Source organism: Monodelphis domestica, chromosome 2, assembly GCF_027887165.1.
Source record: "Monodelphis domestica isolate mMonDom1 chromosome 2, mMonDom1.pri, whole genome shotgun sequence".
In the NCBI taxonomy this organism is placed as follows: domain Eukaryota; kingdom Metazoa; phylum Chordata; class Mammalia; order Didelphimorphia; family Didelphidae; genus Monodelphis; species Monodelphis domestica.
This window is the reverse complement of record NC_077228.1, coordinates 528770320-528841893: the sequence shown is the minus strand read 5'-3', so window position 1 is coordinate 528841893 and position 71574 is coordinate 528770320. Positions and strand designations below refer to the sequence as shown.

Genomic DNA, 71574 nt, shown 5'->3' with positions numbered 1-71574 from the left:
CAAAAGCGCTTTTGTGCGGAGATGACATAATGCTGTCCAGGTACACTGCTTTCTGCTGAGCTGGTAATAAAGACGTGGGGCTCAGTGACTCTGGGGGAAGGCAGTGTTGACACATCCATTTGGCTCAAGTAAGTCATTAACAAGAACTGGATTTCAATGAGTTCACAGCTGAATTATCTCAGCCGGGCCAGTCGTACCGATATTCTGGGTCAGAGATTTTGTTCTATTTTATCTTCATTTGATTCCAATAATAAATTTCCCCCTAAGTTTGCCAAAGTTACATGATTCAGGTTGTCTCCCTCCCCACTCTCGGAGCTGACAAGCGATTCCACTGGATTATTGCTCAAAGCCCATTTCCCATCATTCTTTTTTTTTTAACCCCTTACCAAGTAGACTCAGCGCTTTCTTTTATGGCTCTTGAGACTGAGCAGACCCCATGGCAGTTCTGGTGGCGGCGTGAGAGGGAATGAGGTTTCCAAGAACTTGGATCTTTCAATATGAATGATTATTCTATTTCTACTGTTAAGTTGATATTTTTCATCTTTCAAATAAGGACTATTGAATTGCATGACATATTTTCTTACCCTTTCTATCAAAATCGATGACATTTTCTCCTGCTTGATATTTTCTCCTGTATGATTGAAAAATATCTGGCACAGGGAAAATTAATGACTTGCCCAAGGTAACATAGTTTTGTACAAATTGCTGAATTTGAGTCATCACCTATAGGAAGGTGTAGGAGTAAAAATGAATAAATAATCCTAGTATTTAAAAATATATAGGATTTTTAATAATAATTCAAAAGAGAGGAGAAAGAAAAAAAAGGATTCTTTCAGTCAAGTGAGTAGAGCAAAGAGAGCCAGAGACTCACACCTGCAGCACTATGCCAAAAGCACATGCTCCAAAAGAAGAGCCCCGCAATCTGACCTCAGACACTTCCCGGCTGTGTGACCCTGGACAAGTCACTTGACCCCCATTGCCTAGCCCTTACCACTCTTCTGCCTTGAAGCCAATACACAGTATTGACTCCAAGATGGAAAAAAAAAGAAGAAGAAGAAGAGCCCCGCAGTGTGGGTCTCAGTCAAATTTATCTCCCAAGCATCCTTATATAAAATGAGGACATAATTTAAAAGGATGCTGAGAAAATGGATCCCCTTCTACTGGGTTGGAGTTTGGGGCAGGAAATTTAAAGCTTACCGGTAGCAGGAACAGCAGAAGGAGTTAGCAGGAACAACCTCTGTGAGGGAGAGACCCAGGAACCTCTGTGAGGGAGAGACCCGGCTACCTGGTTGCTCTCCTCATGGGCAGGTGTAGGCAATGAGCCTGAGAAGACTTTGAAGGGTTTCCCAAAGGGAGAGGGAAAACCACAGCAGGAGAAGAAATCTGGTTCTTCTAGTTCTGTTGTTCCTTCGTGGTCGCCAAAAATTTTGTAGGAATAAAAATGAATAAATACTCCTGGTATTTAAGAATAATAAGATTTTTTAAATAATAAATCAACAGAGAGGGAAAAGAAAAAAGGTTCTTTCAGTCAAGTGAGCAGAGCAAAGAGAGACAGAGACTCACACCTGCAGCACTATACCAAAAGCACAAGCTCCAAAAGAAGAGCCCCACAGTGTAGGTCTCAGCCAAATTTATCTCCTAAGCATCCTTACATAAAATGAGGATGTAACTTAAAAGGATGCTGGGAATGTATCTCAGGTGTTGCAAATTTTCCATCTGTTCAACATGCTTCACAAAACAAAAAATAAAACAAAGAAACATGGGCTATATCCATAGTTGATGTTCTGTTGTGAGATGTCTGGAGCCAAAGGTAGCCAACTACCCAGGTGGGGAGGGTCGAGCCCCTTCTACACAGAGGTAAGCTATCAAATTCATCAGGTGGGTCCAAGACTTTCCTAAAGAGGAAACTTGGGACCTGTTCAGATATTTGTATTCAAACTCAGCACCATATATGTATTACTCATTTGGTAGCCCAAAGCTCTGTGTGATACAAGAAACTATTTTAGATTCCTTTTTTAAATTTTCTATGAATATATTTTGATTTTTGATTTATTGCTCTCATTTCCAAACAGCTAGCTGTCCAGTGTTGAGAGATGTTTAAGGATATAAAACATTTTTCTCTTAAGTGACTAAATTTAACTCTGTACAGAGAATACCTTGAAAAGACTTCTTGAGACATTGTCAGCCTAAGAGAGCTGAATGGTGGAACTGGGTTTCCAGAATTGAAGAAGTCAGTAGTTATAGCTGATATTTAGAGGTGACTCTGGTTGGAATCTTTCTCACTATGATCTACTTGTAGAATATGGAACTACCATAGAGTATTTTGCACACATTGCCAGGAAAGTGAAGAGTTAAGGGTACAAGAAAGCCTAAGATCTTCTCCAAAATTTTCTTCTGTATTCATTAGAATTTTGAACCCTTGGACTTCACCCCCACCCAGAAGCCCTTCAGTATTTCCCAGAATTCCTCTCTTCTCACGCTTGTATATTGTTCGGGGTCTCCACCCTCTCTTTCTCTTCTTTCTCCAGATCATGGTGGAATTAGACAGGTTTTTATTCTAGCTTTTTATTCCAAGTTGTTATTAATAAATCTTATAAATATAATACTTGAGTTGTTGCATATTAATTTTCATTCTCACACTTCCACCCCTTCTTCTTTGTGTCCTTGGCTACTGGAATTGTTAAGATATAATATGTAAGTAGGTTGTCTAGGGGAGAATTCAGGCTCAATTACAAACCGTTCCTTCTGGTCTGTTATTTCTTTCTCCCACTTATAACTTTGAGCTGGTGTAAAGGGTTGGTAGCCTGAAAGGAATGATGGGGGAATTGTTTGAGTGCCAGGTTCTGCGCTGAGCTACGGTGGCCTATTGAATTTCTTCCTGCCCTACTCTACCTCCCCATAGGCCCTGTGCTCCCCCAATAACCCCAAAACTGAGGTGGGGGAGAAATAGAACTGACGCACCAGAGAGCAGGCGGCAACTCGTGAATCTTCCAACTCTGTGCCAGAAACTGAAGCCAGCCCTCTGACTCCAAATCTGCCACTATTTCCACACTGCCAGGACTCTGACTACTTCAGATCCAGCTAGAAAAATCCCCCCTTCTTAGCTGCCTGAATTCAACCCTACTGAGATTTACCAACACACCTGGTTGGCATGGACCTCAGGGCCCTGTCCTTAGATCACCCCATCTTCTTGTATTTTAAACTCTCTTCTTCCATCTTAGAATTGATACTTCATATTGGTTCCAAGATAGAAGAGCAGTAAGGGCTAAACAATGGGGGTTAAGTGACTTACCCAGGGTCACCCAGCTAGGAAGTGACTTTTCTTTAAAACTCTTTCCTTCCATCTTAGACTCAATTCTGTGTATTGGTTCCAAAGCCGAAGAGTGGTAAGGGCTAGGCAATAGGGGTTAAGTGACTTGCCCAGGGTCACGCAGCTAGGAAGTGACTTTTCTTTAAAACTCTTTCCTTCCATCTTAGACTCAATTCTGTGTATTGGTTCCAAAGCCGAAGAGTGGTAAGGGCTAGGCAATAGGGGTTAAGTGACTTGCCCAGGGTCACGCAGCTAGGAAGTGACTTTTCTTTAAAACTCTTTCCTTCCATCTTAGACTCAATTCTGTGTATTGGTTCCAAAGCCAAAGAGTGGTAAGGGCTAGGCAATAGGGGTTAAGTGACTTGCCCAGGGTCACCCAGCTAGGAAGTGACTTTTCTTTAAAACTCTTTCCTTCCATCTTAGACTCAATTCTGTGTATTGGTTCCAAAGCCGAAGAGTGGTAAGGGCTAGGCAATAGGGGTTAAGTGACTTGCCCAGGGTCACGCAGCTAGGAAGTGACTTTTCTTTAAAACTCTTTCCTTCCATCTTAGACTCAATTCTGTGTATTGGTTCCAAAGCCGAAGAGTGGTAAGGGCTAGGCAATAGGGGTTAAGTGACTTGCCCAGGGTCACGCAGCTAGGAAGTGACTTTTCTTTAAAACTCTTTCCTTCCATCTTAGACTCAATTCTGTGTATTGGTTCCAAAGCCGAAGAGTGGTAAGGGCTAGGCAGTAGGGGTTAAGTGACTTGCCCAGGGTCACGCAGCTAGGAAGTGACTTTTCTTTAAAACTCTTTCCTTCCATCTTAGACTCAATTCTGTGTATTGGTTCCAAAGCCGAAGAGTGGTAAGGGCTAGGCAATAGGGGTTAAGTGACTTGCCCAGGGTCACGCAGCTAGGAAGTGACTTTTCTTTAAAACTCTTTCCTTCCATCTTAGACTCAATTCTGTGTATTGGTTCCAAAGCCAAAGAGTGGTAAGGGCTAGGCAGTAGGGGTTAAGTGACTTGCCCAGGGTCACCCAGCTAGGAAGTGACTTTTCTTTAAAACTCTTTCCTTCCATCTTGGACTCAATTCTGTGTATTGGTTCCAAAGCCGAAGAGTGGTAAGGGCTAGGCAGTAGGGGTTAAGTGACTTGCCCAGGGTCACGCAGCTAGGAAGTGACTTTTCTTTAAAACTCTTTCCTTCCATCTTAGACTCAATTCTGTGTATTGGTTCCAAAGCCAAAGAGTGGTAAGGGCTAGGCAATAGGGGTTAAGTGACTTGCCCAGGGTCACACAACTAGGAAGTGTCTGAGGCTAGATTTGAACCCAGGACCTCCTATCTCTATTCCTGATTCTCAATCCATTGAGCTACCCAGCTGCCCCCTTCCCCTGCCCAATCTCCTAAGGGTCAAGCATAACTAACACATACCAGCACTTTGGTAGCCCAGTTTCCCAGTGTAAATGTGAGTGAGTAAGGGAGTCCGTTGGGCCCGTACTTTGCTTCTTGTCCCATCTCGAATGCTCTCCATTCTTAATGGACCACAATACCAAACCCTCTTTCTCTACTCTTCTGGGAAAAGCCACGCCGCAGTGTGGCGGTATTGATGCCCAGTCTGTTCATTCCAGCAGAAGCAGGTTCCCTGCTTCCACCCTGACGGGCTATTTTCAGTCAGAAGAAAGCTGGCCAATAAATATTGCATCAAGAAGTTGGACGCTTTATTCTCCAATTCTCCTGCTAACTAAAGAGAGAGCTGATTGGAGACTCTGGTCCCAGCAGAGGGTTGAAGGCCACTTTTTGTGGCCTTCGTCCTTAGACTTGGGGAAAGGATCATTTTGGTGTATTGATGCCTTTTGTTTGAACATGACATTGATGTCTAAATGGACCCCCCACCCCCACCCCAATTCCTAGCCAGTGCATCTTCCTTTCTAAAAAAGATTTGAAAATAAAGAGAAGTAATAGACCTTGGCTGGCACTACATCCCGTGGAACGTGCCATGAACTGGCAGGTCAAGTTCTATATAGGATAAATTCAATTCCAGTTTGGTGGTTACATCCCATTAGGGGGAAAAAATGGGAGCCGCTGGGAGGCACCGTGGATAGAGTGCCAGGCCTGGAGTCAGAAGTCCTGGGTTCAAATTTGACCTCAGATACTTCCCAGATGTGTGACCCTAGGCAAGTCCCTTGATTCCCATTGCCTAGCTCGGATCACTCTTCTGCCTTGAAACCAATACTTAGTATTGATTCTAAGACTGATTCTAAGGTTTAAAAGAAGAAAAAAAAACAGAGTTCCAACAAACTAACCAATATATTGACCCCATTGAATAGTATGTAAAGCATTCCATCTCCCTCTCCACTAAAAGTCTCCGAAATATAGACCAAGAGACCGAAGGCCATTTAGTCCAATCCCTTCATTTTACAGAGAAGGATCCTGAGGGCCTAAGAGATGAGGCAGATTGCCTAAGGTCACACAAGTAAGTGGAAAAGCCAGAATCTGAACTCAGGCCTGGGCAATTAGAAAATGTTGTACCCTTGGACTTCGTCTCCCAGCATCCCTTTCCCTTCGTCCTCACATTTTGTGTTGGCTCCCTTTTTTTCCCTGTATGCACGGCTCTCTCTCTCTTTCTCTAGCCTTTTATTTTCCTCTTTTGCTTCAAGTTATGATTTAATTAATCTTATTAAATATAATACTTGGAGTATCTTGGATATTACTTTTTAATCCACAGAGGCCTCCGACTCCGAGGCCAGGCTTCCTTCCCCAGCATCCTGGTGCTTCTCCCCTCGCCGTCTCTGGGGCCATGTTTGGAAAGTGTCTTTCCACCCTGCAATTCCATTTCATTGTTTTTCCATTTCATCTTGTAGTCAAGTTCAAATCTGGCCTCAGACACTTTCTAGCTATGTAACCCGAGCAGTTCCCTTAACCTCTTTTTTTGCCTCATCTGTAAAATGGGGGCAGACTGGAAAAGGAAACCACTCCGGGATCTTTGCCAAGAAAACTTCACGACAAGAGTCCATGAGGTCACGTCGAGCCGGCCAACACCGCATGACTGAACAGTAACAATTCACGTTGTGTTACTCTCTTGGATCTTCCCTCGTTTTGTTTTTAAGCTGGATCTATAATGTTATTGGCATACGGAATGCCAGGCGAGGAAGCGTCCGGAGCAGCACCGACAGGCTTTGGGTGGTCCATTGGCTTGCTCAGGTTCAGAGAGCCAGGATAGAGCAGAGGAAAGCCTTGAACCCGGTTTTCCTAATATCCAGGCTAGTTTTCTACGGACTGCCACATCCCATCTCTCTATCTTCCCGCGCTTCTCTGAACTCTTCCCATGCTAGTCCTTGCATTACAGTAACTCTTTATTATGTTTGTATGCCACAGTTTGATGGTCCATTTAGCCATGCCCCAATCAATGGCCACCTAATCTGTTTAGAGATCTTTATGACCACAAAAAGCATTGCTGTAAATATTTTGGCCATTAGGGAAGCTAGGGGTGTCCCTGGATAGTTTCAGACCCGGAGGTGGGAGATCTTGGCTTCAAATCTTGGTTTTAGACATTTCCTAGCTATGTGACCCTGAGTAAGTCACTTCATCCCAATTGCTTGGCCCTCACCAACCTTCTGCCTTGGAAATGATATTCAGTTTGATTCTGAGACAGAAGATAAGGGGTAAAAAAAAGATAACAGGCCTTTAAAGGTTTCAACTCTGTGATCTTCTCAGGGCATGTGGCTAGCAGCGCATTCTGGGTTAAAAAGGTTTCAAACTGGGCAATAGATATTGTTAAGAAGAGAGAGAGAAACAGAGAGGAGGGAAGGAAGGAGGGAAAGAAGGAAGGAGGGAAGGAAGGAAGGAAGGAAGGAAGGAAGGAAGGAAGGAAGGAAGGAAGGAAGGAAGGAAGGAAGGAAGGAAGGAAGGAAGGAAGGAAGGAAGGAAGGAAGGAAGGAAGGAAGGAAGGAAGGAAGGAAGGAAGGAAGGAAGGAAGGAAGGAAGGAAGGGAAGGGAGGGAGGAAGGGAGGGAGGGAGGGAGGGAGGGAGGGAGGAAGGAAGGAAGGAAGGAAGGAAGGAAGGAAGGAAGGAAGGAAGGAAGGAAGGAAGGAAGGAAGGAAGGAAGGAAGGAAGGAAGGAAGGAAGGAAGGAAGGAAGGAAGGAAGGAAGGAAGGAAGGAAGGAAGGAAGGAAGGAAGGGAGGGAGGGAGGGAGGGAGGGAGGGAGGGAGGGAGGGAGGGAGGGAGGGAGGAAGGAAGGAAGGGAGGAAGGAAGGAAGGAAGGAAGGAAGGAAGGAAGGAAGGAAGGAAGGAAGGAAGGAAGGAAGGAAGGAAGGAAGGAAGGAAGGAAGGAAGGAAGGAAGGAAGGAAGGAAGGAAAGAAGGAAGGAAGGAAGGAAGGAAGGAAGGAAGGAAGGAAGGAAGGAAGGAAGGAAGGAAGAAGGAAGGAAGGAAGGAAAGAAGGAAGGAAGGAAGGAAGGAAGGAAGGAAGGAAGGAAGGAAGGAAGGAAGGAAGGAAGGAAGGAAGGAAGAAGGAAGGAAGGAAGGAAAGAAGGAAGGAAGGAAGGAAGGAAGGAAGGAAGGAAGGAAGGAAGGAAGGAAGGAAGGAAGGAAGGAAGGAAGGAAGGAAGGAAGGAAGGAAGGAAGGAAGGAAGGAAGGAAGGAAGGAAGGAAGGAAGGGAGGAAGGGAGGAAGGGAGGAAGGGAGGAGGGAGGAAGGAAGGGAGGAGGGAGGGAGGGAGGAAGAAGGGAAGGAGAGAAAGGGATTTCCTCAATAACCTCAGGAGAGGGAATAAGGACATGATAAGATGGGCTAATTCTGATTTCTAAGTTATCTTTAAGATTTACTTTTCCATATTTAGGGCCCTTATAGCTGTATCCTCCTGAGCCTGCAATGATATAAGTAGAAAGAACTACGGAATTATATCTTCTTTGGCCATCAATAATCAGTCAACTAATAAACATTTATTAAGCACCTTTATATGCCAGACATTGTGCTAAGCACTGGAGATACAAAGTAAAATAGTTTCTGCCTTCTAGAGGCTTTCATTCTGCCAGGGAAGAATACATGTGCATATAAAAAAAGGTACAGAAACTAAAGGGCTAGGAGCTAGACACAAGGAGCTCCCAGATGAGGAAATGTCCTCTACCACAGCAGAGCAGTTCCTTCTTTGTAACTGTCTTGGAGAACGGGACAGAGTACTGAGGGGTTAAGTGATTTCCCTGGCATCACACAGCCAGATCATGGCAGAGATGGAACTTGAACCTAGGTCTTGCTGGCTCTGAGGTTGACTCCCCATTCACTATATTGTGCTGTCTAGCAATCAATCAATAAGCATTTGTGATGTGCCTACCATATGCCAGGAGCGGCTAAGTGCTGGGGATGTAAAAAGAAGTGGGGGAGATGTACAAATAAGTATAAACAGAGCAAGCCATATACAGTACCGGAGAAGGCACTGGAATGAGGGTTTGGGGAAGGTTTCCTCTAGAAGGTGACATTTTAGGTGGGACTTAAAGGAAGTCAAGGAGGTCAATAGTCAGAAGGGAGAAGGGAGAGAGAGCATTCCAGGCATGGGAGATAATCAGAAACAAAGCCCAGAGCCAAGGGATAGAGGGTCTCATTTTTGGTGCAACCAGGAGGATTGAAGAGTATTAGAGAGGAGTAAAATATAATAAGATGGGAAATGAAGGCGGAGTCTGGTTATGAAGGCTATTGAATGCCAAACAGAACATTTTATATTTGTTCTTGGAAACAATAGGGAGCCACTGAAGTTCACTGATCACACCTTCATTTTAGGATCATCACTTTAGGGACTGAATGGAGGATGGATCAGAGTAAGGAGAGCCGTGAAGCAAGGAGATCCACCAGAAGCTATTGCAATAGTCCTTGAGGGAGATGATGAGGATCAGAGTAGGGGCAATGTTAGAAGAGAGAAGGGGGCATATCCAAGAGATGTTGCAAAGGTAAAGCCAACAGACTTTAACAATAGTTTGGAAATAGAGGGGTAGAGAGAGAGTCAGGGGTCCAGGATGACTCCAAGGTTGTGAGCCTGAAGGATTGGGAGGATTGTGGTGCCCTATACAATAAAAAGGGGGGTAGGAAGGGAGGGGTTTGGGGGAAAGCCGGTGAGTTCCATTTTATACATATTGAATTTAAGAGATCTTCTGGATATGTCCAGTTTGAGATGTCTGAAAGGCAGTCAGAGATATGAAATTGGAGGTCATTGAGGATAGATTTGAGAATCATCAGCATAGAGATGGTAATTGAATCCATGAAAGCTGAGAGATCACCAAATGAAGTAGTATAAAGAAAAGGTCTAGGACAGAACCCTGAGAGACACCTATAGTTAGAGGATGTGATCCAGAAGAGGATCTAGTAAAGGAGACAGAGAAGGAGAAGTGAGATATATAGGAGGAGGACAGAGGAGAGAGGAAAGACAGAGACAGAGACATAGACAGAGACAGAGAGGCAGAGAGACAGAGACAGAGAGAGAGGCAGAGAGACAGAAACAGAGGCAGAGAGAGACAGAGACAGAGAGAAAGAAAGAGAGACAGAGAGAGAAAGAGACAGACAGACATACAGACATAGAAAGAGAGAGAGAAAATGTAGCAGTCCACCCCTAGCTATGGGCAAGGGAAACAGAGTATGTACAGATTGTCTTAGAAGAGAGCATGCTCAGTCTTCCGCATGGCTGGGAAAGCCTCTGACCTTTGACCCCAGCTTCCCCCAGGTTAGGCGGGAAAACAGGTTTCTTTGTGCTCACCTGGCTAAGAGAAACCACACCTATACCTTGTCATTGACCAATGATAATCATCCCTATGTATTGTGTATATTTGCATATCAAAGAGATTAAATACTGGGCCACAGCAAGCTCCACCTCTCTCTTTCACTTGGATCTCAGCTCTCACTGATGCCTGTCCTAGCTGGAGCTTGGCCTCAGGCCAAACTCCATCTTTGATTCCTTTCCTAATCTACCTCTCCCACCTGGGACCTGGCCTTTGGCCAGGCACTTTCTTCTCTCTATCATGTCTCTGACCTGTGTGGTATTAAATTTGGATCACTAGACGGGTATAAGCCTTCTGAGTAGTCCACTAATCAGAGTTTCTGCTGTGGCTCCTTGATGATTAATAAGGCCTGGATTTCTGGCTCATTCCTGCCACCTCATATCTCTAACTTGACTCCGCCACCCCCCTCGTGGCATACAGAACTTCTATCCTTCCTCTATCTTCCTATCTTGAGGCTTCTCACGGGTTCAAGGAAGCTTCAGAAAAGAGAGAGAGAGAGAGAGAGAGAGAGAGAGAGAGAGAGAGAGAGAGAGAGAGAGAGAGAGAGAGAGAGAGAGAGAGAGAGATAAGGAATGATGGAGAAGAGACCAATAAACAGAGGGGAGGGAGAGGCAGAGAGAGACATTCAGAGAAACACAGACAGAGAGACAGAAAGAATAATGGAGACAGGAAGAATGATGGAGAAGACACTAACAGAGGGGAGGGAGAGACAGAGACAGAGAGAAAAAAAGATAGAGAGGGAGAGAGAGACAGTGAGAGAGAGAAGTGTCCCAAAAACCTAGAGAAAAGAGTATCAAGGAGGATGCAGTGATCAACAGTGTCAAAGTCGTCAAAGAGGTCAAGAGGAATGAGAATTGGAAAAAAGGCCACTGGATTTGGTAACTAAAAGACGATTGGTAACTTTGGGGTGGAATTGGATTGCTGGAACAAGAAGGGTGAATGGCCTTAGTATGGAGTATGGCCACTTCATCATGTGAGACTGGACTGAAGAAGGAAAGAGTGATATAAGATGAGGATGTGAAAAGATGGAGTTCATGATGAATAGCCTCAATTTTTTCTCTAAATATGAGACAAAGTTCTCAGCTAAGAAAGTGGGGAGAAGGGGAGCCATGAGAGCTGGGTTTGAGGAGTAATGAGAAAGATGGGAAGAGCTACTTGGGAGAATGAATTGACAAAATTCAATAGATGAAAAACAGTAGAATTGCCTGGCAGCAGTGAAAACCCCGATGAGGTCATGTAACCTAAATTTGCAGTGGACCCATTCAAAATAGTCGTGTGATTTTCCCTACCTCCGTTCAGTAGCTTGTGTGTAGGCATGAAGGCAATGATTGGTGGGAGTGAAGACTGAGGCTTGGCTGAGTGTACTTAGTGATATAATAAAAGGGCTAGACATTCCAGAGAGGAGGGCAGTATAGAATTGAATTGGTTCACCAAGGAGTCAAGATGGGAAGAAGAGGAGAATGGTTAGTACAGGAGAAATGGCTCAGCATAGAATTGAGGAATTTAATGCATGTAAAATAAATACAATGCAATTTTCACAGTGAGGATACTAGCAGATGGGTGGGGAGTGATGATCAAAAATGGCTTCACACATCCAGAGACAGAACCGTGGGAGTAGAAGAAACACAGAAGAAAAACAACTGCTCGATCACATGGGTCAATGGGGATATGATTGGGAATGTAGACTCTAAACCATCACCCCAGTGCAAATATCAATAATACGGAAATAGGTCTTGATCAATGACTCATGTAAAACCCAGTGGAATTGCTCATTGGCTGGGGGTGGGGATGGGAAAGAACATGAATCATGGAACCATGGGGAAATATCATAAGTGAATTAAATAAAATAAATAAACTTAATATATAAAAAAAGAAGAAGAAATGGTTTTGCAGAGAATCTTGAACTGAGTTTTGATAAAAACCAGGGATTCTGAGTTGGAGATGAAAAGGGAGACTATTCTAAGCACAGCAGAGAGACAGTGTAGAGGCATGGAGATGAGAGACAGAACATTAGATGGGAGGACCAGCAAAGCTGGCCAATTTGGCTGGACCATCGTGTGAAAGGCAGGAAGGGGCGAAGTAGTGAAGAGCTTTAGATGCTGGATTGAGTTCACTTTTCCACCTAATAGGGAAGCACTAGAATCTATCAAGAGTGGCATTATCAGACTTAGTTTTTGGAAATTCACTTTGCTAGCTCTGGAGAAGATGGATTGGAGTAGGAAGACACTTGAGGCAGGGAAGTCAATTATGAGGCTATTACGATAGTACAGAAGAGAGGTGATGAGGGTCTGAACCAGAGTGGCAGCTGTGTGTCAGGAGACCAGGAGATGTAGGTGAGAGTTGTTAGGGAAATGGAAAGGATGGATTTGGCAACTGATTATATATGTGACTCAATGAGAGTGAGGAGCCAAGGATGATGACAAGGTTGCAAACCTGGGGTAGTGATGTCCTTAAATGAGTGACTCAATGAATAAATGGAGACACAGACATTTATTAAGCACTTATTGTGTACAAAGCACAGAAGATACAAATAGAAAGAGAGACAGTCCCTGCTCTCATGGAGCTCCCATTCTAACAGGGAAGACAACATATAGGGAAGGTTTCAGCAGCACATCAGATGGAAAAGTCCCATGATCCTTAGGGTGCTGCACCAAAGAGTGCTTCTTCTATAATACCATTTCTACAAATAAAATTTTCTCCACTTCTGATGTTGAATCATTTGATAGTGGCAAGGATTTTTTAAACTATAGGACCAAAATGTTTTAATATGGGCTTGATACAGAGTGTGGTGATCTGTTTTCTATTTCCTTTTGTTTTTGTTTTGTTTTAAATAGATTTTTATTAATATCTTTTGTTGTTATATAACCAAAATTTCCCCATATAGTCTTCTTCCTTCCCCATCCCAGCCTTCACTTATTTTTTTAACCTTTGATTTCTTATTTTACTCTTTTCTCAATTACATGTAATTTTTTTAACATTTCTTTTTTTAATTTTGAGTTCCAAATTCTGTCCGTCCCCTCTCCCATTATTGAGAAGCAATTTAATATAGATTATACAGGTGCAATTATGCAAAACATTTTCATATTAGCCATGTTGCAAAAGAAAATGCAGGCTAAAAGAAAAAGAAAAAAAACACAAGAAAAATAAAGTATGCTTCAATCTATATTCTGATCCCATTAGTTCCTTTTTGAGAGGTGAATAGTAATTTTCATCATAAGTTCTTAGGAACTGCCTTGGATCCATGTATTGCAGAGAATAGCTAAGGCAATCATCAAACAATATTGTTACTATATAAAATGTTCTCCTAGTTCTACTCATTTCACTTTGCATCAGTTCATATAAGTCTTCCCAAACTTTTCTGAAACCGTCCTCTTCATCACTTCTTAGAGCACAACAATATTCCATCGCCCTCATATGCCACGACATGTTTAGTCATTGTCCATTGAAGGACATTCTATCAATTTCCAGTTCTCTGGGTGGCAAGGATTTTGAATGTGGTGACTTTTTTGTTCTGTATCTTTAGAAGCTTTGGTCTCAGCATTGCAGATACAGGGGATGCGTCTTAGGCTGATAGCTGTTGAGGCTAGGTTGGAAGCATAGCCCTTAGGCTGGAAGATGCTAGCTTGGCCAGGATTTTAGGTTTACCTGCCCATCAGTGGCAGCTGGTGTTGCTGTTGGTAAAAATGGCAACTCCTCTATGATGGTTACTGCTTTCAAATATGGCTCCAAGGTCAGAGGCCAGAAGGAGAGCCAATGCGGTGAGAGACCCTGTTTCCAAAACTTTTGAGTTAGGGGTCTTGGGCCATCTCCATGGGGGTTTGAGAGGAGGAGGAGGAGGAAGTCAAGGTGGTCCTGGTGATCGGACTTGTTTGGCACGTGCCACTTTCTGTCTCTCCCTCAGGGTTCCTTGTTACTTTAGCTAGGCTGGCTCGCCTGCCTTTGATAAGAATGGGGAAGTTCAAAAGAGGGGAGCATTTGGGAGGAAAGATAAACGTTCATTTTGGACATGTTGAATTTGAGATGCCAATGGGACATTTAATTTGAAATCCCTATCAGCCAACGGATGATTCTGGACTGGTGCTCAAAAGACTGAGGATGGATCCTTACATCTGGGAGTCATTTTCAAAGACATGAGAACTGATGAAGTCGCCAAATGAGAGAATCTAGAGGAAGAAGAGAGGAAGTCCAAGGAGAAATCCTGCAGTCAGACCAGTTGAAGTAGAACTGAGACAGAACAATCGTTCTAAGTTCCAGAGATGAGACTATCCAAGAGGAGATGGTGAATAGGTCCAAAGAATGAGGCCCAAACAAAGGCCAGCAGAGCTAACAAAGAAGAATTCTCTGGTAACTAGTGAGAATAGTTTTTGTTGAATGACAAGGTCAGACACCTGATTTCCAAAGACTTGGAAGAGAGGGACAGAAGTAAAGGCACTGACTGGCTATTGCAAGAAAGGGAGAAGAGGCACAGGCTGAGAGCTAGTACAAATGGTTGGATCCTGCATGTTCCTAGAACCACTTCTTTTGAGACACGACCAGACCAGACTGTTTTCACTGGACGGAATCAAGTCAAAAGAGATGGATTCCGGTGCCTGGGAAGCCGCTTCATGAGCAGATGCTTCTGGAGGATCTGGTTCATACGCTATTTATGGTATTGAACTAGTAGAATCACCCAACAGAATCAACCCTACAGAGAGAGAGTGGCCAACCGTGCCCAGGATTTCTCCGTAGATTTTGCTTTGCAAGCTTGTTACAAACCTTGGATTGAGTTTCTATTTATTCTGACTGTGTCTGCCTGAGGTTGGGAGGAAAGGCTCCCCCCTGGAGAACCCGGGGGAGGGACGTCACAGTTTACCCATCAGAGGACCCCCCAAGCTCTGCCATTCCCGAAGAGGAGGATTTCCCTGGGAGGCCAGTTTCCTCAGAAGATCGCAGGGCTCCAGCGCGGGGATGTCCAGATTCTTCTGGTGATATTTCTGCAGTTTCTCTACGACGGTGGGGAGCCCCACGGTGGAGGCGTAGAACATGGGCCCTCCTTTGTGCCTGGGCCATCCATAACCATTGTTGTAGATGACATCGATGTGCTCGGGGCCTGCAGCCATGCCGTCTGCTAAGAGCCGAAAGCCTTCATTGATGAGCGAATACACGCAGCGCTCCAGGACCTCCTCTGGCTTGACGACCCGCGGCTCAATGAGGTGTCTCTGCCTGTACTCGGACAAGAATTTGGAAATCCAGGGGTCCACTTGGGGAATCCGGCCCATGGCTTGGTCATACCGATACCAGCCTTTGCCGGTCTTCTGGCCAAACCTCCCGTGCTCACACAGAAGGTCGGGAAGGGGGCAATACCGCCGGCTGCCGCGGCGGCGCACAGGTGTTCCCGGGGGTAACGCAGGCCCGGTGAGGCCTTGACCCCTTCGCGATCTCCAACCCACATCCAGCCCGGCCAGATCTGCCACACGAAAAGGGCCCATCCTGTAGCCAAACTCCTCCAGAGCCGCGTCAACGTCCTCTGGCCGGCTGCCCTCTTCCACCAAGAAATGAGCCTGCTCTCTGAAAGCGGTCAGCATGCGATTGCCCACGAACCCGAAGCAGTTGCCGACCACGACGCCCACCTTTCCGATGGTTTTGGCCAAACTCATGATGGTGGCGATGGCAGCAGGGGAGGAATACCGACTGGGGACGACCTCCAGCAAAGGCATCACGTGAGCCGGCGAGAAGAAGTGGGTGCCGACGACCTGCGCAGGGTGCCGCGTGGCCAGAGCCAGCTCGTCCACGTCCAGGGCTGACGTGTTGCTGCACAGAAGGGCCGAAGGCTTGCACTGGGCCGACAGCTGCCTGAAGACCTGCTTCTTCAGCTCCATGTCCTCGTACACCGCCTCGATCACCAGATCCGCCGCTGCCACCTCAGCCAGGGATGTGGAGAAGCTGATCCGTGGCGGGCTCCACTCGCGGCCACTCTGCTTCCGCCTGACGGCTTCCTTGTCCACGAGGGCCACAATCGCTTGTCTGGCCTGCTCCAGCTGCTTCTCATCCTGCTCCACGGCAATGACAGGGATGTCGGCCCAGGCCAGAGACACGGCAATGCCTCGTCCCATCGTTCCCAAGCCTAGAGGGAAGGAGGAGACGGGAGCGCGTGAGACAGCGGCTCACCCAGGAAAAGGCCGATCTCAACCACGCACACGGGCGCAGATCCCCCTCACACACTCAGGGGTGCAGATACCCCCACACACACACAGGGGCACCGATCCCACACACACACTCAGGGGCACCGATCCACACACACACACACACAGGGGCGCAGATACCCCCACACACACACAGGGGCACCGATCCCCCCTCACACACACAGGGGCACAGATACCCACACACACACACACAGGGGCGCAGATCCTCCACACACACTCAGGGGTGCAGATACCCCCCCACACACACACAGGGGCACCGATCCCACACACACACACACAGGGGCACCGATCCACACACACACACACAGGGGCGCAGATACCCCCCCCCCACACACACACACAGGGGCACCGATCCCCCACACACACACACACAGGGGCACAGATACACACACACACACACACAGGTGCACAGATACCCACACACACACACAGGGGCACCGATCCCACACACACACTCAGGGGCACCGATCCACACACACACACACACACAGGGGCGCAGATACCCCCCCACACACACAGGGGCACCGATCCCCCCTCACACACACAGGGGCACAGATACCCACACACACACACACAGGGGCGCAGATCCTCCACACACACTCAGGGGTGCAGATACCCCCCCACACACACACAGGGGCACCGATCCCACACACACACACAGGGGCACCGATCCACACACACACACACAGGGGCGCAGATACCCCCCACACACACACACACAGGGGCACCGATCCCCCACACACACACACACAGGGGCACAGATACACACACACACACACACAGGTGCACAGATACCCACACACACACACAGGGGCACCGATCCCACCCACACACACAGGGGTGCAGATACCCCCCCACACACACAGGGGCACCGATCCACACACACACACACAGGGGCACAGATACCCACACACACACACACAGGGGCGCAGATCCTCCACACACACTCAGGGGTGCAGATACCCCCCCACACACACACAGGGGCACCGATCCCACACACACACACAGGGGCACCGATCCACACACACACACACAGGGGCGCAGATACCCCCCCACACACACACACAGGGGCACCGATCCCCCCCACACACACACACAGGGGCACAGATACACACACACACACACACAGGTGCACAGATACCCACACACACACACAGGGGCACCGATCCCACCCACACACACACAGGGGTGCAGATACCCCCCCACACACACAGGGGCACAGATCCCACACACACACACAGGGGCGCAGATACCCCCCCACACACACAGGGGCACAGATCACACACACACACACACAGGGGCGCAGATACCCCCCCCCAGCCCACAGATGTTCCCAGATGTAAAGGGAGAGAGCCTGAGTGTCACAGCGCTAACCGGGGATCCCAAGCACCGACCTCTTCTCACTCCCTGCTGTAAAAATATTATTATTTAAAATTTCAAAGTTTAAATTCCCTTTGAGAAGAATTTTAGGTAAAGAAAGATGCTGCCTCTCCGAATCCAGAAAATGAACTGTTGGAGAAGGCACCATGAAGATGCCTCCAGCCCACAAGCTGCACGAGAAGATCAAGAATGAACTTTGGGTGGGGCTGATTGAACATTTATTTGTATGTATACTTTCATGCCAAAGGGGATTGACTGCCCCCTAACTGGCTTTTGTCAGTGCATCCAGCAATTATTGGTTTTGTTCTTTTTTCCTCTTATCCTCAAATTACTGTAATCTTTAAGTTGATTATGTTTTCATGATCCTTTGGGGAAACTGCTTTCCCAATAACGATCAAAGGGGGAATGTAAAAATGGAGATTTGCACCTCAGACTTCAATCCCCAGAAGTCCTTGGTAGTTCCCAGAATTCCCTATAATCTCACCTGAGACCCCACCAGGGCAAAAACACAATTGGTATTTAAACTGGCTGCAATGCCTACTTCGGCCTCTCTCTTCCTCAACTTGAAACATTGCAACATGTAGAAATTAGGCTGTGAATGAGCTAATCAGCCCTAGGCATGTGGCTTATTATTTTGTATCCTCCATTTCTAATAATCATTAATAAACCTCATAAAAATATAATAGTAATAATAATAACAGTAGAGACTAAATTTAACTTTTACACTGCATGGAGGAAATCAGGTGTGACTGAAAAAGACTTAGGATAACCCACAGGCAACGACATGGGGTGGACAGAGAGCTGGGTGCAGAGTCCAGAAGTTCTGGGTTTGAGTCCTGCTTCTACATGACACTAGTGATGTGACGACTATGGTTTGAACAAACAGGGTGGAGATGCCCTCTTGCTCCACCCCCCATCTTTGTGGCTTCCTAGACTCTAATTCTGTTCCATGACCGCCTGCAGGTGATGAGGAACTGCTTCTTTTTGTATTAAAAACTCAAGCCTGGGGGCAGCTGGGTAGCTCAGTGGATGGAGAGCCAGGTCTAGAGACTGGAGGTCCTGGGTTCAAATCTGGCCTCAGACACTTCCTAGCTGTGTGACCCTGGGCAAGTCACTTGATCCCCATTGCCTAGCCCTGACCACTTTTCTGCCTTGGGACCAGTACACAGTATTGACTCCAAGATGGAAGGTGAGGGTTTAAAAACAAACTCAAGCCTTAGCAAAGTATCTGGGATAGGCTACATGTTTCATTGACATATTTTTTTCCTTCCTTCATTTAACCTGGAGACATGCCTTAGCTGGGCCCACCAGAGGTTTGGGGGGGCTTTTTTAGCCCTCAGAGACCTCTCGGCAGGTCTCCTGCAGCTGCTCAAACACCTTCCTCCCCATCACAGCTGTCTTTGGATAAAGACGCTCCAGACCCATCCAGGAGACCTAAACTGGTCCCAACCCCTGGCAGTCAGGGCTAGGCAAGGGGGGGTCAAGTGACCTGCCCAGGGTCACCCAGCTAGGACGTATCTGAGGCCAGATTTGAACCCAGGACCTCCTGTCCCAGGCCTGGCTCTCCATCCACTGGGTCACCCTCTAAGAGTTTGACTGGCTGACAGGCTCGGATAGATTTGGGAAAAAGCTGGCATTTGAGCGAATCAGTCGGTCAGCCATGAGGTCTGGCAGTGCAAACAATGCCAGGGATGCTGGCCCGGGGGTGCACGTCTCCCTGGCACACAGACACGGCGCCCTCCGGTACTAGGCTTCCGTCTGGGATGCTACAGGAGGCCACAAGAGCCTGTCGGCATCCAGGAGAGGGCAGTGGGGGGAAGGTCAAGGCTCAGGAGAAGACAAAGGGGAAGCCCGAGGGGTGTCTTCCAGCGCCTGAAAGGCCAACCCACGGAAGGGGGCTCAGCCTGGCTCTGTTTGGTCCTAGAGGACAGAGCCAGGAGCCGCAGGGGACCCGTAAAGAGGCCGCTGAGGTCCCTCCTGCTCCCCATTTGGAGCAGAGACGGACGCAGTCTGACGTCTCCTCAGCCACTGAGGGGGCGATGGGGCTCAGGGAGGGGGGCCAGAACCCCTCCACGAGGGGACGCCGGGGCTCAGGGAGGGGGGCCAGAACCCCTCCACATGCTGGATCCTGAGCAGATCCGGCCTCGGCTCTCGTGCTCTGCCGGGCCAAACCGTGCGGACCCTGCAGATCTCTTACCCACGACGGCGGCCGCGGAGACGGGCAGAGCCCGGGAGGTCTTCCAGGAGGCCCCGGAGGGAGTCGACCATTTCCTCACAGATCTCTCAGCAAAGAAGGCATAAAGCAAGGCTTTGCACTGCCCCGAGTCCTTAAGGTACATGAAGAGCTCCTTCTCCTTCTGGCACCCTTCTGGGTAGGGGTGCCGGACCGCAGCCTGGACGGCTCGGACACAGGCCTCCCGAGAAATGCACCCTGGGTACTTCTTCCTGATCTGCCGCAGGGCTTCCTGGAAAACCCTGTCCTCGTCGGGCAGCGCCGGAACCTGCCTCGTCATGAGTCTCCGGGAACCGATCGGCCGACCTCGAAGAAAACAGAGCTGAACTGAGAGCCTTCCAAAGGTTCCCTTGGGGGCGTGGCCATCGGGGAAGAGAAATGGAGCACGCATACACACACGTGCACACACACGCACGTGCACACACGCGCACACGACACATTTCACAGAGTAATTAATGCTGAGGTTTTAATTATACTCATTAGGACAATTAGTAGGTCCCTAACAATAGCAGCTTGCCAGGCTCTCGCTTCCTGCCTGTCCTAGCTAGCGTTTCCTCCATCGGAGGGAATTTTCCGCTCCTTAATTCCACAACAAAGCCTCGCACCCCGACTGCTCCAGCCCTATCCAGCCTTCGTTCCATACTAGGGAAGAATCGGAATCTGCTGGGGGGATGTTAAAGGAAACGTGTGCCTGGGTTACGGCACTAACAAAATGAATTCAAAAGAATCCGCAGAGCTCTGTGGTCCGACTGAAGGCCGGGAAGACTTGGGTTTGGATTCCACCCTGGCGGGGGAGAGTCGATGGAAAAGCATCGGCGATAACCTCAGAGGGTCTGCTTATCCCATCTAAGGTCCCTTCTGGCTCTAGATTTAGGAAGCTACATTCCTATGATCCTAGAAGAGTGCTGGCTGTGGAATCAGTGGCCCTGAATTCAAATCCTGACTCTCCCACTTCCTACTCATGTAAACTTTGTAAACCATGTCAGATGCTTTTTTTTTCTTGGCAAAAATAGTGGAGTGGTCTGCCATTCTCTTCTCCAGCTCATTTTATAGAGGAGGAAACTGAGGCAAACAGGGTTAAGGGTCACCCAGCTAATGAGTGTCTTAGACTGGATTTAAATGTAAAGAGATGAGTCTTCCTGACTCCAAGCCCTAAGTTCTATCTACTGTGCCACCTAACTGCCCTGGGTAATCTTGGACTAGTCATTTTCTCTGTGCCTCAGTTTCCCCATCTGCAAAATGAGGTCGTTGTGCTAGATTTCCTATGAGGTCCCTTCCAGCTCCAGACATCTGAACCATAGAGCATTTTCTAATCCTAAAAGCATCAGATTTTCTCAGAGAGAATTCTTCAATATCCGGGCGCCCTCCAGTGGCTCAGCTGTGAAATACTGGAAAGGAACAAAGAAAATCTTGGAGCTATGAGGCTAGTGTCCACCTTCCTCTTCCTCTTCCTCGAATCCTTCTGAGCTAGAAGGAATGTATAGAGGCACAGAGGCTAACCCACACCAGACAAGTGGCAGCGAGATGGCACTATGCTGGACTTGGAGTCAGGAAGATCTGAATTCAAATTCTGCCTTGAAGAATTTACTATCTGTATAACCCTGAGAAATTCACTTAACTTCTGTTTGTCTCAGTTTCCTCATCTGTAATATGGGGATCATAACAAGATCTACCTCCCTGGATTGCTGTGAGGATGAAATGAGAGAATATTGCAAAGTGCTTTGTAAGTCTTAAAGCATTATGTTAATGTTAGCTATTATTATTATTATTATATTATTATTATTATTATTATTAACCAGGCTTTAAACTAAAGTCCCTTGATACCCAATCACTTCCCTCTTCTACTCTACCAAATGCCTCTAAATTTAGCCCCTCATCATTTTTTTTCTAAGTCTAGTCATGTCACTCCCCTTCTTAAGAAATCTCAGGGGCTCCCCATCCCCTCTAGGAAAAATGACAAATTCCTCTATTTGGCATTTAAATTCCTTCACAATCTTACTCCAACAAGAAACCTTTCCCAGGCCTATGCTTAAAGCTTTCCCTCTCTAATTCTCCCCATCTCTAATGTCATCTCCTCCATTAGACTGTGAGCTCCTCAAGCACAAAGACCTTGGTGTGCCTTTCTTCTTGCCCTCTTTGCTTAACACATTGCCTGGCACACAGCAGGTGCTTAATAAATCCCAATTGGCCGGCTGACTCCAGCCCACCATTCTGGGCTTCTTGAAGAAGCCTCTTTACACAGTCTGCATTCCAGCCAAAGTAACTGAGGATGATGGTCGATCTTCCATCTATGTATGCGTCTTTGCCCATTCATCTCCCATGCCACGCGCACCTTTTCTCCTCACCCCTCCCTGTTAGAATCCTTCAGAACTTACCTCAAGAAGAGGAAAGAGAATACTTAAGTAATCCCATCCCAGAAAAAGAAAGTGAACGAGCCATCAAGCAACTCCCTAAGAAAAGATCTCCAGGGCAGACAGATTCCCAAGTGAATTGTCAAACGTTCAAAGAACAACTAATCCCAATACTCTACAAACTATTTGACAGAAGAAGCCAAGAAAGAGTTCTACCAAATTCTTTTTATGACACAAATAGGGCACTGATTCCAAAGCCAGGAAGACCAAAAACCAAGAAGGAAAACCAGAGACCAGTCTCCTTAATGAACATAGATGCAAAAATATTAAATAAAATGCTAGCTAAAAGGCAAGGCATCACAAGGATTCTTCACTCTGACCAGGTGGGATTGAGACCAGGAATGCAAGGATGGTTTTATATTGGGAAAACCATCCACATAATTGACCATATCAATAATCAAACCAACAGAAATCGCACAATTATCTCAATTGATGCAGAAGATGCCTTTGACAAACTACAACAGTCATTCCTATGGAAAACACTAATAGGAATAGAAGGGCCTTTCCTTAAAACAATAAGCAGTACTTATTTAAAACCATCAGCAAGCATCAGCTGCAATGGGATAAGTTAGAAGCCTTCCCAAAAAGATCCGAAGTGAAGCAGGGATGCTCATCATCACCACCACTGTTTAATATTCTACTAGAAACGCTGGCAGTAGCAATTAGAGAAGAAAAAGAAATTGAAAGGATCAAAGTAGGCAACAAGGAAACTAAATGATCACTCTTCGCAGAGGACATGATGGTAGACCTAGAGGTCCTGAGAAAATCAGCTAAAAAGCTAGCAGAAAAAATCAATAACTTTAGCAAAGTTACAGGATACAAAATAAACCCACATAAGTCATCAGCACTTCTATATATTTCCAACACATCTCAGCAGCAAGAATTAGAAAGAGAAACTCCATTTAAAATCACCCCAGACAAAACTCCCCTCCAGCATTCCCTCCTACATGAGACCTTGGTGCCCAGCTATATGCCATCCTCTTTAAAAAATTACTCTGTGTTTATTTATTTTGCATTAACTGAGCAATTACTTGATTGGGAAACGCTTACTAAGAGCCTACTATGTGCCGGGTACAGGACTAGGTACTGAGGATAGAAATCCAGGAAATCTTATTGTTCCTACACTGAAGGCGCTCATTTGTGTAGACACATTAGAAGGCAGGCTCCCTGAAGGCAGGTATTAAGCACTGAGACCAAGTCATGAATGCTGGTTGGTTCTTACAGCTCTAGAAGTTGGAGAATCTTTGTTGAGGCAACTAGGTGATGCAGTGGACAGAGTGCCAGGTCTGGAATCAAGAAGACCTGAATTCAAATCCAGCCTCAAATACTTACTAGCTATGTGACTTTGAGCAAGTTACTTAATCCTGTTTGCCTCAGTTTCCTCATCTGTAAAATGAACTGGAGAAGGAAATGGCAAACCACTCTAGTATCTTTGACAAGAAAACCCCACATGGGTGGGTGACAAAGAATAGAAAATCTTGGGCTTTGCCAAAGAAACCTATGAGCCAAACCATGTTAGATTTCCACAGAGTGCCTGCCATGCTTGTGTTATCGGGACAGTGGTAATTGGGTAGCTAAAGAGGATATTTTCCACCTACAGCTCATGCTTTGAAGACATATTCCCAATGAAAAGCTGAGTGCCCTTTGGGGCTCTTAGGGTAGCCCTGAAAGATCAGAAGGGGTCTTTCAATAGCTATGGCTCAGGAGCCCCCACCACTGTGCTTGATACCATGATTATGAGTTAATTATCAATTAGGCAGGGGGCAGCTGGGTAGCTCAGTGGATTGAGAGTCAGGCCTAGAGGTCCTAGGTTCAAATCTGGCCTCAGACACTTCCTAGCTGTGTAACCCTGGGCAAGTCACTTGACCCCCATTGCCTAGCCCTTCCTTACCACTCTTCTGCCTTGGAGCCAATACACAGTATTGACTCCAAGACAGAAGGTAAGGGCTTTTTTAAAAAAATTACCAATTAGTCGGTTAGGTGGCACAATTTTGGACTTGGAGTCAGGAAGCTTTGAGTTCAAATTCTGTTTCAGATACTTAATTAACTATGTGACCCTGGGAAAGATATTTAACCTCTGTTTGCTTCAGTTTCCTCATCTGTAAAATGGAGATAATAATAGCATCTACCTCACAGATAGCTAGGGCAGCTAGGAGGAGCAATAGATAGAGCGCAAGCCTTGCAGTCAGGACAACCCATCTTCATGAATTCAAATCAGTCCTCAAACACTTACTAGCTAGGTGACCCTGAGCAAGTCACTTAACTCTGTTTTGGTTCCTGTATCTGTAAAATGAGCTGGAGAAGGATATGGCAAACCATTCCAATATCTCTGCCAAGAAAAACTCAAACAGGGTCAGAAAGAGTTGGACACAACTGAAATGACAACCACCACCAACAATAACTTCATAGAGCTGTTGTAGAACTCAAATGAGATAATATGTGAATGATATTTTAATAACATTGAAACACAAATATAAGTGCTACCAATTACTATTATTGTCATCACCATTATCACCAACACCATCATCACCAGTCATCATCACCTTCATCATCATCATCACCGACACCATCATCATCATCATCATCATCACCTTCATCATCATCATCACCACCATCATCGCTGCTGTCATCATCACCATCAGCATCACCATTGTCACCATCAGCATCAGCATCACCACGACCACCATCATCGTCACCATTGTCATCATCACCATCACCATCACCATCGTCCTCATCACCATCATCATCGTCACCTTCATCATCATCATTACCGACACCATCATCATCATCATTGTCACCTTCATCATCATCATCACCACCATCATCGCTGCTGTCATCATCACCATCAGCATCACCACCACCACCACCATCATCACTACCATCGTCACCATTGTCATCATCAGCATCACCATCACCATCATCCTTATCACCATCATCATCGTCAACTTCATCATCATCATCACCGACAGCATCATCATCATCATTGTCACCTTCATCATCATCATCACCACCATCATCGCTGCTGTCATCATCACCATCAGCATCACCACCACCACCACCATCGTCACTACCATCGTCACCATTGTCATCATCAGCATCACCATCACCATCATCCTCATCACCATCATCATCATCATTATTCAACCCAAATCCATCAGCTTTTAGACAGTACTACTCTACTATGTTGGCAGTACCGGTACCACACAGAAATTTGTGACTCTCCTATTGGTACATAGAAAGTCTTAGCACATGTAGCAAAAGGATAACCTACATCTCCTGGATGTCTGTCTTCTGGAGTCCTCAAGATATTCCCGGTAGGTGAGATGTACCTTTGTTCCCTATAGAGCCCTGAAACTGAGGCTCCCCACACTGGCACTGCCCTGGGCTCTTAAGGAGATACTACCATGATGCTAATGGGCAGATGGGAAGTCCCCAAACGCTAGATGCTTCAGAACCCTTTAAGTCCAATTACAGCCAATGTGCACTGAGGTCCAGAGCTCTGCTCCTCTCCCCCAGGCAATTCCTTCTTGAGGGTTTCCTCTCCTCTCCACTGGTTCAAATCTCAAGATCTCTTAGATTTTTATCTAATTGATATTCAGCCAATCTGAACCCAGTTCCTATCCACAATAATTCCAGTTGATTGAGGAGCTCCTTCCCTTAATCCAAAATTTAGGATGGATTTACTCAACAGGAAAGTATTCCTATCTAATGATGGTATGAAGGCTTAGCATCTTGACCCTTTAAAAAAGGTGGGGTGGAGGTAGCTAGGTAGCACAGTAGATAGATCATTGGGCTTAGAGGTGGGAGGGCCTGGGTTCAAATCTGGCCTCAGACACTTCCTAGCTATAACCCTAGGCAAATCACTTAATCCAGATTATGCACAATTCTTGCTGTTCTTCCATCTTAGCATTGCTACTAAGACAGAAGGTAAGAGCTTTTAAAACTAAATTAAATTAAATTAAAAGGGTGACTTGTTTAATCAACCCAACCCTGCCCTTAAACCCCAAGACTCGTTTTAGCCTGCCTCCCTGCCTATAAACTGGGCCTAACTCCTTCTGAAATATTTTCAAAGAAATAGCAATAATTCTTGAAAGCTCAATCCTTACCAGAAACTTCTTTGGCCAATTTGATGGCTTCCTTAAGTGGATCAGAGTTGACGACTTTGTCCAGTATCCCCAGTTTGAGTGCTTCAGGAGCCAGAACGTGTCTCCCTATAATGGAGAAGTATTTGGGTGAAAGGGCAGTCGATGTGATCATCCCACAATCCCAGAATTTCTAAATTGGAAGGAAGCCAACTTGGATGGCAACATGGTGGACTGGATTCAAGCACTGGGCTTGAAGTCATGAAGCCCGGGCCCTGATGGCAATTGTGGAGCTGGAAAGGGCCTTAGAGGTCACCTGTCCAAACTATTCATTTGTTTTAAACCTTTACGTTTCGGACTTAGGGACAACTCTAAGACAGAAGGCCAACCAAGGGCTAGGTCCAGAGTCACACAGCTCAACCCATTCCAAGGAGGAAACTAAGCTGAGAGAGAGGAAATGACTTACATGGGATCACCCCATTAGTGTGATGGTGGGAGAGTTGGGATTTGAATCCAAGTCCTCTGAGTCCAATTTATACCACACTACCTCTCCAAATCCAAATCTCAGATAGTTCCTAGCTGTGTGACCTTGGACAAATGATTCTGCTACTCTGTGCCTTAGTTTCTTCACCTGTAAAATGAGGAGGTTGGACTATATAGTCTCTGAGGTCCCTTCTAGTTTTAGAGAAACCAAGCAATCCCCACAATGGCATAACCAACGAGTGGCCACCCAGCCTTTGCGGGGGGAACCCCCTTTTCCCCCACTTTGGGACAACTTTTAGGCATTCAAATATTTTTCTTGACTCGCAATCCAGAAATCTGTTGTTCTGGGACTTCTACCCACTGCTCCAAGTTTGTCTGCCCTGCGTGGCCAAACAGATCAAGTTTAAGCCCTCTTCCCACCTAACTATCCTTCATGCTGAAAACGTTACCCTCTTCTTCACAGCTCCTTCCCATCCTTCGAGGCCCAGCTCAAATGCCACCCCCCCAAGGAACCTTCCCCATGAGCACCCCCAAGAAGTAGGCTGGGCAGCGGTCATTATCCCCACTTTTTCAACCAAGAAAATGAGAACTAGAGACCTCTTGGCAAGGGAGGGACAAGAGCAGTACTAGAAAGCCAAGGCTTCAGAGTCCTTGCCCAAAGGTGTGGATATAGAATGATTAACGATCGGATTTACCTGAGGTGATCAGGTCAAGGGCAGCAGGTACCCCAATGAGCCTAGGGAGAAGCTGGGTCCCTCTTGCACCAGGGATAAGTCCAAGGGTGACCTCTGTGGCACCGATTCGAGCCTATCAAATATTGAATCATGACCAGATTTGGTAAGTTGTTCTGACAGATCCAGCAGTCACATTCACAAAGGATCCCACACAGAATCTCCCAGTTGGGAGGGAACTTGGAAGCCATCCTGAGCCACCTGGAGATGAAGCGATCCCCCACTATCAGGGCCCTCGGCCTCTGCTCAGAGACTCCAAGTTAGGGAGACCTCATGGCTTCCCAGTCCTTCCACTTTGGGACACTCTCCCTATTCAGAAAGCTTTCCTGACATCAACCCCAAATTGGTCTCTTCCACTTCCATTCATGGGTCCTGGTTCTGTTCTATGGGGCTAAGCTGAAGTCCAATCCCCTATAAAAAATAGACTCGAATACAGGACTACAATCCCCATGAGCCTTTGCTCCACTTCCCCAGAATGCCTTGTAATCTCACCTGGGCTGAGATCGAGAAGATATTTAAGCAAAGGCTTTTGAAGGGCTCGGGCCCTTTTGGACTTCCGTTTTTGGAGCAGAGGCGTCTCTTCCATGATGTGAGGTTATTTTGTCTAGGCCTCTGGCCTAGGCACATGTTTCTTACTTGTATATTCTTAATCTTTAACCTTTAATAAACCTCAAAAAATATATATATTCCTTGCAGAGAGAAACTAATTTCTACCTGCCGCAGTCTCCCCATATTCCATAAATTTTAATCGTTACAGTTTTTGGCTAACCACTACGGGAAAAAGAACTTTCAGTCTTCTGATTTCTTTTCTGATCTTAAATTCAGTTTTAATAGCTAGTACCTAGAAAGCGGCCCCGCCGCTTCCTGCCTGCAGCCTGCAGCCCTGATCATCCTCACCTGGTACCTGGTCCCGGCCTTGCCCACCCCCGCAGCCGCTCCTGCTCCTGGCCTCTCACCGGCCCGCTGCCTGCCTATTTCTGTGCCCCAGACCCAGGAGCGTGACCCCAGCCGGCTCATCACCCAGATCCCTGGAGCAGATCGCTCAGGACTCATTGCGACCAGCTGGTAACAGTATTGGCCACGTGGGCGGAGGGGAGAGACCAGAGGGAAAGGAGACCGGGCAATTTTCCCTTAGGCTAAGCCTCCACGTGGATGGGGGGGTATTGGCCACAGGGTGATCAGAGGGGAAAGAGAGAAAAGACTAGAGAGAAGAAACAGACTTTTCAAACAGAAACTTAATAGCAATGGGCTGTTTAAAAGGATTTTTGACTCTTCTGGCAATTTCATTGATTTTGCCTGCCTATCTGGGAGCAGACTCAGCCCAAAGATTCAACTTTAACTTTGGGGAGGAAAATGGGTGGCCCAGCGAACTGGAAGCCAGTCCCAGAGACGGGAGGTCTCTAGCTAAAATCTGGCCTCCGATGCTTCCCAGCTATGGGGCCCTGGACGGAGCCCTTGAACCCCATTGCCTAGCCTTTACTACTCTACCTTCGGACAATAGACATTTAAATGGATAATTAAAAACAAACAAACAAGAAAAAACAACCCAAGGAACTTTGAAGAGACTAAAGGCTCTAAGGCATTTCAGACTCCAATGGTTTATTAAAAAATCTCTGTATTCTATTGCATTTTTTGTTTAAGGTTTAACTTTGTGATTTTAAGTTCATATATTACTGGATTGAATATTATTCTGTGAACTGAAGGTTGATTGAATTTATTTTGAATGTACTGAATTTTGAAATTCTGTTGTTTTTCCCCTATAACTGTGTTGAACAAATATTATTGTGAATAAGCCCATATATGAAAAAACAGCTTTTTTCTATTTTGCTGAGGATAGATGGACTTCAGAACTGGTTATAATTGTATTAACAACCTTTGGAAAATTTAATGTGCTAAATACCTCAAATGATTTGATTTTAAGGGTTTTTTAAATATGATTTTGGAATTTTTTTTAACAGTCTGGTTATTTTTGCCTGCCCCTACCACGAGGTAAGGCCCATTCTAGTAGCTGAAGTGAAATGTATTTTATAAACCCCAACCTTCCCACATGTGAATGGAAGTTGGGCAGTTAATCTCAGGGCATTTGTATCCCTATAAGCCTCCAAAGAAAAGGAGCATCCCTTTATTTATACTCTTCAGCTCACTATTTTACTTGCACCAGAATGATATATAGATTTCTTGATTATGTTCTTAACCCAAAATGAGTTTTACTTTGTTTAAAAAATATGTTTAAATACCAAGGTTGAAAGATTGCTATGTTTGTAAAAATTGTGACAAATGTCCATCAATTCATAGGTTTTTTTAATGTCATACAGCAACTTATGTGAAATATGAAAGTGTGTTTGTTTGCTATTGTAATTAATTGGGCTATTGAGAATTTTGGGGATTTTGGTAACTACATAGTTGTACTACTGTATTTTTAAAGATGAAAAAATTGTTACCTTGTTCAATTCATTTGCCTTCTACTCACAGTGATCATGGCCAGATACAAAGAGGAAATGGATCTCATTTTTTGGTGAGAAAGCCTTGCATATCTCTTGCCAATTGATTCATATACCTCATACCTCAGCCATGCATCCCTAACTGATTCTGAATCTTTCAATCACTCACAACATGGGGGAATGTAAAAAATATCATTATTTAAATTGCAAAGTTTAAATTCCTTTTGAGAAGAATTTTAGGTGAAGAAGATGCTACCTCTCTAAATCCAGAACTGAACTGTTGGAGAAGCCACCATGAAGAAGCCTCCAGACCACAAGTTGCACAAAATTGAACTTTGGGTGTGGTTGATTGAACATTTATTTGTATGTATACTTTTATGCCAAAGGGGACTGCCCCCTAACGGCTTTTTGTCAATGTGTTCAGAAATTATTGGTTTTATTCTTTTTTCTCTTATCCTCACACTATTGTAATCTTTTAAGTTTATTATGTTTTTATGATCCTTTTGGGGAAAAATTAATTTTTCCACAAATGATCACACAGGGGGATGTAAAAAATAGACTCGAATACAGGACTACAATCCCCATGAGCCTTTGCTCCACTTCCCCAGAATGCCTTGTAATCTCACCTGGGCTGAGATCGAGAAGATATTTAAGCAAAGGCTTTTGAAGGGCTCGGGCCCTTTTGGACTTCCGTTTTTGGAGCAGAGGCGTCTCTTCCATGATGTGAGGTTATTTTGTCTAGGCCTCTGGCCTAGGCACATGTTTCTTACTTGTATATTCTTAATCTTTAACCTTTAATAAACCTCAAAAAATATATATATTCCTTGCAGAGAGAAACTAATTTCTACCTGCCGCAGTCTCCCCATATTCCATAAATTTTAATCGTTACACCCCCCACCACATGACTGACAGTCTTTCCTAACTGAAAACAGCCATCGCACATCCCCTGGGTCTTCCCTTATGCAGGCTAAACAGGATCTTCTTCTTCAACCAGGGATCATGGCCTCCAATCTCCTCACCAGCCTGGTGCTTTGTAAACTATGGCTCCCAGAACCAGAGAGTCTTAGTTCAAAGCCTTACTGATCAGGTGCCTTTGGGCAATTATGTTTCTGAGCCTCAGTTTCCTTTTATTTTCTTCCTTCCTTCCTTCCTTCCTTCCTTCCTTCCTTCCTTCCTTCCTTCCTTCCTTCCTTTCTTCCTTCCTTCCTTCCTTTCTTTCTTCCTTCCTCTTTCTTTCTTTCTTTCTTTCTCTCTTTCTTCTTTCTTTCTTTCTTTCTTTCTTTCTTTCTTTCTTTCTTTCTTTCTTTCTTTCTTTCTTTCTTTCACCCTTACCTTCTGTCTCAGAATTAACATTAAGTTTTGTTTCCAAGGCAGAAGAATGGTAAGAGCTAGGCAATTGGGGCCAAGAAGCTTGTTTGGTTGTCTGAGGCCAGATTTGAACCCAGGACCTCCAATTTCCAGGCCTGCATCTCTATCCACTGAGCTACCTAGCTGCCTCTCTTTCTTTTTTTAAAATGGCAAATAATATTAAGTCACTTATCCAGGGTCACACCGTTATTAAGTGTCTTAGATAAGATTAGAACTCATGAAGTTCTCTTGATACCAAATTGTAACTCATATTGAGCTTGTGGTCCACAGTATCCCTCAGATCTTTTCCAAATAAACTATTACCTGTGCTCCCTTCCAGTCTGTCCATTTTGTCCTCCCAGAGATGGTTTTTAGAATCTCTGTGCAGCCCAGTCCCTCCCACAAGTTGTGAGGCAGAGCTCTGGGAGGATCACTAGAGAACACGCTAATACACACTTTTGCTCAAAATCAGCGCTGTAAACAGTAGCCACTGAATACTGTTATGATTGAACACATCTATAGCCTTTCTGCCCAGTCAGTTCCTCCTGCTATGAGCCTTCCCTTCCCAAGTGGGCATCAAAACAGTTCCCCAGGGTTGTGCTACAGAATGAGGGACCCAGTTAGAGCAGGGAGGGAGGCAGCACTGATAAACTAGTTGGCCTCCTGGACCTTGGAGTCAGGAGAGACTTGGGTTCGAATCCAACCTCTCAACACTCATTGGCTGTGTGACCACAGGCCAATCAATCACTTCCCCCACTCTTGTCCTGGGGCTGCTTCTGTAAAATGGGCACAATGCCACCCACAGCACCCACCTCACAGAGTCCAAAGAGGTAAAGTGCCCACAAAATGCTCTGAAAACCTTAATGTATGCACTACATAAATATTAACAGATATTAACAGGAAAAACTCTAAGTCAGAGTTAGTTATATGATCACTTGAACTCAGCAAGACCACCATGAACAGGGCAGGGGCAATGTGGGGCTGAGTCAGCTAAAAAACCAGATGCTGCCACAGACCCAAGGTCCAGCAGCTCGCCATTCGAGGCCCTCTAGCCTTTGGGTCTGCCATGATCTTCCTGAAACTGATGGTTTCAGCTGCTGCCCATCTCATCGACCCTATGACTCATGCCCACTTTTGCCTAACTGCAGGTGAGAGAACACATTGAGGGGCAAAGACAGGAGAAAAGTTGGCAAGTTTGGGCAGCAGAGGTGGGCCTTTCTTGGTTTAGAAAATGAGATTATAGAATCACAGTAAAACTGGCACCACCTTTGGCATAGCACCAACTCACACTTGCTGTTAACTACTTCCAGAAATATATATTTTTTTATGAATGAAGGGGTCTATACTGGCTCACAGCTCCTAGTGATTCCAGTCTACCTTGGTATTTATTTGTCCCAAAGTTGGGTACAGATAGATCTAGAGATAAATAGATGGATGAACAGATAATAGATTGATACATAGACGGATGGATAGATGGATTCAGACAGAGAGGCAGATAGATAAGTAGATAAGTAGAAAAAGAGGAAGAAAGAAGGAAGGAAGGAAGGAAGGGAGGAAGGAAGGAAGGAAGGAAGGAAGGAAGGAAGGAAGGAAGGAAGGAAGGAAGGAAGGAAGGAAGAAGGAAGGAAGGAAGGAAGGAAGGAAGGAAGAAAGAAAGAAAGAAAGAAAGAAAGAAAGGAAGGAAGGAAGGAAGGAAGGAAGGAAGGAAGGAAGGAAGGAAGGAAGGAAGGAAGGAAGGAAGGAAGAAAGAAAGAAAGAAAGAAAGAAAGAAAGAAAGAAAGAAAGAAAGAAAGAAAGAAAGAAAGAAAGAAAGAAAGAAAGAAAGAAAGAAAGAAAGGAAGGAAGGAAGGAAGGAAGGAAGGAAGGAAGGAAGGAAGGAAGGAAGGAAGGAAGGAAGGAAGGAAGAAGAAAGAAAGAAAGAAAGAAAGAAAGAAAGAAAGAAAGAAAGAAAGAAAGAAAGAAAGAAAGAAGAAAGAAAGAAAGAAAGAAAGAAAGAAAGAAAGAAAGAAAGAAAGAAAGAAAGAAAGAAAGAAAGAAAGAAAGAAGAAGAAAGGAAGGAAGGAAGGAAGGAAGGAAGGAAGGAAGGAAGGAAGGAAGGAAGGAAGGAAGGAAGGAAGGAAGGAAGGAAGGAAGGAAGGAAGGAAGGAAGGAAGGAAGAAGGAAGGAAGGAAGAAGAAAGAAAGAAAGAAAGAAAGAAAGAAAGAAAGAAAGAAAGAAAGAAAGAAAGAAAGAAAGAAAGAAAGAAAGAAAGAAAGAAAGAAAGAAAGAAAGAAAGAAAGAAAGAAAGAAAGAAAGAAAGAAAGAAAGAAAGAGAGGGAGGGAGGGAGGGAGGGAGGGAGGGAGGGAGGGAGGGAGGGAGGGAGGGAGGGAGTGTAAACCTCAAATTTCCTTAGACTTATAAATGTTGGAAATTTCACCATTGGGATATTTCATACTTGGAAAATTTCTTACTGATAGTCTATTGGAATGGGAACTCCATTGGCATGGGAGGTTCCTTCTCTTCCCTTCTTAAGATTACTTTAGGACAAAAACCCTTTGCTGAACAATGGAAAGGACTTTGACCTATGCTTGAGCATAGAACAGGAATTTCTTTGAGTCTTGATTGATTTTAGAATTGATACAATGGAGATACTCCACCCTATTCAGTCCTAATAGGATTGAGTAAGGGCTGCAGCCTAGATCAAAATTTAATTATTCCAATCTCTACCATACTCAAGTTAACAGGATTTAGAAAGGGCTGGAACAAAGGAGTAAAGATTTAATCATTTGAAAAATATGACCTTCAACAGACATGTGCAAAAGCCAGAAACCTCTGGGCGGTCCTGGGTTAAGCGAGAGCCTCCATTGACAGGGAAATTGATGAAGAGTGATTGGTAGATGTGAGGACTGAGGGGAGGCAACTTGGATGGTGTCCTTAAAGATAGGAGGGTCTGGAGACTGGAGAGGGGGGTTGAGTTTTTGGTCGGTGTGGTTGCTGGGCTCGGAGGAAGCTTGCTCTGAAGGAAGCTGAAGGTGGGGGGCCTCTGAGACTGTTTCTCCATTTTGGACACGTGAGTAATAGGGACTGATCTCTTTTCTTTGCCCCAGCTATCTAAGGGCTTGGGCCTTTTGGCCCAGCCTAAACAGAAGGGGTATTTAAGCCCTATTCCCCTTCTCTCCCCTTTCTCTCTCTATATATATCTCTAATTCCTTTCTTACTCCTATTGTAATTAAACTCCAAGAAAGGCTGACGGCTGACTTGAGTTTTTCATTTAGGAATTACATAGCTGATTCCTTGGCGACCTTAAATTAATATATATCAGTCTTTTAAAGTGATTCCCTTGTAACAGGAGGAAGGAAGGAAGGAAGGAAGGAAGGAAGGAAGGAAGGAAGGAAGGAAGGAAGGAAGATAGATAATATAGAGGCGGATAGAAAGAGACAGACAGACAGATAAATAGATGGAACATGATGAATGGATAGAAATAGATGGATATAGAGGCAGACAGAGATAAATGCAGAGAGATGGATAGGTGGATGGAGGGATAATAGATAGATGGATACAGAAAAATATAGAGACAAGACAGACAGACAAACAGTCAGACAGATCGATAGATACCTAGATACACAGAAGAGTCTCCTCTGAGAGACTGTAACATCCCATGGGGCAGGGGCCATTTTCTCTCTGCCTTTGATTTCCCCATTAACTAGTACAGTTCCTGACATGCAGAAAGTGATGAATAAATGCTCATTGATGGCTTGATTGTTTTTCTCTGTGCCTGGAGCAGTTGCTTGTATACAGTAGGGAGTTAATAAGTTCTTGTTAGTATATTATCATGGGATCACAAATATAGAGCTGAAGGAGGCCTCAAAGGCCTTCATATTACAGATAAGGACACTGAGGCCCAGGGAAATGAAGTGCTCAAGGTCTCTCGGGAAGTAGGATCAGAAGCAAGCCTTGAATGAAGGCTTCTGAGTCCAAAGCCAGGACTCTTTCTGCCATGCCGTGCTTTTTAAAGAACCATCTCCTCTAGGGCTTTGGGAACCCCTAAATACCAGCGAGCAGCCAAGAACTCTGCACAGACTGGTGTGACGTGGCAGAAAGGGCCCTGGGTTTGGAGCAAAAGGGGTTCGAGTTGATTCCCGCTTCTGCCACTCCTGGCACCACGGATCCCAGCCGAATGGAGCCTAGAAGGGGCTCAGCCAGTCAGAACTCCAGGGCCTCCTCGGCCGTCTCCCAGGCCAGGCCAGCCTCCAGGTGATTGCCTTGATGCCATTTCAGACGTTCAGTCCAAAGCCCTTTGCAATGACATTTGATGGGAATGAGGTGCTTCCCGCTGGAGGGACAGAGATTTCTAGTTCAGATGATGTGAGAAGAGATATCGATATTAGCAGCTGGCTGATAATTATTCTGTCAACAAGCATTTTCTCTGTGCAGAGTAGGGGCAGGCCCTGTGCACGAGGCAGACAGCCCCTGGCCTCCAGGGCTCCCAGGATGATGGGGCAGACAGCACGCAGAGCCCCTAGAGACACCCAGAGAGCACAGGGGAGGCACTAGCCATTGAGGGCACCAGCAGAGGGGGAGACAGGTCGAGTCTTGAGCTTCTGAGGGGCAGAGCGATGAGGATGGAGGATCTGATTCCAATGGAAGGGCCAGAAAAGCTGTTCATCTAAGGTCAGTTAGGAGAGACCCAGAGATCATTTTTATTCCTTCAGAGCTTCTGGGGAAGGTATTTGCATTTCCCTCAGCCTCAGTTTCCTCATCTGTACAAAAGGGGTGGAGGGATCGAGCCAGATAGTCTCTGACTTCCTTCCAACCCTGGACTGTGACGTCACAACCCTCAAACACTGAAGTTTGGATCATGTCGGTTCCTGCGTTGGCCCCAGGCTTCCCAGGAGAAGTCCATCTCCCCAAGCTCCTTTTGGCTCTGTCCCCAGAGGCGGGTCAAGGTCTGCAGGCCACCTGCTACTCATCCCTAGGCAGTCCGGAGGATGAGACACCTCCCGCTCAGCCTGAACATTCAGTCATTCATTCCATGAGGATCTCTGCGGGCATTTACCACTCAACCAGCTTTGGGAGGATCGAGAGGCAAACATTCGTTAAGTTCCTACTATGTGCCAGGCACCGTGTGGGCACTGAAGATACAAAGACCCAAAATCTGCTGGGAGAAATAACAAATGCACAGAAAAATCCATACAAAATAGACACAAAGGAAATTAAGACCATGGGTGTCCTTGAAGGTCTGAATTATTCTGTTCTGACTTCTGAAGTCCAAATGTACAGCACCAGAACCTAGTAGGAGCTCCTTAAATGCTTGCTAATAGACTTATTTTCTCTGTATACCAAATGTCTAGCACAGTGCTGGGCACATAGTAGGAGCTCCACAAATGCTTGCTAATACATTAATTGTCTCTGTATATCCAGTGTCTAGCACAGTGCCAGGCACCTAGTAGGAGCTCTATAAATGCTTGCTAATACATTTATTTCCTCTGTATACCCAATGTCTAGCACAGTGCCGGGCACATAGTAGGAGCTCCACAACTGTTTGCTAATAGATTTATTTCCTCTGTATACCCAATGTCTAGCACAGTGCCAGGCATATAGTAGGAGCTCCACAAATGCTTGCTAAGAGATTAATTTCTTTCTGTATACCCAATGTCTAGCACAATTCCTGGCACATAGTAGGAGCTCCACAAATGCTTGCTAATAAATTAATTTTCTCCATATCGCCAGGGTCTTGCCCCTGAGCTGACCAGGCAGAGACACCCTGAGGGAACCCCACTCTTGAAGAATGGCTCCATACAGTTGCTGACTACTCAGTCTGACCCCCAGGTCACAGGAGAGGTTGCTCTTGCCTTCCTCTCCTTTCTGGGACTGGTTTGGAACATGGTGTGAGGGGTGGTATCAGAGCAGTGGTCCGCCCAGAGCTGTTACCTTGGCATCAGCAATCCTGTAGTGGCATCCCAGCGCCAATTCCAGCCCTCCTCCCAGAGCCAGGTCCTGGATGGCAGCCACCAAAGGTTTCTCCATTTTCTCTAGCATGTCAATGACGCTGCCCAATGAATGGGTCATCTGTACAGGGCCAGCAAAGTTTCGAATATCAGCACCTAAGGAAATAAAAAGAATGTGTGTGGGGAAACCTGGTTCAAGATAAAACCATTAGATAGATATTAGGAGACAGTCTGACTTCATGGACGGGAAGATTTGGGTTCCAATCCTGCCTCTGACCCTTGGGAGAGCCGAGATCCCAGCCAAGTAATTTTCTCTCTCTGAGTCCCTTGTCAGTCATCAGAGTCCAGAGACAAAAGCCAAGATTACCGGTGACAGCCGGGGAGGCAGGGGGTGACCTTGGCTTCTCTAGTGTCACCTCCACAGTGCTGCTTGGGCCATCTTCATGACCACTGGAACAAAGTGTCCTCGTCTGCCCATTCTGCATCCCTCTGACCTCACCGACGGGCTGGAGGTGCATCAGTTCCACCTCAACCAGTGTTAGCCTATCTGTCAAGATGGTTTACCAAAGTGTGGCCCAGTGCCCTTTGGGCAGCTTCTTCAAGTGACAGGTGAGACCAGCTGCCCTGAAAGGGGCCTGGCAAACCTCCACACCATACGTCATTGTCTTCCCCAAATATCCCTGAGGATGTATCTCTCAGACACTAGACTCAGTCCCAGATCCTTCCAGACCCCAAGGCTGGAGAGTGGAACTATTCACCATGCAATACTACCTGTGTGCCTTTCAGAGTGATTTTAGGCAGCATTAAAAATATATATATACACATATATGCATATATATATATATATATATATATATATATATATATATATAGTGTCCAGAAAAGGAAAATGACGAATGTTGGAAGAGTTGTGGGAAAACTGGGATGCTAATGCATCACTGGTGGCATTGTGATCTGGTCCAACCATTCTGGAGAACCATTTGGAACGGGGCCCAAAGGGTTTTAAAACTGTGCATACCCTTTGGTCCAGGAATACCACCACTCTACTAGGTCTGTATCCCAAAGAGACCAAGGAAGAGGGAAGAGGATCTATATATACAAAAATATTCATAGCCACGCTTTGTGGTGGCAAAGAATTGGAAATTGAGAGGATGTCCATCCATTGGGGAATGGCTGAACAAACTGTGGTTTATGGTTGCGATGGAATACTATTGTGCCATAAGAAAGGATGAGCTGAATGACTTCAGAAAAACACAGAAAGACTTACATAAACTGATAATAAAGTGAACGAAACCAGAACATTGTACCCAGTAACAGCAATATTGGGCTGGGTGTATGATGAACAACTGTGAAGGATTTAGCTATTCTCAGCAATATAATGATCCAAGATAATCCCAAAGAATTCGTGATGGACTGATGCAAAGTGAAGTAAGGAGAATTAGAAGAACATCGTACAAAGTAACAGCACTATTGTAGGAACAACCATGAATGAACCAGCTCTTCTCAGCAACACAATGATCCAAGGCAATGCCAAAGACTCATCATGAAAAATGCCATCCATCTCCAGAGAAAGAACTGATGGAGCCTGAATGCAGACCAAAACATACTTCTATTTCATTTTCTTTCTTCATTTTTTGGTTTGTAATCTCTTCCATAAAATGACTAATATGGGGAAATTTTTTACATGATTGATATGTAAAATCTATATCAGATTGCTTACCCTCTCAGAGAGTAGGGTGGGAAAGGAAAGAAAGAGGGAGAGAATTTGGAACTCAAAATTAAAAAAAAAAAAAGTGGGGCAACTAGTGACTCAGTGGATTGAGAGTTAGGCCTAGAGATGGAAGGTTCTGGGTTCAAATCTGGATATAGACATTTCCCAGCCATATGACCCTGGGCAAGTCACTTAAGTCCCATTGCCTAGTCTTTACCACTCTTCTGCCTTAGAAACAAAATATATTTACTGATTCTAAGACAGAAGGTAAGAGTTTTGTGGTGTTTTGTTTTGTTTTTTAAGAATAATGTATAGGAAAAGGGATCTAGTAATGTCACTGGTGTATAATTGAAAATCTGTTACCCTAAAAAAAGAACTCCATTTCCTGGGAGCCCACTGACTTCGTGTCATTAAGTAGACAGGGGATAAATATTGAGTGGGTGATCTGCTCACTCTCTTTGGGGTGCAGCCAGCGTGGTGATGGCGGTGAGTGGGGATTTTGAAATGGCTAATCAGTCATGGCCATGTGGACTTTATTTTGTATCCTCTTTATTTCTTGAATTCCAATGATCATTTAATAAACCTCTTAAAATATAATATTTTATTATTAAGATTTAATTTTAATTTTTACACTGGACTCTAACTTATTCAAACCAAATTAGAGTAGGCTGTCCTTTTTTGGAATGTCACAAACTGGGAGGGATCATTGGACCATGGAGTGAGAACTAAAAAAGCCTGTGAGGCCTCCTAGTCCAACACCTTCATTTTAAATATGAAAAGCCCAAGGGCTAGTGGGATGAAGTCATTCGCCCAAGTCAGCCAAACAGGCAGTGCCAGGTGGTTTGAAGGTGCCCTGGGCAGATTTGTGGTTGGGATGTGAAAAATGGGTTGGGACTTGCCAGAGCTGCTGAATTAGGAAAGGCTTCACTCTCTCACCAGTGAAGACAGTTCGAGTCCAGGGGCAAGTTCCAGAGTCAAGTGGGTGCTACCCCATCCCTACATCTAAACTATACAAGGGACCAGCTGACCAGAACCTGGTAATCTTGGGAAAGGAGAGCTGTCCTAGTAAAAGGGCCTGTTCTAGGAAAATGGGGACAATAGGTCTTGGAAGCAGGCCAAAGCTAGGCAGTATCAGGGCTCTCAGCTGTTCTAGAGGATGAACAGCAATGTCTAGTCGATAGGTATGGGTTTCTTTCCTTCTTTCTTTCCCTCTTGTCCTTTTTTTGCTTCTGTGAATCTCAGCTCCCTTCCTTCCATTTTCCTTCCTTCTTTCTTCTTCTTCCTTCCTCTGACTTGCTCTTCCCTCCTTCTTTTCTTTCTTTCTCCTTTCCTTCTTTCTTTCTCCTTTTTACTCTTTCCTTTCTTCCTTCCTTCTACCATCTTCTTTTTTCTTTCCTTCCTTCCTTCCTTCCCTCCCCCTCTTTCCATCCTCCCTCTGTATTTGAACTTAAACAAAACACTTAGCTCCTCTTAGCCTCAGTTTCTTCATCTATAAAATAAAGAGGTTGGACTAAATGACCTCTAAGAGCCCTCTAGTCCTAGATCTATGGTCCTATGACTATAGGAGCATGATGTGAACCCAGGTCTTTCTGAATCCAAGGCCTGCTTTCTATGCATGATATCATGATAACTCTCTAAAGCAAGACAGAAATGCTAGTTATTATTTCACCCATTACCCTGGCCAAAGGCATCCCTACACACACGCACACACACGCACCCACCAGAGGCTTAGGGCACATCAGAGGAGAACAGAGCATCTGGGAGAATCAGAGGGGCGGGATTCCGAAATCCATATTTACCTGCAGAGAACTTTCCATCTGCTCCACAGAGAATGACGGCTTTCACAGCTGGGTCGATTTTGGCTTTCCTCAGGCCTTCCATCAGGTCTTCTATCACAGCTTTACTGGGAAAAAAATACATAACAGAGCAAGGCTCAGGACCCCTGTCCTTCCATAATGGGGAAAAGCATCCTTGCTCTCATGGCCCTCTTCTCCGTTCTAGCTAGCCGTGACCAGGAAATGGTCCTGTCCTGGCTGAGGGCGAGATGTCGAGGTGGACATTGTAGACACCCTATCTGAAGCCCGCTTTCCCTTGACCCTCGCATCCAATCAGTTGCCAAGCTTGTCCATTTCTCCCTCCACGACTGCTCTCGAGTCTCCACTCCCATGGCTACTACCATCGGCAAGTCACTCATCCCTATTTGCCTCAGTTTCCTCATCTATAAAATGAGCTGGAAAAGGAAATGGCAAATCCCTGTAGGATCTTTGCCAAGAAAAGCCCAAGTGGAGTCATGAAGGGTCCGATATGACTGAAATGACTCAACAACAACCATGTGATCAATCATCATTTGGATGGTACTGGACCCCCGGAATGGGAATGACATTATTTAAAATAAATGGCCTTAAATGAGATCAGTACGTAGAGGGATCTGACATAAAGCATTGGTAAACTCCAGGGGGAAGGTCATTAAAATCAGGACTGAATTAGGGAAGGCTTCCTAGAGGTGGGGGCATTGAGCTAAACTATAAAGGCTTAAAGATGGAGGCAGTAGATCTCCAGCCTTAGACAATCACTTCCTCCATGAATGCTGCCTTCATGACTCTAACTTGAAAGACAGGGTATGACTGAAGCTAAGCTGAGCCTGGGGGCACTCACTAGATGATTCATAGGTACGGGCATCTCCTTCCTGGTGTTCTACATGTAAGAGGACCTTGCTGGGAGCAGCCAGGTAGTACAGTGGTTAGAGCACCCTAAGTCAGGAAGATGAATTCAAACCTAGTCTCAGAAACTTACTAGCTGTGTGATCCCGGGCAAGTCACTTAATTTCTGTTAGCCTCAGTTTCCTCATCTATAAAATGGAAATAATAATAACAGCACCTACCTACCTCCCAGGGTTGTTGTGAGGACCAAATATGATCATAATTGTAAAGAACTGAGCACAGTTTCTGGATAAATGTTGTTATATTATTATTATCTGGCCCTCACCTACATGAAAGGAATCCCCACTACAACATATCCCATAAGTGGTCATTCAACCTGAAGACCTTCAAGGAGAAGAACCCACCAGTTCTCAAGGAAGCCCATTCCATTGAAGAAAGAGGGAGAGTGGGGGTAGCTGGGTAGTTCAGTGGATTGAGAGTCAGTCTTAGAGATGGGAGGTCCTAGGTTCAAATCTGGCCTCAGACACTTCCCAGCTGGATGACCCTGGGCAAGTCATTTGACTCCCATTGCCGAGCCCTTACCACTCTTCCGCTTAGAAACCAATAGAGTATTGATTCCAAGATGGAAGGTGAGGGTTGAAGAAGAAAGAAAGAAAGAAAGGAAGAAAGAAAGGAAGAAAGGAAGAAAGAAAGAAAGAAAGAAAGAAAGAAAGAAAGAAAGAAAGAAAGAAAGAAAGAAAGAAAGAAAGAAAGAAAGAAAGAAAGAAAGAAAGAAAGAGAGAAAGAAAGAAAGAAAGAAAGAAAGAAAGAAAGAAAGAAAGAAAGAAAGAAAGAAAGAAAGAAAGAGGGAAAGTGACTAGGAAACTGATAAATGACATTTCCAGACCATGAAGCTAAGATAATAATTCCCCTCCTCTCCTTTCCTTCCCATTTTAGCCCCCCAGTATGTGTTAGCTGCCCCCCATTAGAGGTGCTTTGTTGCTTAGTCATTTCAGGCATATCCATCTCTTCTGACCCCATTTGGGGTTTTCATGACAATAATTTGGAAGTGGTTCGTCATTTCCTTCTCTAATTCATTTGACAGATGAGGAAACTGAGGCAAGCAGGATTCAATGACTTGCCTAGGGTCATCTAGCTAGTTAAGCGCCTGAGGTCATATTTGAACTCAGAAAGATGAGTCTTCCTGACTCCAGGCCCCACACTCTATCCCTTGTATTACTTAGCTGTCCCAGCACAGTGCCTGAAATATCATAAAAGCATGTAGTTTTTAAATTTTATTTCTTTATTTATTCATTCAGTGTTCTAGTGAAATACACTTCTACCTACTCCTTCAGCTTAAAATCTCCCCCTGCCTGAAACACATCCTCTTCTTGTTCTAACCTTTGAGGGTCCCTTTAATAATAATGTAACATAACATTTACAGAGAGCTTTCTCTGCCAGAAACTGTGCTAAGCTCTTCCCAATGATTACTTATTTGATGCTTCCCTTCCTTTAAAGCTCAGCTCAAGGGCCAGCCCTCCGTGAAGCCCCCTTTGGTCTCTTCTCCCCATGAAAGCTCTCTTTCTCTCTACACAAATGTTCTTACAACACTAGGTATCTCTATCTTGTCACCATCCCAGGCCAATGGCTTTAAATCTTGCCTTTTATAAGCATTACATCCTTTAATCCTCGTAACAATTCTGTGAGGTAGGGATTATTATTCTCCCCATTTTATAAGTGGAGAAAGTGAGGCAGGCAAAGGTGAAGTGACTTACCCAAAATCACACAGCTAATGTCAGAGGACAGATTTGAACTGAGACCTTCAAGGCTCCATTGTGCCACCTTGACTCTGCTCCATCAGCCCGTGTACCATCTTGGGCACTTTCTGAGCCTATCTAGTGCCCTCTCTCCCAAGTTAGCTTGCCCTCATTCCCTTCATGGGGATATATTTACAGACATACTTCTTTCTCTTGTTAGTCAATAAGTCAAAAATATTTATTAAATGTCCGTCAGAAAGGCAAAAGACAGTCTTTGCCCTTAAGGAGCTCTCTGTCTATTTGAGGCATTGGTCTGACCTGGCAGTGTTCCCCACCCTTCTCTAAGACTATAAACTGTAAAACGGGTGCAGATCAGGTCTGGGAGAGGGAGTTTCCTCATGGAGAGTTCCCAACCACAGTGACATTTTTTAATGTACTTTCCTTAGTTAGGTGGGAATCTCCCAGATTAAACTTAGGTGACCAGAGGTGACGGCAAAGGACAGCTACAGACGCACAATTCTCTCCTCCTGCACCCATCATTTGGGGAATGTCTGAGCAAGTTGTGGTATGGTCATGATGGAATACTATTGTGCTATAAGAAATGATGAGCAAGATGCTCCCAGGAACACCTGGGAAGACTTACATGAACTGATACAAAGTGAAGTGAGCAGAACCAGGAGAACATCATACATAGTAACACCATGAATGACGCCGCTGTTCTCAGAGAATCTAAGACAATTCCAAAAGACTCGGGATGAAAAATGCTCTCCACCAGGGCAGCTAGGTGATTCAGTGGATAGAGAGCCAGGCCCAGAGAGGGGAGATCCTGGGTTCAAATTTGGCCTCAGATACTTACTAGCTGTGTGACCTTGGGCAAGTCACAACCCCAGTTGCATACCTCTTATCCCTTTTCTGCTTTGGAATCAAAACCTAGAGTTGATTTGAAGACAGAAAGTAAGGATTATTTTGTTTTTTTAATACTATCCACCTCCAGAAAAAGAACTGATGGAACCTGAATGCGGATTGAAGAATAATTTTTTCACTTTCTTTATTTTTCTTGCTTTTTTTTGGCAACATGGACAATATGGAAATATTTTTGCATGAATTCACATGTATAATTAATATCCCATTTCTTGCATTTTCAATGGATAGGGAAGGATTGGAGGAAGAGAAAGGATTTGAAACTTAAAATGATTTTTAAAAGAATATTAAAAATAAATAAATAATTTTTAAAAGTTCTCTCCTTTCCCTCCTTTTCCCACCCTACTTTTTGAAGGAAATAAGGAAGCTAAGAATAGGAAATCTAGTAAATATTTTTCGCCTGCTTCTCTTTAAGACTGGGGAAAGAGTATGGCAAGGCTGTATGTTGTCATCTTATTTATTTAACTTATATGCAGGCATGTGAAGTGCCAGACTCAGAAGCCAGCATTAAGGGTACCGGGGGAAATGTCGGCAATCTCAGATCTGCAGAGGATATCACTCTGAGGGCAGAAAGTGAAGAATGAAGAAGCTTCTTCATGAGAACGAAAGCGGAGAGTGGTCAAGCTGGCTTGAAGCTCAACGATAAAAAAATAACAATCTGGGCAATTGGTTCCTGGTAAATAGAGAGAGCCAAAATGGAAACTGAGGCAGATTTTATACTCTCCAAACTGGCTACTGAAGCCATGAAATGAAGACGCTTGCTCCTTGGGAGGAAAGCTAGGGCAAATCTGTTGACAAAGGACTATAGAGTCAAAGCGATCGTTTTTCCAGTAGCGATGGGTGACTTTGAGAGTTGGTCCAAAAGGAAAACTGAGCATTGCTGAATCAGAGCTTTCCAGCTGTGGTGGGAAAGCCTTTTGAGAGTCCCTTGGACAGCAGAGAGATCAAATCAGTCAATACTTAAAGAAATTGATTCAAACCACTCTGACGTAACGAAAACTACCCATAGTCATGGGGGGGGGGGATCCCTTAAATCACTATTTATTAGAGAAATGCACATTAAAGCAACTCTGAGGTACCACCTCACCCCTCTCAGGTTGGTTCTGATGACAGAAAAGGGAAAATGACAAATGCTGGAGGGGGTGGGGGGGAAATTAAGACACTGCTGCTCTGTTAGGGAGTTGAGAATTGGTTCAATGGTTCTGGAGAGCCATTTGGATCTAGCCCAAAGAGCTTTAAAACTGGGCATAGCCTTTGATCTGATGAAGAAATTCAGCCTGAAGTCCAGACAGCTTCCCTGCTCCAGCTCCCACCCAATTCCAGACAAGCCAGAGGTGAGACCAGATAGAGAATATAGAGTGCCTGTCCCCCTGGTGCTGGGGACCCAGAGTCCGAGATGTGATCTTGTTAGCGGAATAAAGATCTTTCCTTCCTCATTCTGAGTGTCGGGGTTTTTTTCTAGATTTTTCTAGAACAGACCCAGCCATACCACTACTAGATCTGTACCCAAAAGAACTAAAAAGCCAAAAAGGAAAAGGTCCTCTGGGTGCCCAAATATTTTGAGCTGCTCTTTTTGTGGTGGCAAAGAATTGGAAATTGAAGAGATGCCCATCCATTGGGGAATGGCTGAACTAGCTGTGGGATAGGGTGGTGAATACTCCTGTGCTATAAGAAATGGTGAGCAGGATGACTCCAGGAAAAACCTGGAAAGATCTATATGAACTGACACAGAGTGAAACGAACAGAACCCGGACAGCGTTGTACATGGTCACAGCAACATTGCTTGATGAACACGGTGAAGACAAGCCCAAAGGATTCGTGATGGAAAATGCCATCTGCCTCTGCAGAAAGAACTGACGGAGTGTGAATCCAGACCAAATACTGAATTTCACTTTCTGTCTTCATTTTCATACAGCTTTTTGGTTGGATAAAAGAACTATCATGAACAAATGTTTTACACGATTTAATTTAGAAAATTTAGAATTTTTTTTATTTTTAGAATTTAGAATTAGAAAATAGAAATTTAAATTTCTATCAAATGTATTACCTTTGCAGAGAAAGGAAGGGAGCAAGGGAGAGAATTTAAGGCTCAAATTTTTTTTAAAGAATGTTTAAAGGGGGCAGCTTAGCCCTCTTTTAAGAGTCAGGGCTAGAGATGGGAGGTCCTGGGTTCAAATATGGCCTCAGACACTTCCCAGCTATGTGACCCTGGGCAAGTCACTTCACCTCTGTTTGCCTCAATTTAGTGAACTGAAAAATGGGGAGCTCAGTGGATGTATATCCAAGCCTAGAGACGGGAGGTCCTGGGTTCAAATATGGCCTCAGACACTTCCCAGCCATGTGACCCTGGGCAAGTCACTTCACCTCTGTTTGCCTCAATTTAGTGAACTGAAAAATGGGGAGCTCAGTGGATGTATATCCAGGCCTAGAGACGGGAGGTCCTGGGTTCAAATCTGGCCTCATATACTTCCCAGCTATGTGACCCTGGGCAAGTCACTTCACCTCTGTTTGCCTCAATTTAGTGAACTGAAAAATGGGGAGCTCAGTGGATGTATAGCCAGGCCTAGAGACGGGAGGTCCTGGGTTCAAATCTGGCCTCAGACACTTCCTAGTTGGGCAAGTCCCTTGACCCCCATGGCCTAGCCCTTACCACTCTTCTGCCTTGGAACCAATACACAGTATTGATTCTAAGATGGAAGGTGAGGGTTTGTTTTTAAAAAAAAAGGATGTTTAAAAATTGTTTTAACAAATATTGGGAGGGAATAAAATATTTATCTTATTCAAACTATTCACTAGAAGGTCAAACACTGAAACCAAACTTACATACTTTCCAGGGAGAAATCCCTGGAAAAATCCCTGATGCTGGGGAAGATTGAAGGCAAAAGGAGAAGGGATGGCTGGATAGTGCCATGGAGACAACCAGCATGAACTGGGACAGACTTTGAGAGACGGTGGAAGATAGAAGGGCCTGCTGGGCCATAGTCCACAGGGTCACCAAGAGTCAGGCACGACCGAACAACAACACTTCTCTTTCGCCATTAAACCTACAGAGAATGCTCACCTTTGACCATTTAATTAAACTCAAATGTGCTGCGTCTACAAACAGATAGTCAGCACCATTGCATAATATTACAAAGTCCAAAAGTCATGGCTTCTTCTGGATCCATGATAACTACAAAATTAACCAAAGAAGAAAAGATAGCATTTATTTTTAATTAAATTCCATTAAGACCAATGCCCCCTGCCATCTTGGGTTTTTTGTTGTTGTTGTTGTTCATTTTGCAGTCATCATTAACTGAGGCCTCTGGGAAGGGTAGCTGCAGAGGGTCAGGCAGTCAGGAAGACCTGAATTCAAATCCCACCCTCGACATGTACTACTGAGTGACACTAGGAAAAAATTACCTAAAACTCTCTCACCCTCAGTTTCCTCATTTGTAAAATAAGGGGGGGGGGGGGGGGACTCTAAAGTCCCTCCCAGCTCCCAATCAATAATCAGGTGCATTTCTAAAATCGAGTGAGGGGTGTCCAACTAGCTGGTTTCTGAGGTGATACCTGATATTGTGGGGTCCTACAAGCACCCCTGGGGCCAGCTCGTCGTCATTTGTGAAATAGAGAGACGACCCCGAAAGTCCCTCCCAGTGCCCTATCGGTAATCCAAAGGCTTAAGTGAGATGAAGTATGAAAAACACAATGGAAATGCCAATGATCCTCCTCGACTTGCATATGGGAACAATTTGTAATTCTGACTGAGCAGCTTATCCAAAGCCCCATCCATCACCTTCCCCTCCTCTCTGCAGCCAGAGTAAAGGAGGCACCTCTGTTCCTTTATGAATCTTTCAAACGCCTCCAAGAAAGAGAGGCCGTGACTTAAGGAAGCCGCTCCGGAGCTCCTCTCTCTGATTTCCAAGGTCTTGCTAAAGCCCCAGCCAAGCGGCTTCCACAAAGATGCTGCCCACTTAGGAAGCGGCTCTTCAGAGAGGGCCGCAGCTAATCAGCTCTCAGTTGGTTCTGGGGATTAGAACTGGACATAACTAAAGCCCCAAAGGGCTCTCCTTTCCCTGACCATTGTCCACCCCACTTTCAGGGCCAGCTGCAGACACTTGAAAAGGGTCCTTCCTTGGGTGCTCCCCCTACTGGCGGGGCAAAGCAGGACATCTCTTTCACACACAAAGTATGGTAAGGCTGGCTTCCAGGTTGGGGAGGAAGAAGATTGAAAATCAAGTTTAAAAGTCATTCACTTGTGCAGCTGGGTAACACAGTGGCTAGAGCACCAAGGCCCACAGTCAAGAGGGCCTGAGATCAAATGTGACTTCAGACACTTCCTAGCTGTGAGTCCCTGAACAAGTCACTTAACTTCCCATTGCCAGCCCTTGCCACTCTTCTTGGAATTGATTCTAGGGGCAGCTGGGTGGCACACTGGATGGAGAGTCAGGCCTAGAGAAGACAGGTCCTGGGTTCAGATTTGGCCTCAGACACTTTCTAGCTGTGTGACCCTGGGCAAGTCACTTAACCTCCATTGCCTAGCTCTTCCCACTCTTCTGCTTTGGAGCCAATCAATACACCGTATCGATTCTAAGGTGGAAGGTGAGGGGTTAAAAGAAAAAAATAAAAATGTCATTTCAAAGGGCTTTGGACTGAATGTCTGAAATCACATCATGGAAATGCACCTGGAGGCTGGCCTGTCCTGGGAGATGGCTGAGGAGGCCCTGGAGTTCTGGCTGGGCTGAGCCACTTTAAAGCTCGATTTTGATGGGATGTATAGCGCTAGTGGTAGCAGAAGGAGAAAGTCCTTGGTTAAAATATACATACATATATATATGTACATATACATATATATACTATCTACTAGCCACTAGAACAAGAAACCTCCTTTTTAAGAGGCCTCAGTTTCCCCTCTCCAAAAGGAGGAAGCTGAGCTCGTGTCTGTGCACTCCAAGTCGATGGTCCTTTGTGTTCCCGGCCAGTGACAAGTTCTTGTCTTAGCGCTCCCAGAACCCAGCGCACATAAAAGGCGGTCAAGCGCTCCGGATTCCGCTTAAAGTCCAACTGATCTCTAAGCACAGATCACACACCCAAAATGGTGGGGAGCGCCCCAAACAGGCCCCAGCCCAGGCCTTGACTGGTACCCCCGAATCCCCTCCAGCTCTAAGGCAGAAGGGGAGGAGCTCTAAGATCCTTTAAGAACATCTCTGGGGGCAGCTGCGGGGCTCCGAGGTTTGAGAGCCAGGCCCAGAGAAGGGAACTAATAAGATAAAAGATAAGATAAAGATAAAGATAAAAGATAAGATAAAAGGTAAGAGGGAGGGGGCAAGGGGGGGGGGGAGAGGCAGAGACAGAGACCGAGACAGAGATAGAGAGACTGACAGAGACAGAGAGACAGACAGAGGCAGAGACAGAGAGACAGACAGAGGCAGAGACAGAGAGAGAAACAGAGGCAGAGACAGAGAGATAGACAGAGGCAGAGACAGAGAGACAGAGAGAGGCAGAGGCAGAGAGAGAGACAGACAGGCAGAGGCAGAGAGACAGACAGAGAGACAGAGGCAGAAACAGAGAGAGAAACAGAGGCAGAGACAGAGAGAGAAACAGAGGCAGAGACAGAGAGAGGCAGAGGCAGAGGCAGAGACAGAGAGACAGACAGAGGCAGAGAGACAGACAGAGAGACAGATAGAGGCAGAGAGACAGACAGAGAGACAGAGGCAGAAACAGAGAGAGGCAGAGGCAGAGAGAGAGAGAGAAACAGAGGCAGAGACAGACAGAGGCAGAGGCAGAGAAAGAGAGAGAAACAGAGGCAGAGACAGAGAGAGAAACAGAGGCAGAGGCAGAGACAGAGACAGACTGACAGAAAGAAACAGAGGAAGGAAGATAGGTAGGTACGGGGGAGGGGTGGGTGTGTCTCTGCTAGGACCAATGAGAATCCCGAGAGCTCCTGAAGTCCCCTCACGGAAAGCCCCCCGGGGGTCCTCTGCCGTTCGGCCAGGGGCCAGGCTGCGGGCTGCCACAGCGGAGGCTGCACAGCGGGGCCTCCTTCTCACCTACCCAATGCTATTGACTGGCGGGTTCCGGATGCGGAGCACAGCCAGAGAACCGGCCAAACGTGTGTAGTCCGCCATGGTGCCGTCCTGCCAAAGACGGGGCCTTCCAGCCCCGGCTTGGTTGGGCCCCAGCAAAGGGAGGTCCCATCCTGGGCCAATGGGGCCCCGGGCCCGCCCCCACCCTCCCACTAGGGGGCCTCCCCCCGCCCAGTCTCAGGGCAGGATTCCTCCTGGACCGCCCCCGCTCCTCTTCCCTCGGGCCCAGGCCCTCTCCCCTCCCCTTCTCTCATCCCCTTTCTGCCCTCCCGCTGCGGCGGGCTCAGGACTCCTGCGAAGAGCGGTCAGTTTCGCAGGACACGCCCCCCGCCCCCCCTCTTTTATTCCGTTCTACAAGGGCTGCTTTGCTGGGGTGGGCGAGGAGAGCGATCGGTTCCCAAACACAAAAGGGCTGCCAGAAGATGTGGAAAAGAGAGCCCGCAGCAGGGTCTGTTCTCTGGTCGGAGCGCCTCCGACTCCCCGTTGTTTGTTTGGCAGCTGAAGGAAGCCTGGAGATACCCCCAGTTCAGGCTCGGTCTCTCAGAAGCAGCAGTGCAAAGCAGAGGCCCAATTCTCCAGGATAATGGGAGGGAAACTGAGGCAGCCAACTTGTGCCAGCGTCCAGTTGTCCAGATCCCGTTTCCTTTATTCTATTACATGCCTTCCTGCCCACTGCCAGCACCCACTTGCAGAGGGGGAAGGGTAGAGGGTGAGATCCTTTGGCTCTCTTTCCTTCTGAAGCAGCCCTATCCAGGGGCTCAGAGGCGCAGAGCTGAGAGGCCTGACAGACCCAGAGATCCTCCCACGTAGCATTCAGCCAGAGACAGACTCCTACATCCATGTTCTCTCTCCAAGAAAGAGCTGGTGGCTTGGGACCAGCCCGCAGGTAGATGTGGAAGGAGAGACGGAACCTGAACCAGGGAGAGAAGATGGAGTTGTCCAGCCGCCCTCCTGTATCCCCAAGATCCACAGGCCACACAGTCTGCTCCAGTGGGAAAGGGAGGGGGGATTAGGGGGAGGAGGGAAGACGGTACAGGAAGGAGCATCCCTTCCCTGGTGGCCTGAGTTCCATGGGCACAGAAGGGCAATTTGCATAGGATAAATAGACCTTTGCCCCAGAGTGCTGACACCTGGCCTGGAGAGGAGTTCAGCTTCTTTCCTGAGGGAGTGAGCTTACTTTTGCCAGTCCTCTCCTGGTTTGCATCAAAATCATTGTGGGCTATTTGGAGCTATGCCCAAAGGGCAATAAAAGACTATCTGCCCTTTGATCCAGCCATAGCACTGCTGGGCTTGTACCCCAAAGAGATAATAAGGAAAAAGGCTTGTACAAGAATATTCATAGCTGCGCTCTTTGTGGTGGCAAAAAAATGGAAAATGAGGGGATGCCCTTCGATTGGGGAATGGCTGAAAAAAGTATAGTATATGTTGGTGATGGAATACTATTGTGCTCAAAGGAATAATGAACTGGGGGGATTCCATGGGAACTGGAAAGACCTCCAGGAAGTGATGCAGAGCGAGAGGAGCAGAACCAGGAGAACATTGTACACAGAGACTAATACATTGTGGCACAACCGAATGTAATGGACTTTTCCATTAGTGGCAATGCAGTGATCCAGGACAATTCAGAGGGACTTATGAGAAAGATGCTATTTACATCCAGAGAAAGAACTGTGGGAGCGGAAACACAGAAGAAAAACAACTGCTCAATCACAAGGGTGGATGGGAATAGGATTGGGGATGGAGACTCTAAAGGATCACCCTGATGCAAATATCAATAATATGGAAATAGGTCTTGATCAATGACACATGTAAAACCCAGTGGAATTGCTCCTTGGCTATGGGAGGGGGTTGGAAGGAGGGGAGGGAAAGAATATGAATCATGTAACCATGGGAAAATATTCTAAATTAATTAATTAAATTTAAAAATTTCAAATAAAAAAACCCCACTGCCAGCTGCCTTCTCTCAGGGTTCCATCATACCCAAGTGTTTGCCTTTTGCTCTAACCTACTTGGGCTCTCTAGAGATAGCCCTACCTATAAAGGAATCATCCTCTGCACCAGGGTGGCCCTCCTCTATCCCTTCTTAACTGAATTTGCTCCAGGAATAGTTACTGCTCTGATCAGACTCTTTAGGTCCAGAGGAAGCATTGGAGGGACCACAGGGATTGCTTGATGCCCTCCAAAAAAGGGAAGGGAGTTTTCATGATGACTGAGGGGTTCAGTATAAGTCTGTTCTACATTTTTGATTGGCTTAAATAAACTCAGCTCTATCCCCCATGTTTGGCAGCTGGGAAGCCTCACATAGGTCATTGGGGAAACAGGAACTGAATTCTGATATTCTCAGGGGGAACAATAGCATGGAGATTTTGATTGTCCCACAGGTTAACACATATGTAAACTAGAAACATTGAAATAGAACTGATATCCCTAGCAGATGATAGATACTTAATAAATGTTTGATGTTTCAAATCTGGCCTTAGACATTTCCTAGCTGTGTGACCCTGGGCAAGTCACTTAACCCCCATTGCCTAGCTCTTACCGCTCTTCTGTCTTGGAACCAATGGTTCCAAGACAGAAGGTGATTGTTTTTTAAAAAATGAAATGGAAAAGGAAATAGCCAGATATGGAAATTTGCCAAGATATGGAGTCACAAAGAATCAGTAATAACTGAAAAATGACTAGAAAACTCCCAATTAATTATAATTTAATTATTAGCAGTGATACCACTATCAAGCCTATGCTCCAAAGAGACCAGAGAAAGAGGAAAAGGATATATAGGTACAATAATATCTTCAGTAACTTTTTGTTCTAGCAAAGAACTAGAATCTAAGGGAACCTCCATCAATTGGAAAACAGCTGAACAAATGATAGTGAATGAATCTAGGAAATGATGAAAGGAATGATTTCAAATGACTACAGAGAACGTAAACTACCTTTGGTGAATGTAAGTAGCAAAAGCAGTTCCGGCTGTGTCATGGGAAAACTTGCCCAGGATCCTGGGCCATTTCTGGCACTTGGCCTTCTTTGCTCTGTTTCTTCATAATAGTGAACCTGACCTGGGGCAGTATGGGTATGTATATACTGCTGCTGCTCAGGACAGGCTTCTTGTGAGTAAATTCCTCCACTTCAATCAATTAACCCAATCAATTCTGATAATTCATTATTAATAATTAATAGAGGTGTAGACACACAGAAGAACACTTAGGGAGGCCATTCTGCAGGGATCCACACTGTAGACCTGTGAGTGATGAGTTGGGGAAGTAGCCCAATCCATGACTTTTCAGTCCTTTTCTTAATGACTTTCCTACCATAACTCTTTGAGCAAATAGCTATTGTTCAGCCAGAGCGAGTGATAACCAAGGTGGCATGGGCCCCTCTTTTTCTGATATCTCATTATTCTCCAGAAGGTATGTCACCCTACAAGTGCCATAATCAGTGCAGAACAGATCTGCCCCCTTCTAACTGGCGTTGTTGACAAGAGACTCCAAATCTTGTGAAACCTAGCAAGACTTGTGTGTGAACTGATATAGAGTCGGGTGAACAGGACCAGGAGAACAATTTATACTTACAATATAATCAAGACAAATAACTTTGAAAGACCCGAACTTGTTGATCAATGCAGGAAGTAGCTAGAATTCCAGAGGACAGATGATAAAGTTATTGATTTTCCTGGAATTCAGAATTTGAGAAGATAACTTCAATGAATTGACTAATGAAAAGAGGCTTGGCCCCCAGATGCCCGACCAACTTATTCTCTTTATAAGATCTGGAACCCCTTCGATTCCAAATTTAGTAATCATGAGTCTGCAAATGAGCCAATGTCAAAGGCAATGCACCAATTAGATCTCTTTTCTAGGCTGGTTAGTTATGTGTCATTACATCACACAAAGGTCCTTCTACTTTCTCATGGCAGGAATACACTCCTTTTCTCATCTTCCCGACCTTGGAGATGGTGATTTCTTTTCTCTTCCTTCTTGGCTTTACAAGCACATCGCCATATTGCTGCCATTCACAAAGCAAAAAAGTCACAGATCTTTTGCTTTTACTTTTTGGTATCATAGACACAGACCCCTGCCTTTACCGCTTTCCTAGGTTAGCTGGGTAGTTATTTGCACAAAGAGTTATGGTAGGAAAGTCATTAAGGAAAGGGTAGAAAAGTTATGGGTGGAGGTATAGCATTTAATTGGGCTACTTCCCCAACTCATTACTCATAGATCTGCAGGGCGAATCCCTGGGGAATGACCACCATGTCTAAGTTCTAAGTGTTCTTCTGGGTCCATTGGTGTGCTTGCCTTTAAGAGACAAAAGATAAGATGACAGATGATGGTCTGGGAAGCAGCAGATGACCGTGGCTTCTTCAGTGTCTCACCATGCTCTAAAGGCTCCACAGCCCCTGTTTTAGCCACCTTCGTGGCCATTGGAACAAATTGTTCTCATGCACCTTTCAGCTGGAGGACGTCTTTACATGCTTGGGGGTAGACATCTCCCTAAGTCGCCACAGTCTTGAGGTCCACCTTTGACCTGGTTTATCCCATTTGCCAATATGGTTTTACTGGGATGTGGTCCCTATGCATGCTACAGCTTCTCGGAGCCACAGGTGAGGATAGATGGAAAGTGGACAGGAAAGGTGGATAAACAGCCCTGAAAAGAGCTCAGAAAGCCCTTTGTATCAGAGGTGCTAGTCAGCCATGAATACCCATGCACCCTTTAAGTAACGCAAGACTAAAGTGTTTGCTAAGATCCAATAGTGAGATCCATAGATTAAAAAACATTGTCTCTTTGAATCTGGGCTATATTTTCCAACCAATGCACTTTTAATGTATTGGTGTATCTAATGAAAGTATGCTAGGAATGAGATGGATACATTTAGAGAATATATGTGGAAGGGCACTCTTAGAATCAAATAATACATACAAAGGGCATACAAAAAATTGAAGGGAAGGGAAGTTTTAAACCTAGGCAACTGGAGAGATGGTGATACCCTCAACAGAAACAGAGTTCAAATCCCATCTCAGATATTAGCTGTCTGACACTCTGCAAGAACTTTGCAGCCCATAACCTCAATTTCCTCACCTGTAAAATGGGGCTATTACTACCTATCTCCCTGGTTTTTATGCAGATCTAATGGGATAATGTATCTAAAGTGGGTCAGTGGATAGGACTTAGGGGTTGGAATCAGGAAGACTCATCTTCCTGAGTTCAAATCCAGCTTCAGACACTTAGTAGCAGTATGACTCTGGGCTCTTAACCTTATTGACCTGATAGATGGTTAGTGGAGCTGTGATTGGTCTAGTCATTCTGAAATTATGGCCCAAAAGTCATTAAACTATGAATGCCCTTTTGTGATATCTCTAATATTATTATGGGGCAACTAGATGGTGCAATGGTCAGGAGTCAGGAAGACCTGAGTTCAAATATTTAACTGCTTGCCTCAGTTTCCTCATCTGTAAAATGAACTGGAGAAGGAAATGGCAAACTGCCCCAGTATCTTTTCCAAGAAAACCCCTAAAAGGTACACAAATAGTCAAGACTGAAACAACTGAACAACAACCCCACCAACAAAGTGATCCCACGGGCTGGAAAGCAAACACAAATACTGAAAATCACAAAGCAGGGAAGGAGGAAGATTCGATCAATGATCTCTAAAGACCTTTCTAGCTCTCATTTCTGTGATTCTTTGATGCTGCAAGACCATTTGGGCTAGTAGACTTCTCTGATCAGGAAGGCTCAAGTGCTGCCACCTAATGGTTCCTGTTGGCAACTGCCCCAATATTTCTACTCCTATACCGAGCAAGGAAAGCTTATCGACTCCTAAATCCTTGGAACTGCACAGGACTTGAGAGATCAGCCAGCCCAATCTCATCTCTTTGAAAGAGGGGATTTTTTTTTTAAGTTCCTCGATGGACTCTTTGGCTTCTGGGTTCCCTTTCAGTTTTGCAGTCCTGGGAATTTGGGAATATGAGGTTCCGTGATTCTTCAGTAAAAGATTGTGATATTCTACTTCAGGTAATCAACATTTATTAAGCATCAATTACGTGCCAGGCACTATGGATACAAGAGCAATTCCTGCCTTTAAGGAGCTCCCAGTCGGATGGCTGGATACACGTGTGATTAAGATGCGCTGACGCTGACGTTGAAATTCTGAGGTTTTGTGATAAGACAATTTCCGGGAGGTTCCGATTCCTTGATGAGAGATTCTGAGGTTCGGAAGCGGAGATTTTTTTTTTTAACACTTACCTGCTGTCTTATCAGTTCTAAGACAGAGGAAAAGCAAGGCTAGGCGATTGGAGTTAGGTGACTTGCCTGGGGTTACACAGCTAGGAAGGTCCTCCCGACTCCAAGGCTGGCACTCTATTGCCTGTGCTACCTTGCTGCCCCCAATACAGAAATTCTGATTGTGTGCAAGAGAGTCCGGGATTTTGATTAACCTCTTCTCGGACCTAAGAGATTGCGCTATTGTACTAGCACAGGCGGTAAGCGCCCCCGCCCCCATCTGGAATTTTCTTGGCAAAGATACTAGAGTGGCTGCCCACTTCCGGGTCCAACTCAGAATACAGAATAAGTGACTTTCTGAGGTAGGATTTGAACTCAAAAAGAGGAGTCTTCTGCCTCCAGGGCCGGCACTCTATGTACTAAGGCACCATCTAGCGGCCTCTGGATGGGCGGGGCCAGCCGATCAAAGGGAGGAGCCTTGCCAGGCCAGCGTGGCGCTACACCTGGAGTTGGTGGGGTTGTGGGAGTGGCTACTGCTGCATGACGCGTGCGCAGTGAGGGCAGCACCATGGCGGAGGGTCCCTGAGGACAGCCTGTAGGCGTATCCGGAAGTGACGCATAGGAATTGACGCGCACAACAGCGGCAGCGGCAAAGGCGGCCGGGGGCGGGGCTCGCTCGGTCCGCCGCCCGGCCCGGGGACCCGACGACTTGAGACAGGTAACAGTCCGGGCTGTGGCAACCTAGGCGGGAGGGGGAGGCTGGTGGAGGTTAAACGCGGTCCCTCCGGCCCTGGCCGAGGCCGGCCACACTCACTCCAGAGTCTTGATTAAGAGCCCGCTGCGTTCCCTGCGAATGCAGGGAACTTGTGGGGTCCGGAGTCAGGTAACACCCCCTCCCATGCACAAGTGGGGAAACTGAGGCACGGAGCGGGTGAGGAACGTGAGGTCAAAACTAGAGCCAGGGCTCATGGGAAACTGAGGCACGGGGGAGAGATGTAAGGTCAAAGAACGGGGGACTCGTGGAGAAACTGAGGCACGGGGCCCCAGAGACTTGCTGGTGTGGCCTCCTGTTTGGACAGAGGGGGAAACTGAGTCACGGCGGGAAGTCAGAAGGCTTCGACCACCTAATCCAACCCCATCCTTGTACAAAGAGGGAAAGAGGCACGGACAGGCCAGAGCTGGATGGAACTTTTGGGTTGCCCTCTGGAAGGTTCCCTCCTCCTTCTCCTCTTCCTCCTCGTTGGTCTGAGGAAGGAATTCCCTGACCTCTGAGAGAGGAATCAAGCAGCAGAGACAGTATTAGAACCTGGCTTCTCTGGATAGGACCCTAGAGAGCATAGATCTTAGACTCTCCAGAGCATCCAGCCCAGCCCAGCCTTTTACAAGTGGGGAAACTGAGACTCACAGGTGGGAGGCCACTTAACTCAGGTCCCACCCAGTTGGTATTTGACCCCAAGTCTTGGGCCAGAAGCATTATGGGGTCATGTCTTCCCTGGCAACTCTGAGACTGCAGTTGGCATTGACAGAGAGAGGGCTTCCTGGTGTCCAAACCTCTTAACCTCCATTTGACAGAGAAGAAAATGGAGGTTCACAGAGGTTCGGAGAGGCAGCTTGAGCTCTGACTCTTAGATCCTGGACTCTGAGGGTCTTGGAGTCCAGGACATGGGCAGTGTGTTCAGTGGAATTGAGATGGTCCAAGGACTTTTCTCTTCCCTGCTTCACATGAGTAGACTTGAGAACAAGGTCACCCAGTGAATCTGTGACAATCAAAGGACCCAAAAGACCAGGGTCTCTAGACCCCAAATCCAGTGCTCTCTTCAGTTGCCTCACATTGGCATGTTGGGGGTTTCCTCTTCAAACCCTTCATCCACTTTTCTCAGGTATGGATGGACAGGAAACAAGGCGATGATCAAACTAGTACTTTTCCCAGGAAAACTTTCTGGGGGCAGAGTCAGAAGAAGGGAGAGAGGGAGAGGGAAGAGCCCTGGGATAGTTTGTAGTTGTGCATGGGGTAGAGTGACAAGCTCCTGCAACTTGCTTCTAATGTCACTTGGCCCTCATTTGAGGGAGTTTTCTTTCCTCTTTCAATGTGCTTTTGCTAAATAATGCTAGAGTGTGTCATTCCTTTGGACAGAAGGTTCACATGCCTTCATAAACATCCGCTCAACTACAGCAATGTCTGCATTGCAGGGAGCCCACATTTTGAGAGGACCATGAGAGAGGAGTTTCAGTTCATCAAGGGCCTCTTGTAAAATGTTTTCCTGGGGGTACTAAATAGAAGAACACATAGCCTGGTCTTGTTTTATTCCATGTCATGAACTGTTATGAAATAATTTAAAATAAAGTGTTTTTAGTCACTCAGAAAGAGCACAGAACACACTGGGCTGAGTAATGGGATCTGGGTATGAATCACTAACTGAACGTCCTCCCAGTGGACGCCTGGGTGTGAAGTGTTCTGCACTGTGTGCCATTTGTGCTTCTAAGAGAGTTCAGAATCTTGTCAGAAGATTGAAAATGTGGGGTAAGGGAAACTTGCCTATCCAATGTGGAAGAAACTGGTAAACATTCGGTTTTCTTTTTAGTTTAGAATTTTAAATATTAAAAATAGAGGGGGCAGCTGGGTAGCTCAGTGTGTTGAGAGCTAGGCCTAGAGACGGGAGCTCCTAGGTTCAAATCTGACCTCAGACACTTCCTAGCTGTGTGACCCTGGGCAAGTCACTTGACCCCCATTGCCTAGCCCTTACCACTCTTCTGCCTTGGAGCCAATACACAGTATTGACTCCAAGATGGAAAGTGTGGGTTTAAAAAAAAAATAGAAAGAGGCAAAATGTGTACCCAAAGTTTCAGTCATTCAGCTAAAAGGTGCATGCTTCAGATCTAACCTCGTGTATTTCCTAGCTGTGTGACCCTAGGCAAGTCATTTAACCTGATTTGCCTAGCCCTAGCCCTTCTGTCTTAGACTTGTTACTGAGACAGAAGGTAAAAGTGTAAGAAAGAAAATGTTTATCATTAATAACTTGTAGCCTCTCGTGGTCATTAGCAGCAATTAGAAATGTGTCCCATTGCACCTCTTACGTTCAATTTTGGGAATCCTGCATCATCCTTGTGTGATTCTCGGGGATGCGTCTGGCCCTTCTGTGCCGGGAGATCCAGGTCCCTTGACTCCTTTTTCCAACGGTTGTCCCAAGGGCCAGCCGCATAGACACTACAGACAACTTAGGTCCACTGAGTCCCTGCAAGGCTTTGAGTGCGACCCGCTGCTGGAGGAGGGCAGAGGAGGTTAGGGGTTGAGTGGATTGAAACATTTGGGCCCACTCCAGTTCTGCTCCATATCCTGCTTCCTTTCATCTGCTTTTTAACCAGTTATGGTACTGGGAAATGTTTGGGACTTTTCCAGAGAAAGGGAGGGTAGAAGTCCAGAATGGGAGTAAGTGTCCCTCCACTCCCCCCAGCCCTACACACCTTGTCTTCCCTTTGTCCATCTTCTGTACCTACTAAGTAGGATTTGAACTCGGGTCTTCCTGACTTCAAGAGCAATGAAGTCACGGCACCATTTAGCCAACTTTCTGTGCGTACTTAAGGTGTCTCTGGATTGTTCTGCCTCTCGTCAAGGACAGGCTTCATGTTGTCTGCATTTTCTGCTCTTGCCACCTAAGCCCACCCCATGACACACCTGGGCCCCGTGTGTGCTTCTAATGTGATATGAGGCGACCACGCCAAGAAAGCTCATTCTCACAAGTTGGTGTGGCCTCCGGCAGGGTCCTGACACTCTCGAGCTTTTCAGTTTTGCAGAGCTGGGACTAGCATGGATTTCATTTGAAGAATCGCAGGAGTCATCGAGGCTGATGAAAACATGAACCATTCCGTGGTGACCCGCCAACCTCGGCTCTTTCAGAAAGGTAGGTGGCGGCCCCAGTGTATCGCAGGGGAGAACCAGCCGCCCCAGCAGGCCTTGGCATGCAGGGTCGTCACCGGAAGCGCGCGGGCCGCATGCTCTCAGTTCTCTTTCTGCATTTCCCCTTTTCAGCCCAATCATTCGAAGCCGGTCATGGTGAGAGCATGGTGAGAGGGGTAAAGGAGCCTCGTCTTAAATCTTGGCCGAGCTACAAATTCACTAGATTCTCTGGCAAACTACTGCATTGCTTTGAGCCTCAGTTTCCTCATTTGTCAAGTGGGGGGTGGGGTGGAATAAAAGCTCTCTTAGAGCCCTTCTAGCTCGTACTTAATGATCCAGAAGAGGTGCTGTATGGGTAGGTGAGTGTGTTCTAGAGAAATGATCCTAGGCAGGAAGAGGCCAGTGGGCAGCTCAGCGAACAACTATTAGTTAAGGGCATGCTCTGTGCCAGGCTCCGGGGAACAAAAGTTCAGTGAGACCAGCTTGACTGCTCATCTCCGGGAAGGGCTCGACGCCGGGAGCTGTTATTGGAGGCAGAATGCTCTAAGTGCCGAGGAGGCAGGAGTCCAGAGGAGGTTTTATCAAGGAAACGTCAGGAGGGGGAGGAAGTCAAGGGAAGCCTCATGGAAGAGGTGACATCTGAGCCGGAGCTCAAAGAAAGGCATTTCAGCAGGGGGAGCTGGGTACGTGGTGTGCACAACTGTGGAAGGGGATAAGAAGAGAATGTGCTGTTGTGCTGGAATCTTGTCCATGGATGGGCAGCCGTGTGAGAGAAATCTGGAAAGGTAAACCCTGGAGCCAGATTCTTCCTGAGGCGTTTCTAAGCTCTTTGGCAGGCATGTGGAACCAGAGAGTGACCCCACTGGGATGTGGAATAAGGGTCGTGCTCATGGCGGGGGTGGAAGGACATACTGGATGGGGAGAGGTTAGAGCTCATAATAAGGGGCAGTTAGGTGAGGCGGCTCAGAGTCTAGAGTGCCAGGCCTGGAGTCGAGAGGCCCTGGGTTTAAATCTAGCCTCAGACCCTTCCCTAGCTTTATGACCCTGAGCAAGTCACTTTACTCCCTTGCCCTTCTGTCTTAGAGTTGTAAGTAAGGGTTTAAAATCCCCCCAAAGAACTTAGAGTAATTGTAATCCAGTGCCTGAGTTCAGAACTGGAGGAGACACAGTGGCAATTGAATGGAATGCCAACTGGGAGAGCTGCTGTGAAGGCAGAGAAGCAGGAAGACTCAACTGTGAAGACTCGGGGAGTGAAGGAGAGAGAGAGCCCCGTAAAGGATTATGGGGAGGTTCTGGTCCTGGGTGACTGGGAGGACAGTGCTCTTAGCAGGGATAGAGACACGGGAGCCCTAAGAGGTTTTAGGCACAGGGAAGGGGCACACTTTGGGTGTATCGAAGGGGAGATGTCTAGCAGGCTGATGTGGAGAGCTTGGGGGCTGGGGCTGCAGAGCTGAAAGTCAGCCCCCACACCAGTGAGGGAGGGGCAGTGCCTTGGGTGATGCCACAGGAGCAGGAGAAGGAAGGGCCTGCCAATGAGGTAAAGAACGGAGAGGATCATGGGAGACCGCCTCCTGGAAGCCAAGGGAGAGGGCGCTGATCTATTGATGTCAGATTTCCAAAGAGGGCCCGGAGTGAGGGCAGAGCCATTGGGTGTGGTGAGAAAGAGGCCATCCGAGGCCTGGGAGGGCACTTTCAAGAGTGGTGAGGTAGAGTCTGCCCCCAAAGGGCACAGGAGAGGGTGTACACGCGGTAGTGGAGCAGCGGCCCTTCTTCCTGGAAGTCAAGCTGCAAGATGAGGACTTGGAGAGACAGCAGAAGGGTTAGGAAGGAAGAGTTGTATGAGTCTGGGGAGATGAGACTGAGAGCAAGCAGTCGCTGGACAGAGATGGAGAAGAGCAGTCGCTGAGGGGGACGTTCATGGAGAGATCAGCCTGGAGAAGGCACAGGACCATCGCGGTTTGAGCCAGGAGGGCCTAGGAGAGAGCAGAGAGCCTTCGAAGGAGAGGAGAGGAGAGGAAGCCCAATAAATGTTTGTTGTAAACATTCAGCAACTATTTCTAGACTTGTTACTGAGTGCAAATGCCTGGAGATAGGAAGATAACTGACATTTAGCCCGTGTCCTTGTAGGCCTTACAGCCCAACAGCAGCTAGGGTAGAAGGTGAAGGTGTCATTAGAGAAGGATTGACAAGTGGACCAGTGAGGACAGAAAACCCTCACCTTCTGTCTTAGAATCGATTCTGTGTACTCAGGGCTGGGCAGTGGGGGTGAAGTGACTTGTTCAGGGACACAGAGCTTAGGAAGTGTCTGAGGCCAGATTTGAACCCAGGACCTCCCATCTCTGGGCCTGGCTCTCCATCCACTGAGCTCCCCATTTTTCAGATGACTAAACTGAGGCAAAGAGAGGTGAAGGGATTTGCCCGGGGTCACCCAGCTGGGAAGTGTCTGAGGCCAGATTTGAACCCAGGACCTCCCATCTCTGGGCCTGCTCTCCATCCACTGAGCCACCCAGCTGCCCTCTAGAAGCTTCTTCTTAGCCCTCTTTTCTCCAGAACACTTAGAGAGGTGGGGTCATGTGAAGGTGAAGCAGGGAGCAGAGATTATTTAGAGCAGCCACTGTGGGGAGGGGAAGATGAGGCCTGAGTAAGAGATGAATAAAAGGAGCCAACAACCCTGAGGGCTCCGAGGGGAGAGAGCATAAACTTGTGTCCGTGGCATCAGCAGAGTTTTGTGATTTTTCCTAGCAATGTTTGGCTGCAGTGGTTTGTCCTGGAGTGGGAGGACTAATGAGCCTGGGACGGCTGCTCCTGGTGGGTGAGGTTCAGGGAGGCTCTTTATTAGGCCAGGGCTGGAGAGGCTCAGATCCGGGTGGGGCTGAGTGCGAGTGGTCGGACTGGGAATAAGGAGGCCCAGCGGGCCCGTGGAGGGCAAGGGGCAGGCTCAAAAGCAGTGATGGAGGGCAAGACAGGAGGCTGTGGGTCAGAGGAAGTTCCAGCCTTCAGGACCTTAGAAGCAGAGCAGCGTGACTAGCTGCCAGAGAGCGGAGATGGAGGCCACAGAGCCACCCAGTGCCTTTGCACACAGGGGACGCTTCATGATCACTGATTTGAATTACATTTAAAGAACCAAAGAGACCATTGGCAGGCCCATCAGCAGTTATTTTAGTCTTGAAGGGGGAGCAGAGTAGCCCGACTTTAAGCTGGGCACAGAGGAAAGAGGGAGGAAGCTGAAGGTGGGTTTAATGAGGGCAGCCGGGATCCCGAGGGGAGGCTGGTGAAGGAGGGAGGATGTAGCACATGGTTCTGGATGGAGAAAGAGAGCATGGAGGAGTGGAGCCGGAGGAGGGACCGCCAGGGCCTTGCTGTCATCTTGTTTGATTGGGATTGCTGTTTGGATTGATGTTCTTGGAGGGGCCCTGAATGCTATTTCCATGCAAATGTGCTTTTGAAGTCATTTCCTTGTAAATGCTGTTCTTCTTTTGTTGCTGAGAGAAAGCTTTGAGGGCTGCCCCTGGCTCGCTGCAGCGGGGCAAGCCAGAAAGACCAGGCCATTCGGTGGGAGCCCAGGAGAGGGAGAGCCCTGGTGCTTTTGCACTTTTAACTCGTTTGTTCCTCCTCACAGTCCGATGGAGTAGGGAGTAGGTGCCCTTATTCCCATTCTGTACACTATTCTCTAGGAATTTCACTATGAATTTTCTGATTCAGGATCAAGTCCCTGAAACAGCCACCAGCTCCATTGACAGCCCTGGGCCTGGTGTCAGGAGGACCGAAGTTCAGATTTGGCCTCGAACACTATCCGTGTGACCATATTCCGCATATGTAAAATGGAGATCATAATAGCCCTGCCTGCCCATGTTGTTGTAAGGATCAAATGAGGTAGGACTTGTAAAGCTCTTCGTACAGTGCACAGCCTATGGTGCTTTCTAAATGCTGGTTTCCCCTAGTCTAACTGGTGTATACATTTTTGTATCTCCATTTTACAGATGTGAAAACTGAGGCTTAGGAAGAATTAGGGACTTGCCTAGAGTTAAACAGCTAATAAAGTTGAGAATTTAAGCCTCGGTCCTTCCCCCTTCCCCACATTGTCCCACTTCACTGTCATGTCCCATGATACCCTTTGCCTAACTCTGGCTGGGCTTCCTGATCCTGATGCTGGACTTTTCAGTTGTGTCTTTTCCATCTTGTGCCCTGATTCACTGATCACAGACAGGAGAGGCGGCAAACTTGCCACCAAACTCCCAAGCCCAAATCCGACAAAATGGCGCTGGGAAATACTGAACAAAAAGAGTGAAAACCCAAAGTTGATTTATGGCTTTCTACGTCACCCAACTGCCTGAGGCGACCGGCTTCATCCAGAAGGAGCAGCTGGCCCTGTTGGGCCTTGACAGTAGGCGGCTTACAACTGTTCCAGGCAGAGAGTGTCCACTGTGAAGATGCCCTTCTCTTCAGCAAGAATCTGGGCCCAAATCAAGGTGGGCAAGTGGAGCCTGGTACAGAGAGCAGGACTCAGAATCGCACTTAACTCCTTTTTCCATGGGACCACGGGCCACTCAAGAACTCTTTCTAGGCCTCTTTTTTCTCATCTATAAAATGGGAATAGCAGCAGCAGCACTTGCTTTATAGCAGAGGAGACTCCCAGATAGCATTTCAGCATCAGCTGTTCTTCTCTTGCTTTTCCCTGGGCTGGTTTTCAGGCTAACTCCTCCTAGCTCCTCCATCTTTTCCTCGTAGCAGAGTTTGGACACTGGCTTCCCATCCAGGGAGCCCGAGATCATGGAGTTAGAGCTGGAAGGGATCTGAGAGGACTGTCTGGCCAGACTCCCCATTTTACAGATGAAGAGACTGAGTTTAAACCATGTGAAACAACTTCCCCAAAGAGTTGGTAGCAGAGTCATAATTTGTCCCCAGATTTTCTGCCTCCAAATCCAGCACTTTTTCTTCCTTCTTTGCTGAAAAGCAAGTGCTACAGCTGCCATTCCTACTTTATAGATGAGGAAAAAGAGGCCCAGAAAGGTTAGACAAATGGTCTGTAGTCCCACGGGGATCCGGAGTCAAGCAGGAAATCTGAACCCTTCTTTCTGTGCCAGGCTTCATTTGGCCCCCTTGATCTGGACTCGGATTCTTGCTGAATAGAAAAACGCCCCAAGGGTGACTCTTGTCTGTCCATCAGAACCAAGGAAACGTGTGACAGGTCTCACTACCTCTTGGGTAGGCTGCTCTGGGAAGATGAGGCCAGTGAGGGAAGCCCCCTCCCCGTCACCCTTCTTGGCACATTCCAGAGTCTTGTCATTGCCAGTTACTCTGGCTTTACATTGAGAAGTCTAGCTCGAATAACAAGGGGATCAGGACTTCCTATGCTTTGAATGTTGTTGAGCTGAGAACAGCTTCCAGCTTCATTGGGTTGACTGTTGACTGGGTCCAGGAGAGGGATCTGACTCCACTCCTAGAGGTCTTCCCGCTGTCACTCTTCCGCTGCCTAGCCACGTTCCCTCCATTGGTGCTTGTGCAGCTGAGTCCTTGAACCCGTCATTCGAGGATTTGGTCCTGGAAGCAGCCTTCAGCCTCCTTTTACAGATGAGGAAACCCAAGCTTGGAGAGGTGGCGCCATCATTCAGGATGACAGAAAGAGCAGAGCCTGGCCCCGGGCCAGACGATTGTGCATTTAGTCTTGTCGATTTGCCCTTGTGGATTCCAGCCTGTGCAGATTGGGGATTTTCATTTGGCCATCCTCGTGCTTGGGTTTCCTCTTGGCTTCTGGCCGCCCCCAAGCTGGAGGTGCATCTTGTCTATGTTTTCATCCAAGTTATTGATTAAAGGGCAGAACAGGACGTGACAAGGAAAAAGCTGGGTGGCACTCACCGAGGACGGTTCATTCGGTGATTCAGGACCTGCTCTATGGAAGGTTCTGTGTTACACGCTGAGGATGCAGAGATTGATGTGACACACGCCCCAGAGGAACGACAGATACTCAAACAAACAAGGGATATGGAATAGGAAGGTGACAGGAGAACGCAAGCCCTGACCCCAATGGGAAGCTTGTAGGGAGGGGAGAGAAGAGGCATTTGGGCAGAACCTCTGCTAGTGCCCGCCTTGAAAGGGAGAAAGAGCAGAGAAGTGACAGAAGTAGAAGGAAAACCAAGAGGATACAGGAGGAAAAGGAGTTTGAATATCAAGAATAAGGAGGTTAGAGGCAGCTAGGTGACTCAGTGGTTAGAGAGCCAGGTCTAGAGATGGGAGGTCCTGGGTGCCAATCTGGTCTCAGACACTTCCTAGCTGTGTGACCCTGGGCAAGTCACCTAACCCCTGTTGCCTAGCCCTGACCACTCTTCTGTCTTGGAATTCTAAGACCGACAAGGAAAAAGTTTAAAGAAGAAATAATAAGTGGGTAGCTTACAATATCATGTGTCACAGAGGATGGAAACCGAAGAAAGAGCCTAATATTTGCCAACAAAGGGGTCATTTGTCACCTCAGAGAAAGCTGTTTCCATTGGAAATAGACATGGAAGCCAGATTGTAAAGAGTTTTAGAGTGGGTGGGTAGGAAAGGAGGACATTGAATGTCACACGGTAGACTTTTTTCTAGGAATTTGGCAATGAAAGGGAGATAAAATCGGAAGTATAATTGGAAGAAAGCTGGAGGTGGGGTCAGGGCCTGAGTTCAGATGCTAGCTCTACTACCTGAATAACCTTGGCTAAGTCACTTAACAGTTTTTTCATTTGCAAAATGAAGGGACATAATCTCCAGAGTCTATCCCTGCTCTAAATCTAATCTATGATCTTTTGATTCCTGGTTCCTGTTGGGGTGGTCATCCAGGTCAAAGAATGGTATTTTAGGGAAAGGGAGATCAATCAACAGTCACTTATTATGCGTGTCTTCAGTGCTAGGTACTAGACATCCAAATAGAAAGTGAAACAGTTCTTGCCTTCAGGGAGCTTACATTGTGTCAAGGGAGATATGAAGTACAAATATAAACCAGGAGACACAGAATAAATATAGAGAAGAATTACAGGGGCAGCTTAGGGAACACAGTAGACAGAGCATAAGGCCCAGAGTTGAAAAGACCTGAGTTATGTGACCCTGGGCAAGTCACTTAACCCAAATTGATATGAATGAGAGAGACAGAGAGAAGTCTGGTGAAGCCGATGGAACCTTTCTCAGTACATAGAATTACACAGGATAGATAACATTTATATTACAATGGTTATTAAAAATTCTTTTAAAAACTAGTTCATGTTTTAGCAGCTCTTTCTGTAGTAGCAAAGAATTGTGGGAGGTTGGGGTGGGGGAGAAACAGTGCCCATCAATTGAGGAATGGCCAAACAAGTTATGAGGTATGAATGTGACAGAACTCTATTATGATATAACATGATGAAGGAGATGGTTTCAGAGAAATTTGGGAAGATTTGTCAGAGCTGATGCAGAGTGGGGTGAGAAGAACAATTTCTACAGTAGCAGCAATGTGGTTAAGACGGACAACTTGGAAATATGTAGGGCCTGAGGAATTCAGATTGACACAGAGACCAGCCACAACCCAGAAGACTCAAGATGGCCATCTACCAATGGAGGGGGACTTTTTTTTCCTCTTTGCTCTCAGCAATGTGGGGATTTGTTTCACTTGACAATACATATTTGTAATAGAGATTTTGTTTTTCTTGCTTTCTTGATTGGTGTGGGAGGGAGGGAGGTGAGCAGGCACGTGGATCCAAAAATAAAATATAATTTAAAAAGTTAACTAGGCCACAGACCCCACATTAAGAACCTTTGCTATAAAGGGTAGTTGTTGGGCAAGGGGAAAAGGACACTGTAGACTGGGAGAGGTTGATCGTGTATAAGAGAAGAGATGAAGATTCTAGAGGAAATGAGATTGAAGTTACAGATGGATACCTGAGCATAAAGATAGCTTTTCCTTTGAGAATGAAAGAAATGGAAGGGAGAGGACTTCTGGCCAAGATGGCTAAGTAGTGAAAAAGCCAGGGAACTCGGGTCCTCCTGAAACCCTTTCAGTGATCTTGAAACTCTCAAATCCTTCCTCATGGGATAAACTGAAAGGTGACGGGAAACTCAGAGGCCAGGTGGGCTGTAGATAGAAGATACTGAGACCCAGGAAGGTAAGGCAGTTTGCCTAATATCACCTAGGTCAGAGGTAGTATTTGTTTTTTTGTTTTTCATTTTTTTCCATGGTTCCATGAGTTGTTTCCTCCCTTCCCTCATCCCTCTCCACTTCCAGGGTTGACAAGCAATTCCGCTGGGTTGTACATAAAAATATTATCACTCAAAACCATTTCCATAGTCTTCATTTTTGTAAAAGAGCAAGCCTTTAAAGCCAAAACCCCAAATCTCATACTCGTATAAACAAGTGATGATGAATCATGCTTGTCTTCTGTGTTTCCGCTCCCACAGTTCTTTCTCTAGATGTGGATAACATTCTTTCTCCTAAGTCCCTCAGCATTGTCCTGGATCACTGCATTGCTTTTAGTAGCAAGTCTATCACATTTGATCATCCCACAGTGTGACAGTCTCTGTGTATAATGTTCTCTTGGTTCTGCTTATTTCACTGCTCATCAGTTCATGGAGGTCTTTCCAGCTCTTATAGAAATCAAGCAGTTCATCATTCCTTACAGCACAATAGTATTCCATCACCATCATATACCACAATTTGTTCAGCCATTCCCCAATCAAAGAGCATCCCTTCATTTTCCAATTTTTTGCTACCACAAAGCGCAGCTATGAATATTTTTGTACAAACAGGTCCATCCCCATTTTTTCAATTTTCTTTGGGATATAAACCCAGTAGTGGTATTGCTGGATCAAAGAGCATGCATTCAGAGGTAGAATCCACACTGCTAAAATAATAGGTAAAGAAGCAAGAATAGAAATACTAACAAATAACAGCCAAAGGAACCACCCAGGAGCTCTCTATGTATTCTGGTATCCCAGGAGTCTCAGGCAGAATTTGATGCATTGGCTGCCTCATTGCTTCCATCTACCCATCCTATCTACATGGCTGATTGGCTTAGTGAGTTCAAGGGCCCTTTCCTAATCCCCTCCCTCACCTACTCTAATCTAAACTCATGAGATCTAGAGATAAGATCCACCTACAGATAGGCCCAGGCAGTCAGGCCTGGAGACTGGCTTCCTGATCCCAAACTCCAGAATCATTTCTCTGACCCTTCCACAGAACCTAGGAACTAAAGCCCAGTGGAAGTTTGGAAACAACTTACTGACCAAAGCCCAGGGAATTCCTGAGTTGCTTTATCCCACATCAGATAAGATGGGAACTCAGGTACTGTACTCTTCATCACCTTCCCAAATCATTCCACAGCCAGGGGTTCTTCTCACTGATTAATCCCACCCCCTGGAGTCTGAGATCCCATTGGGACTAAGACATCCCAGATTCCCCTTGCTGGAAGCTCAGCTCGATTCCTCCCCAACCTGGGAGCCTCTTCCCCTTTCTTTGCTGTTTCCCAAAGCTTGAGATTTCTTGCTTTCTCTCTTCCCTCCCCATTCCCACCCAGACCAGACCAAAGATGTAATGGAACGATTCCAGGTTCCACCTAGGACACCTCACTACTATCCTAGAAGAGAAAAAGGAGTAATATGAAAGAAAAACTCAGCAGGAACCTAATTAAAAACCTTCTACCCCATAAGGATCCAACACAAAATTCCCAGGATTTCACATTGGTGTATCTCAAGATGGGATGAAAAAATTAAGACAAATCAGTCAAATTTAAACAAAAACAATGAAAAAACTACAGGACAAATCCCGTCAAAAGTTTGCATAGTGAATCAAGAAGCAAAACCCACCAATATTTGCTTTACAGGAAATACATTGAGATTGTGAGCTTCCTTGGCCTTTTCTTTGGTTCTTCCTTGGGTTCCCAGTGTTAGGCACATAGTAGGAGCTTTAAAAACGCTTACTGACTTATTGTAAAAGGCATAATTAAGACAAAATGAAAAGGACAAATTAACATATATTGTGCAACTCCAAGTTAAAAAAAGATGGTGTCATTAAAGGTATCTGATAAACAGAATTAAATTACTAAAAAATGGAGATGGTTGTTAAATAAAAGTGAATATATAAATATGTGTGTATAGACATGCATGTGTATACATAAATATATGTGCGTGGCAGTTCTCCATTCGTATTTCCCAAATAATTTAGCAGCTTAAAAGACAGATTAACAATTATATCAGAGAAAAGAAGTCAAAGGGTCATAGTAGGAGGAGGCCTTGGCACTCCATTATAAGAATGTGACAGATAATAAGATCGACAATAGAGAAACATGGATTTGAACAGCTTGGTTAAGAAATAGGAAAGAATAGAAATGAAGTAACCTAAATGAGAGAAGCTGGAAATCTATGTTCTTTTCAAGTACATGTGGAATGCTCATAATATATGGTATATAGGGGTCATAGAAAACCATATATTCCAAAAGATGGATTTTTGAAAGGTAGAAATATTACATACAAATAAAAATAAACTCTAATTTGAATTAAATAACTTAATAACACAAATAGTCGATTGGTTAAAATAGAAATCAGAAAAATGGCAGAAAGTTTAAAAACAGTAATAATGCATGTCAAAACCTCTGGCATGCAGCCAAAGCTATTCTTGGAGCTAATGATGCTAAATATTTATAGGTTCATAAGAAAGAAAACAAACAAGCAAAAAAGCTTTGATTAGGCTTCGGCTTGAAACCTTCAGCAAAGGAACAGAGTTATCTGAAGGAAAGTGAATAAACAAATAAAAGATTATATGGATATGAGCAAGATGAGCTAAAGCATGAAAGAACAATTGATAGATGAAAAGCACCAGCTGATTTTGTTTTGCAGAGAAACATAAGAGAGGGACACTGGTTGGCAAAATCACAAATAATCAAGAAGAATCACAACACAAAAGAAGTAAAGAACATTGCTAGGAAATACTCCACACAGCTACATTCTGAGAAATTCAGAAGGAAATAGATGATTATCTACAAAAATATAAATTGTCTGAACTGGTGTAGCAGAAATTTAATAATCTAATCGGACAATCTTGGAGGAAGAAGTAAGAGCAGACCTCACAGAATTATTGGAAACCCATCTGACCCAGATGAATTCATAGCAG

At 45.9% G+C, this 71574-nt stretch overlaps 2 protein-coding genes across 4 annotated transcripts in view; one reads left to right on the top strand and one right to left on the bottom strand.

Annotated features, from left to right (window-relative positions):
* Positions 1 to 12519: 12519 nt before the first annotated feature.
* Positions 12520 to 50482, bottom strand: EHHADH (enoyl-CoA hydratase and 3-hydroxyacyl CoA dehydrogenase). The gene is made up of 7 exons (XM_056819881.1): positions 50331 to 50482; positions 40777 to 40880; positions 37250 to 37422; positions 27515 to 27626; positions 26361 to 26465; positions 19808 to 20149; positions 12520 to 16151 (listed from the first exon to the last, which is right to left on the bottom strand). The coding sequence occupies exons 1-7, from the start codon at positions 50402 to 50404 to the stop codon at positions 14890 to 14892; spliced, it is 2172 nt and encodes a 723-aa protein (XP_056675859.1). The 5' UTR covers positions 50405 to 50482; the 3' UTR covers positions 12520 to 14889.
* Positions 50483 to 56982: 6500 nt separating this feature from the next.
* Positions 56983 to 71574, top strand: part of MAP3K13 (mitogen-activated protein kinase kinase kinase 13) — a 210427-nt gene continuing 195835 nt past the window's right edge. Inside the window, exons 1-2 of one of the 3 annotated variants that reach the window (XM_056819879.1) lie at positions 56983 to 57293; positions 60360 to 60474. The gene's annotated coding sequence lies outside the window, so the exon portion shown is untranslated. The other 2 variants (XM_001364072.4, XM_056819876.1) reach the window with 2 other exon arrangements.

Coding starts and splice junctions, on each gene's coding strand:
- EHHADH (XM_056819881.1), bottom strand. CDS start 50,404: ATGGCGGACTACACACGTTTGGCCGGTTCTCTGGCTGTGCTCCGCATC. Junction 40,881..50,330: donor CCGCCAGTCAATAGCATTGG/GTAGGTGAGAAG, acceptor TTTTTTTCCCAG/TAAAGCTGTGATAGAAGACC. Junction 26,466..27,514: donor CCTTGACCTGATCACCTCAG/GTAAATCCGATC, acceptor TCTCCATTATAG/GGAGACACGTTCTGGCTCCT.